Source organism: Lampris incognitus, chromosome 10, assembly GCF_029633865.1.
Source record: "Lampris incognitus isolate fLamInc1 chromosome 10, fLamInc1.hap2, whole genome shotgun sequence".
Classification (NCBI taxonomy): Eukaryota; Metazoa; Chordata; class Actinopteri; order Lampriformes; family Lampridae; genus Lampris; species Lampris incognitus.
The window spans coordinates 37,035,228-37,107,316 of record NC_079220.1 but is presented as its reverse complement, the minus strand read 5'-3'; the positions used below and the strand labels follow the sequence as shown (position 1 = coordinate 37,107,316).

General features: G+C 45.4%; 1 pseudogene; it reads right to left on the bottom strand.

Annotated features, from left to right (window-relative positions):
* Positions 1-42,274: 42,274 nt before the first annotated feature.
* Positions 42,275-58,663, bottom strand: LOC130119816 (uncharacterized; annotated as a pseudogene).
* Between the last annotated feature and the right edge of the window lie 13,426 nt (positions 58,664-72,089).

Sequence of the window (72,089 nt, the reverse complement as noted above, 5' to 3'; positions counted from 1 at the left end):
ATAAAATGATGCATCATAGCGGATTTATTGGTTAGAGACTGGGTGTTCAAAAGTACAATACGAATGGGGATTGTGGGGGCGAAGGCAGCCACACATTTTTCCAGATGTAGACTAGTCTATTGCCAGAGGCAAATGATGTGCGCGTCTGTATTATGCAGTTGAGGTTATTTTTGCAACTTGGGTTAAAGTTGTAGCCTCGGCCAGAGCCCCTGTGCATATACTTTTTTTTTGAAAGAGTTCCGATTATTGAAACATCAGTTTCCCTGTGTACGCCGGATCTACCATATGGGCAACCTGGGCATCTGCCCAGCGGCCTATAAGCGTAAAAGGGCACTCCGAGATGGGAGAAAAAAATGTAGGCTATGCGTTTGTTTGTTTTTTTATGTCGGGCTCCACAGATATAACACAAAGCTTGACCCATTCTCTTGATAATTATCCAATCAGAATGGAATAACAGTTGTTTCCAAAAAAATTAAGTCTCATGATTGATTATATGGGTGAGATGGCTGGGCAAGTGGTGACTGGTGAGCAAGCGGCAATACACTGTACCGATTGGCTAACGGTCAAGATGGGTGGGTATAGACAACCCTATCCAACGTATCCGGTTCGTGTGATATTGTACGAAAAGTTATGCACAATTTTTCGTAGGGCGACTCACTGCGCCTGCGCAATCCTCTGGGCGGCGGCGCAACAGCCCGCGCCAGGCGGGGCGGCGGCCGAGCGCCTGCGTAATCCTCTGCGGGGGGCGCCGGGGCGCGGAGTTGAAGAACGGGTTGGGGTGACCGGCGGGGGGGGTTTCTGCGCGGGGGGGGGGGTTAGGGTGAGGTGTCTGACGTGCGTCACATACGATTGTTTGTGCATTACTTTTCGTACATTTCACTACGACCAGGCCAGAACTGCCTGGCATAGAGAGCAGGTGGCTTACATTGTACAGATTCAAGATCAGTTTTTCTTAAGCCAAATCATTAAAAACTGGAATTATTTTTTACCTGACCCCCTATCAGTTAGGTTGTATCAGTGAGACGTGTGCGGGAAAAATTGCCAAGCAGCAGAAAATGGACGGCGTTGACCAAAAGCCCAGCGGGGCTGCCAAAAGAAAGAAAAGAAAGAAAAGGAAGTGAAAGAAGCGGCACAATAAAAAATGTCCCGCCCAGAGCCGGCGCAAGACATAAGCGAACTAAGCGGTCGCTTAGGGCCCCGGCGCCACCAAAAAGCACTTGAAATGTCAAACACGACAGGTTGATACGTATTGTAGCGGATTCGGGGGGCAATGGCAAGAACCGCCGCGGCGCGAACCATCGCCAACCGCCCGACCAAAGGGTCCGACCCATTAGTCTAGAGATAAGGTGTCTACTTATTCGTGTACGTTACCCTACCCCCCTCCTCTTTCGGCAAGTGCGTATCCCACTTCTGACATTAGTGTAGCGAATTCGGGGGGCAATCGCAGGAACCACCGCAGCCGGGACGCGAAACCGCATCTCCCGCACCGCGGGCGACATCGCTAACCGCTCGACTACCCTTTAGTCGACTGGTTAACGTTGTATAGTGCACGAATAAGTAGACACGTTAGCCCTTGGCAAACGGGTCAGACCCTTTAGTCGAGCGGTTAGCGATGTCACCCGCGGTGTGGGAGATATAGGTTCGCGTCACGGCTGTGGCGGTTCCCAGGCTGCCCCCCCCCCTTAATTCGCTACAGTATATATAAACTCAGCATAAAACGTAAGGAAATGTATGTTTGGTAGATGATTTCTTTGTTGTAACAATGCTTCTCGGCAATAAATCCTATATCAGGCACCTGGTTGTCAGCACCTGGGGTACCAGAAGCTCAAAACAAGAGCCAATAGCAACAGCAAAATAAGCTGTTTGGCATTGGCAGAGAAGATTTTGCAAATTTTTCATGGGCGCAACCCTCATACTCAGCTCTGCTGCTCATCCCACAAATGCATGTTCCTTACAAATGTGGCACCATCTAAAAGGAAAATAACAGGCTTTCCAACGGTCTCACATTTATTGCCAAGAAGCATTGTTACAACAAAGAAATCATCTACCAAACACAACTACTGGTTTAATCATTTCCGATGCCTATGTGAGAGCTGGGGTGGGGCCGTGCCTATAGTCCCCGGGTTCTATATTCCCCGGGTCCTATGTTCCCCGATCGGAGAACATAGGACCCTTTCGAAAAAAAAGGGTCCCATATTCCCCGTTTTCCCCTAAAAAGGTCCTATAAGCCCGGTTGCAATAGACACCGGGGAACATAGAACCCTCTTTTGGAAAAAGGGTCCTATATTCCCCGCTGTTTCCAGGGGAACATAGGACCTTTTTCCAAATAAAGGGTCCTATATTCCCCGCTATTGCCAATCGAGGAACAAACCGGGGGAATTAGAACCCTTTTTGCAAATTATTTCCTTAACGGGTCCAAAATAATAAAAACTGGGGTCATGGCTGAGTTGTAGGCTACGACAATCTATTCCTCCGCTGATTAAATTAGGCCGTATTACCATTGTTGGCTGTTGTATATCGCAGGCCACCTTGAGTGCGTATCCAAATTTGGCCTAGAGGAGGCTGTAATTTGCTTTATTGTTATTTCTTACCAATATTTACTGCATTTGCGCATTATAGATCCTTCTGATTGGGACTGTTGGCTCCCTCGCAACTTCTGCATCACCCCCTGTCGGAATTCTGCACGGTGCACCATGTCTCCGTCAGGGGGATGCACGTGTTCCCCAACATCGTGCACAATAATGTTAGTGTTGTGGTTACACCGCCCCGAGCTGCCTCCCCGGAACGTTCAAGCCACTCCCCCAGCTCGGACGTGCCGGAAACATCCGAGCGCTCGGCTCGCGCTCTGAGGAGACGAGCGCTGCACTGCACCAGGTGTCTGCCATCATCTGTCAGGCGCACCTGTGGCAATCAGGCAGCCCTCTACAAGAAGCCTCCCAGAACACCACTCCGTGCTTCGATGTACTGAACGCTGCGGTAAAGTTCTGACAAGCCCTCCAGCGTTCCTTGCATTCTGTTTATTCCCCAGTGTCTTATCTTCGTGTCTCTGTTTCCTCCCAAGACTCTCCTTCCGCGTCTCCCTTGTCCCCAGCGACCTTCACGTTTCTCCCCGGACCTCTCCTGCGATCTCCCCCCTTGTCCCTCTACCTGGACCCCTCCTTTCGGCCTCGACTTCCCGGATCTCGGATCCGGACTTTCTCGGACAACCCCTCTTGGATCACGGACTGGACTTTCTTGCCAGGTGCACGCACGTTATTTCAACACCTCCTGGTCATTTACATACCGCACCACACATAGGCTAAAAACACTCGCACATAATTGTACACGCAAACCACGGGACACCACACATAGTTTATTCACACATCCCACTAACGGAACGTTTTTTTTACCATACATTCCCCTCCCACAATAAAACCCCCCTTTGTGGATTTTGAAGTCATCCTGTGTCTCTCTGTCTTGCGTTTCGCCACACGGGTCGGGTTCTGGTGCGCGAGCTTAACAGTTAGCATCCACGTCCTCCACTTCAAATCTATTTGTGATCAGTGGCACTCTACAGTTCCACCTCCATCTAATGGTGTCTTGATTGGTGCGGTGCTTCTGATATCTGAAGTTCTCATGTACCAACACTTTGTCCCCTCGATCACCATCCATAACTATCGCCATTGTTTGTCTTGTAGGCTAGTAAGCACATGACAGTGAGTCCACGAGTTATCGCCGATAACAACCGATTGTTGCAAGTTGGCGGGCGGTTTAGACATTGGTGAATTTTGATCATGTGGTTTAGAACGCCAGGAAACTTGCGTGCAGATGACCACACATCCACAAGTTTTAAATATTTCCAAACTCGAAATCATGTGTGCATTTGACTATTTATAAATTATTTTTCGAGCAATATGTTTTGTGATTCAGCTTTAGCGTTGTTGATTAGCCTTTCATTCATATTTTGTCAAAAAGGCGTATTCATTAGCCTAGGCCTATGTCCCGTTATTTCTGCAGCATACAGCATCTTAGAATCTTAAGAGACCAGGCAGATATTATTTTATTATTACCATGCTATATTAGCCTACTTTATAATTATAAATATTTCAATTATCCAATTTTTAGCATTTCTAATAGAAGGCTATATTGTTATTATTATCATTATTATTATTAGGCTATTATTACAATTATGATGCTTAAAGGGCCTTACTGAGCAGATCGTTTCTATCTAATATCTGTCAGATGCTTTTCCCAATAAGCTGGTGTGGTTATGATGGGAACGACGGCTTTCTAGGGAACATAGAAGTGGGTCGGAATTGGCCTATTGTCTGTATCAGCCAGTTTACGCAGGAGTCTATCCCTGGTATAATGCGCTAGACCTCTGGGGGATGCACTGCTGAGGACGGAACACATCTATCTTCAGCTCCCAGCACTTCTTGCACAATGTGCTACTCATACGCTGAGTTGGCGGCACCCGGGATCGAACTCACAACCTCGCGATCCATAGGCGAAAGCTCTACCGACTGAGCTATGTCCGGGTACAGTTGTTCAAAGAACATAGGCTTACTATATTACATTCAGACACAGACGAGCCAGCTCACCTACTCGGCGAGGCGCATTTTCCTCGATAAGTGACACATTTCACGCATAAATATCAGAGAACTACCGGGGTGGGTTATGCGCCCAAATATAGGCTATAGCCTAATAAGTTGAAATTGGTTTAGTGTCGAAAGTTTCCACATACTTTAGCCAACCTGGACTTTGTGAATTCGTTTTTGTGATATAAAAATAGAAATCGTATGATTCATTGTCTTCTTAATAATCTGCCCTAAATAATGCATTATTGAAAATGCACGTTTTGCGTCAAACCTGCTGACCGGGGAACATAGGACTTTTCTTTATAAATAGGTTCCCCGGTTGCCCTAGGGGAACATAGGACCCTTTTTATAAAGAAAGGTCCCATGTTTCCCTGCACATACAAAACGGGGAACATAGGACCCTTTTGGGGGAAAAGTGGGGAATATAGGGCCCTCTGTATACAAAAAGGTCCGATATTCCCCGGTCTCATACAAAGCGGGGAACATAGGACCCGGGGACTATAGGGAGGACTTGAGCTCCTGATTTACCTTTCTGAAAACCAGATTTGTGAGTTAGATCCAAATCTCTGGGCAGCTCTAAGGATAGCCTGCACTCTCCCTGTAACTGTAGCTTCTGCAGAGCGCAGCTTTTCCGAGCTGAAATTGATAAAAACATACTGTAGCGAATTCGGGGGACAACGCAACCACAGGAACTGCCACGGCCGGGACGTGAACCCGTATCGCCCGCACCGCAGGAGACATCGCTAATCGCTCGACTAAAGGGTCAGACTCGCCAGCCAGCAGCCAACGTGTCTGCTTATCCATGCACGTTACACTACCCCCCTCCTTCGGGAAGCGCATCCCCGCGCTTAAGCATATCAGCTCCTTCAAGCCTCAGGGCGCCTACGCTTCCGATGGCCTTACGGTCGCTCCATCCCACTTCTGACACCAATGTAGCGAATTCGGGGGACAACGCAACCACAGGAACTGCCGCGGCCGGGAAGCGAACCTGTATTGCCCGCACCGCAGGTCAGACCCGGTAGCCAGCGGCCAACGTGTCTTCTTATACATGCACGTTACAATACTTAAGATCTTCCATGGCTCAAGAGAGATTGAGTGGACTAGCACTTACAAGCATTAACAATATAGTTGGCCGCAAGATTTCCTACAATGACGTCATAAATGACTTTGCCTCCAGAAAAGCCAGGAAACAAAGATTTTAAGGAACATTATAAATTAAAGCACTTTATTTTGGGATGTTTTCTGAACCATTAGCACACCTTTGAACACCATAGTTTTCCAAAATGTTTTTATTCATCTACATAGTCTTTAATCTTTATTGCTATATTGTTAGATAGAAGTTCTTCTGTTCATTGTATGTCATTATTTAAATTTCTATTTAATTTATTTAATATTGTAACCTATTTTTCTGGACTTGCCTGTTAGTGATTTTAAGTTCCTGTTATAAGCTGTTGCCACAGTATATGCCTTGAGCTCTTATTTTGAAGGCTGAAGAGAGAGCGGACGTGCTGTACGCAGTGTTGTTGCTGTGGAGTTCGGTTGGGGGAAGAATCCAAATAAAGTGGTCCTCGTGTGAAAGTGGAACCTCCGTATTTGTTATTTTATAGTTTCATACATACAGTATAGGCGACATCTACAAACCCTCGTTTACATTGGTGGCAGCGGTGGGATCCGGAAGTGTGCAGATCCTCAGAAGTCTCTTCGGAGCGCGGAATACGCCCATTTCACGCCGCGGCCATCTTGGATTTGAAAAAAAAAACAAGTGGTGGGAATTTAGCCACGCCCCCTTCTTACTCAATCGGAAATCAATGCAGCTGGGGCCAGCAGCAAACATGGTTTGGACTACCAACCTCGAGCGCCTACCGTAATTTACCACAATATGAAAACTAAGCTGGATCTTTTCTTTTTCGAGTACTTTCTGCATCTCCTGTGCCAGTGAGGAGAGAGACACACACACAGGGCTGTATTCAAAGAAGCTGTTTAATCACAATAAAATAAAAAATAAGATACATTTCATGTTTATACTGTACATTCAATATTTATACATTAGATTTTCCCATCTACAATATTTTCATTCTTTGTCCTTTAACTTTAACAAAACTGTTGGTTCATTTTAAACTAAAATATGTTCAGTCAACTGTCATTCTGTTGTAGCAATAAACTGGAACTCGCTACCAACTCAAATCATCAATTGTTTACTAAACTAAGATAGTGATTGCTCATCTCAAGGTGTGTGCTAAAAAATGGGACTGTACTGAAATGAAGTTAAATATGTTTCAATCTATCTAAGGTTTGTGTGCACTATTTTCTTGCCAGCTGAATTTAACAAAGGTTTAAAACAGTGGTCCCTGAAATTTTGTTAGGAGAGCACACACAGTCCACAGTTGGTTGACTGTTCCACTTAGTGAAAGGGGTATGACTCCATCAAAAATGTGGTACTCCTTTATGCGTCTTATTGACCGTTCGACGTGTATTCTCAAGCCAGCAATACTCTGTGTGTCTGTGAGCTCATCACAGCTAAACTGTCCACTTGGGCCTAAAAATTCAGGGATGACAAGTTTTACATCTATTTCATCGAGCAGTTCTTTGATAAGGAAGCCCTTATCGGCCATGACCTCATCACATGACTCTAAGAGGTCCAGAACACCTGACCTCTTAGTTATCTCCTTATCAGAAATACATCCTGTGTATAGATTACTTACCAGGCTAACTGACCCTGAGGGAGTGATCCCAATTAGGGATTTCAGTGTAGTGTTACTTTTATAATGGGAGTATGTCATGGTGTTCAAAACCTTCGAACTAGCTGTCTCGATGCGGATCTCTGTGCAGTCTAGTATCACTCTTGTGTTTGGGTAGAATTCCCTGAATACTGATGGGATTAGCTCGTCTACTGCTGCTCTGCTAGGCCATATTGGGAGGGTCCCTAACATAAAGAGCAAATAGTTGGCCCACGTCATACAGTTCCTGCTGACTGTGGCCAGCGACACATTGAATCGTACAGATAAATCCAGAGCAAAAAAGCCCTGCCTCACACGACACAAGAACAGGAAAAACTGATCAATCAGCGATAAATGCTCTGCATGGAAGCCAGACACAGAAATGTGTTCTAGGTTATGGCTGTTCCTTTGCATTTGAGTCCATCGCACCATGGACTCTGCAGTAGGCTGTAAAGCTAGGAAGAGTGCTTTGAGGGTGTGGTAATCCTTAAAACCAGTGTAAAACCTGATCAGATTGGGCGCACACTGGAAGCGTTCTAGACCAAAACGCTCACTTTTCAGCTTCTTATTTTCATCCTCTAGGAAAGCGATGCGTTTCTTTACTGCGTCAAGCTGGTCTTCCACAGAAAGGGGCTTCACGTCATAGTCATGATCAGGTAGAGTCGCCCAAACCTCACTGGACACATGAGGATATGTCATACATGTGGGAAGCAATATAAATCCACACATTTTACTGTTATCAAGATGATGTGTCAGAACAGAGCTATCCACTATTGAAAGATTAGTGAATATATATATATATATATATATATATATATATATATATATATATATATATATATATATACACACACACACTCACCGGCCACTTTATTAGGCACACATGTCCAACTGCTCGTTAACGCAAATTTCTAATCAGCCAATCACATGGCAGCAACTCAATGCATTTAGGCATGTAGACATGGTCAAGACAATCTGCTGCAGTTCAAACCGAGCATCAGAATGGGGAAGAAAGGTGATTTAAGTGACTTTGAACGTGGCATGGTTGTTGGTGCCAGACGGGCTGGTCTGAGTATTTCAGAAACTGCTGATCTACTGGGATTTTCACGCACAACCATCTCTAGGGTTTACAGAGAATGGTCCGAAAAATAGAAAATATCCAGTGAGCGGCAGTTCTGTCGGCGAAAATGCCTTGTTGATGCCAGAGGTCAGAGGAGAATGGCCAGACTGGTTCGAGCTGATAGAAAGGCAACAGTAACTCAAATAACCACTCATTACAACCGAGGTATGCAGAAGAGCATCTCTGAATGCACAACACGTCGAACCTTGAGGCAGATGGGCTACAGCAGCAGAAGACCACACCGGGTGCCACTCCTGTCAGCTAAGAACAGGAAACTGAGGCTACAATTCGCACAGGCTCACCAAAATTGGACAATAGAAGATTGGAAAAACGTTGCCTGGTCTGATGAGTCTCCATTTCTGCTGCAACATTCGGATGGTAGGGTCAGAATTTGGCGTCAACAACATGAAAGCATGGATCCATCCTGCCTTGTATCAACGGTTCAGGCTGGTGGTGGTGTAATGGTGTGGGGGATATTTTCTTGGCACACTTTGGGCCCTTTAGTACCAATTGAGCATCGTGTCAACGCCACAGCCTACCTGAGTATTGTTGCTGACCATGTCCACTCCTTTATGACCACAGTGTTCCCATCTTCTGATGGCTACTTCCAGCAGGATAACGCGCCATGTCATAAAGCTCGAATCATCTCAGACTGGTTTCTTGAACATGACAATGAGTTCACTGTACTCAAATGGCCTCCACAGTCACCAGATCTCAATCCAATAGAGCACCTTTGGGATGTGGTGGACCGGGAGATGTGCAGCCGACAAATCTGCAGCAACTGCGTGATGCTATCATGTCAATATGGACCAAACTCACTGAGGAATGTTTCCAGTACCTTGTTGAATCTATGCCACGAAGGATTAAGGCAGTTCTGAAGGCAAAAGGGGGTCCAACCCGGTACTAGCAAGGTGTACCTAATAAAGTGGCCAGTGAGTGTATATATACACACACATATATACAGATTTATCTCTTTCCCTTCTTTGATAGGAGTTGCAGGATTGTACACAGCAGTACGACATGTTGCTTCCAGTAGTGTTTTCAATTAAGTAAGAAGGGGGCATGGCTACGTTCCCACCGCTTGGTTTTTTTTAAATCCAATATGGCCGCAGCGTGAAATGGGCGTATGACAAAGCGCGAGGGCGCGCTTCCGGGAAGGGTGACGACTGTAAACTACTAATAAGACACATTAGTCCCTTGGTAACAGGTCTGAGCCTTTAGCCGAGCGGTTAGTGTTGTCGCCTTGTGGTGCAATACAACCCGTGTCGAATCCCGCACCGGGCAAGAAAAATAACCGGTTACAATATTGTCTGTTTTTGCATTTGCTTTTTATGTAAGAAAACAATTCATTTCTTTGTTACTGTTATGCACTTGCAATTAAAATAGTTAACTTGCACAATAAATGCATTGTCTGCTGGTTTATTTTAAGACTTTCCAGCACAGTAGTAAGTCATGACAATGGTATGGTAACGATCAAGCATGGACATCATATTGTCGGCGGGGGGGGGGGGGCAAATCAAACTCTGCTTAGGGCCTGTTGGACTTCAGCTCACTCTACCGACTCATTTTCATCTATGTGAGAGCGTAGTCCTGCGTGTTTGTTGATAAAGCAATAGGAAAAGATGTTCGGTCTCAAAACCATCCGTTTTATTTAGCAGTGAATGGATAAAGCATGCAGAGCTCTGGGTCTAGATCTTCCTATCCCTGACAAACAACAGATTGTGTCAGTTCACGAAGTCTGACTCTCTCTCTCCTTTCCCTGACCCAGTCTTTATACTAGACAAAGTGTTGACTGAATATGGATGTGTGGTCTTCTTTCTGATTAGTCCGTTCATCTGACTCCGTTTCCACCTCACTGATATCCAGACTCCAGGTAATCTTCTTCTACATCTGTTGTGACCTCCTTGTTGCAGCTGCCGTCGTAAAATCCTGTTCCTATCTCTGAAACCACAAATCACAGCACATCTTGTCTCTACTCCCCCTTGACCACAACACCCTTATTGTTCCCTTTCCTATTCAGAGTCGCTAACCTTATCTAAGGTCAGCGACCCTCACACCTTCCATGGAGATAGACATATTGTCTCCTTCTTGGGACATCTTATCCTTTTATTGCCCCCCACTTCTCTTCCTGTAATTTACTCTGCATTCCTCTGTCTGCTAACATACTCAGTACTTTTCCACTGCCACTATAGCCCCTCATGTCCTTGTAACAAGCCCTGTTCCTCATGCATATGTTTTCCCAATGATTAATCTATCCTTATATCCCTTATTCCAATTAATACGTTGTAATCATCATTATTAAACATCACACCATTACATTTATCTACAAGTCCCCCTTTTGGTCTCATATAAATGAGACCAACCAACCAATCGGATTCAAACATCGCATTCAGCCTCTGTGTCACTGCCCAGTTCTTCACACCCTCCATCCTCCATCAGAGCCACCGTCTCCGTCTCGACTTGAGCCATCTGATAGGTCGATGAGGGACTCTTCTTTTCGATGGCAGTGACGATCAACCTTCAAACAGAGATCTGATACAGGGGATACAACAGCATCCACACAACACAAGTGCAGTCATCATGCCTACCAGGGACAGAAACACAGACACCATCACACCTTTCCACCTCCCAAACCACTGTTCAAAAATTCCTCCCAGTGGGTCGTTTATACCTGAGTGGTCATGCATCTCCTCCGACAGGGTCCTAAGTCCTTTTAGGGCTCTAGTTACCGAGCCATCTGGAGCAGTGTTGTTGGGGATGGACGTGCAGCATTGATTGTCAAACATAGAGCAAACACCCCCTTTTTCAGCTAATAACATGTCGAGGGCCATTCTGTTTTGAACTGTCATCAACGAGGTGGCAGCTAATTGTTCAGATAAGCCTGCTACAGCGTCCCTGGTTTTATTGGCGAGCCTCAGGACGTTAAAATGGATATAATTAATTCTATCCACTTTCTTATTGGGAGTGACTGGAAATAGCGCACTAATGATTGGGATGTTCTCAGATCCTGCTGCCACTTGATTTACCAACTTATACTCATCTGGAACTCCCCTGGGAACGCCTATAGCATCTATGTATGTGGGAGAACCATACCCAACCTCAAATGTGTCCCTCCTGTGGCGGGTATACATGAAATTTGCCTGTTGGCATGGCCCTAGCAAAAACAGGGGTAGAACCAACCTGACCATTGCACACGTTCCAGACCAGTCTGCTGGCAGGCTGATATGTAGAGTCCTGTCCCCGTAATACCAAAACAGGTCAGCCCTTCCCCACACCATAGAGCTAGGGACCAACCAACTGTTGACATCAAGTGTGTATTTGCACCATCCGTCAGGCATGTGTCCCATCTTCATACCGGAGCTGGAGCTCCTAGAAAAACATGTATAGTTGTTAGCTCTCAGGGTGAATGCCGTCGGCACCGTGGAGTTTTTAACGGGTGGAAAAATAGAGCTGAGAGTAGTACAGTTAGGGGGGTTGGCTTGCATAGTTAGGGCCATCATGCAATGAAATCCTATAGGATCTGTATCGGGAAACAGAGGTGCTGGGGTGGTGAAAAGAGTTGGCCTGGCTGAAGAACATACAATACAATTACTCATGTTCATGGAGGCAGCAGTAGCTGCCATCCAATCTAACCACAGGTTTTTGTCCCCATATCCAGTAGCCAATTTGACAATATCGCCTCTCGTTAATGTATTGTAATCTATGGTGATTACGTCCTTGCTCTGTCTAGGTTTAGTTTCGAATGTGCTAATCGAGGCGTCTGTTTCCTTGGGGGATGGAGGTGTTAACAAATTCACCTTAATGAGACCCATGGTGTCCGTGCCTTTTTGATATGCTCCCACAACCATATAGAATGCCTTTTTCTGGCCTGTCATAAATGAATCATCCCACAGGTCATGTATTGTCAACAACAGGGGATTAACCCAACCCGACCTATGTCGTAGTTGGCCGCGTATGAAACGAATCTTATTAACTGTATCTGGATTTTTGACCGCGGTTTTGATAGGGGTCCATGGACCAGTATACTGCCAAATCAGTTCCCACCCGGCACACAAACTGCCCATGCCGGAGTTCCTTGGCGGATCCCCCTGCCTTAGACAACTGGAGTGAGGTTCTGGACTTCCGCACAGGTATAAATCATATCTTCTCCACATCTCCTGGTGTTTCCCACAATTAATAACATGGCATTAATCAAATTGAAATGTCACGTTCGTTCCCAGAGTGTAGTCTACATCTATACCTCCATATGTTTTAATGCAGTAGTCTGGTTGGCCTTGGCCTTCCCTCTTTGTTCTGTTGTGGTGTTGGTTTTGATCTGTGTGTCTGTCTCCAAAAATTCTTAGCAAGCAAAACCTTCTTGTGTTCTGGTTATCAGTTCCTTGTATCCTAGAAAAACCTTTTCTGGGAGAGCTTTTGACCTTCTATAGTAACATCAGAACATTCTTTCCGTACCTGGCAAAATTCTTCATTCCAATCTTGAGTATATTGTGGCTTGCCTGAGTATATGCAAAGCCCGTTACTATAAATCTTATCCAAAAGTGATAGCTATAATAACTGTCGCCACAGATAGTGGCTCGTGTCTTTACACTTATTCAGAGTCAACTGTGGTGTTTCTTATCTGTTCCAGTGTCCTAGCGGGTGAATCCGCTGCTGCACACTGGCTCCAGTGGTACCAGCTGTCTCCTTTGCCCTGTAGTCGGACCACGTGTGATGTCCTCTCAACCACTTTGTAGGGCCCTGTCCACCTTGGCTCCGACCACTTCTTCTTGATCACCTTCAGCAGAACCCAGTCCATAGTGGGCGGTGTCTGTCCCTCTAGGTTCCCCTCTGCTGCTGCAACCTGTTTTGAGAAAGCTGACACCAAAGCTGTTAGTTGGTCATAGTAAGGCTTGTACTTCAGCAGATCTCTTTCCTTTTCTGTGGTTGGGATTCCAGCTCCTGGTCCCGGGAACTGCTGCCCTGTTGTCAACTCATATGGAGTGAAACCTGTGATGGAGTTTACTGAGCTCCTAACTAACATTAGAGCTAGGGGTAGGGCATCCACCCAACTCATTTTTGTTTGAGCACACACTTTTCCTATTTTTCCTTTAATGGACTGATTCATTCTCTCCACCTTTCCCTGTGATTGGGGGTGATACACTGTTCCAAACGCATGTTTCAGTCCTAGGGCCGCTTCTACTGCCTGCAGGTCTTTGCTCTTAAAATGTGTGCCATTATCTGACCTGATTCTTTTTGGAAACCCATGTGTTGGTATGTATTGGTTGATTAGGAATTTGATCAACGTTTTGACATCTTCCTTTTTAGCAGCTACTGCTTCTGGCCAGCCAGTGTATGCATCCATGGCGACCAAGAGGTACCTATACCCATTTACCCTTTCCAACATGTCAGCGTAATCAATTATGATTTCTTGACCTGGCATTTTTGACAAAGGAAATGTTCCCTCGTGTGGCTTTACTGTAGCCCTGATATTGTATTCTGTACATATTTTACATTCCCTGATATGGTTCACAATCATTGCGGGCAAAAATGGATGCCACCAATGGGTCAGATGACTCTGCATCTGTGCCTTTCCACAATGTGTTAGCCCGTGTGCCTCCTGTAACACGGAAGCCGTCCACCCTGGGGTTAACACAGGTCAGCCGTCCGTCGACCTCCACACTCCTTTGGATTCCGTTGCCCCTCTCTCTTTCCAAACTGTGAACTCTTGAGGAGAGGCTTTCTGTTGTTCCTTTATTAACATATTTACATCGCAGGCAGGTAGTAAATCATACACCGTTTTTCCCACCTGCATCATCATGTATTGGGCTGTGTAACCTGCTGCCCTTTTAGCTGCAGAGTCTGCCTCCTGATTTCCTTTTGCTATCATTGTTTCAGTTTTGTCGTGACCTCTGCACTTTATTACTGCTACCTCTGTTGGTTTCATTAAGGCTTCTACCAGTCTCTTGATGTCTTTCTCATGTTTGATTGGGGTTTTGCTGCTGTCAAAAATCCTGCTCTGATCCACTGACTGAGCTCCACCTGTATTGCTCCTACCACGTATGCCGAGTATGTGTAGATGTTTACTTTTTTCCCTTCTGCCCATTCTAATGCTGCTATCATTCCCTGTAATTCAGCTAGCTGCGCTGATTCTTTTCCTATTACTCTCCCTGCCACTACCTCCTCAAACCCTTCATCTGTTTGTCTTACCACTGCATATGCTGCCTTCAGTCCCTCAGTGGTATGTCTGTAGCAACAGCCATCTGTGAACAGCACTTCCTCTGGGTCAGCTAAGGGTTTTGCCCGTAAATCTGCTCTGACCTTAACATCTTTCTGTACTCTTTCTTCACACACATGTGGATCACCTTCCCCCATGTTATCTGCCATGTTGAGTCCCTTGTGTGTGAACGTTATGTGTGGTGCATTGAGGATTTTTTCCAACCTTATCTGTCTTAATGATGTCATGGTGAATGCTGCTGAGTTCACATAGGCCACTATGCTGTGTGTTGTCAGGACTGTTAGAGCATGTCCCATGACTATGTGTGCTACTTTTTGCAGAATTTTTGCTACCCCTGCTGCATGTCTTGTGCATGGTGGGTGTCTATCTTCTGCTGGATCGAGTGTCACACTTGCATACATCATCACCTGCCTACCTCCCCCTTTTTTCTGAAAAAGAACACCATTCACTGTATGTGATTTTTCTGAAACATCCAGATAGAATGGCTCTTTGTAGTCAGGCAGTGCTAAATCAGCAGCGTTTGTGAGAGCCTGTTTGAGGGAAATGAAGTTATTCTCTGCTTCAGTGGTCCATTGTAAGCATGCTGACAAATTTCTCATCCCCTGCTCATTGACCATGGCCCTTAAGGGGTGCGTGAGTTCCCCATATGATGCTATGTACTGTCTGCTATAACCTGTCAACCCCAGGAATGAGAGCATGTCTTTCACTGTGACTGGTTTAGGATGGTGTAGAATTGAGGATCTATGGGCTGGGGACACACCTGTTCCTCTACTAGAGATAATTCTCCCCAGGAACGAGACCATCTGTCTGCAGCACTGGAGCTTGGTTTTTAAAACTTTGAACCCAATGTGGTACAGCTGAGTTAATAGGGATTTGGTGGCTGCTAGGCAGGAGACATGATCTGGAGCTGCCAGAAGGATGTCATCCACATACTGAATCAACACCACCCCCTTTGGGAGGGTGAGATCAGTGAGCTGCTGTTTCAGAACCTGATTGATCAGCCCAGGAGACAAGATGAAACCCTGGGGAACCCTCGTATACCTTAGCTGTTGGCCTTTATAGGTAAACGAGAAGATGTCTCTCACATGGTCCGCTAGTGGTAGGCAGAAAAATGCATTGGCCAGATCAATACAGGAAAACCATTTGTGTTCTGGGGACAGTGCAGACATAGCAGTATATGGATTTGGTACTGGGACTGTAGGAGTTGACACAATACTATTGACTCGTCTAAGGTCGTGAGCTATTCTATATATCCCTGTATTTTGCTTCTCTACTGGTAAAATAGGTGTGTTCCAGCCAGATGCTGAGGGCTCCAACACCCCCGCTGCCAACAGTCCCTCAATAGTATCTGTGATCCCTGCTTCTGCCTCAGGTTTGTGGGAGTACTGTTTCTGCCAGATCGGAGTGTGATCTGTCAATTCAAAAGAGATTGGATCAACATTCTTGCAGTGGCCTACATCAGTTGGGCCTGCTGACCATAACGCCTCAGGGAGTGTCTATCATACTTGCGGCGTCAGAGTGATCAGCCTTCTCTCTGCCATGAAATCTCTCTATTTGTCTATGTTCTAACAACACTTTGTCAGCCGTCTTGTGCATGATTCTGTAAGCCTTTTCGGATGGGGAGTACTGTAATTCAGGGAGCTGAGTCCAAACCCAGTCTGTCAGTGCCATCAGACGCTTGCACATCGGCCCGAGATCTCTAGCCTGGTGTTTAACATGCACTGCTAAGGTGATATGGGGCACCGCCTCTTCAGACATCTCATACCACTCAAATTGTTCTGGTGTCAATTCAACAGCAGCTGCCACACCTTCATTCCCCACTAAAATACAACTAGACAATACTTCCCACTGTGTCCCTTCAATGTCATTGTAAAAAGTTTGCTGATAAATTTCATCCCCGTCCCTATCATAGTACAGAGTAACATGGAGGGGGTCGATTGGAGGGGAGTAGGGATGTAGCATTTGGACCCACGGCCGCCACTGATAATACAGAGTCTGTACGCCGTCGCTTTGCTTGGTTCCCGGTTCTAGGAGTCCCCAGTATATATCTGCCCAGAGTCCTTCAGCTGTGGGTGAAACATCAGCTGACAACAACATTTGAGAGCTGGACTGGATCATTGACAGAGAACAGTTGACAGAATATCCATTGGGAAAAGTCACTACCAGTCCCTCTGGCCCACACATGGCTGATGCCCTGCACCTCGCCAACATATCCCGTCCCATCAAATTGACTGGGCATGCTGGTGATGAAATGTATTGATGCAAAAAAGTCTGTCCTGCCACCGTGGTAGTCAGAGGTGTTGTCAACGGCAGATTTTCTGGTTTACCCGAGAACCCTACTAGCTGGACACTGGAGGATGAAAGGTTGGACGAAGACATGGCGCACATGATAGTGGAAAACCTTGCACCTGTGTCAACTAGGAAATGCAGATCCATGTCCATTACCCTCATTTGCAGGTACGGTTCTGCCAGCCCCACCTGCCCTTGAGTTCCCGGGCCCCTTCAGTACTCATCCCCCTGACCACCCTGCATGGTCTGGGGATATTGTCCCTGCGGTGGAGCTGCTGCTGCATGAGGGTCTTGATGAAGAGGAACCATAACTGAAGGCTGTCCTTGGACCGGGGGCTGCACATAACCACCCCTGTTGCTGACTGGACCTTGACCTCCCCTGGGTCCCCACAGCATGGGACACTCCCTGATCCAGTGTCCAAGCTGGCCACATCCAAAGCATGTAAGTGGCATACATCTGTGTCCTCCGCGACCCCTCCCTCTTCCTCTCATACCTCCTGTTACTCTGACAGGCCTGCCCCGATAAGGGGAACTAGACACCCATTCAGGCACTGGGTACAAATTTGGGGTGTAGTTTTGTGGTGGCGGCTGTTGAACCATCTGATTGGCTACCCTTTGGTTTGTCTTTTTAGCATAATTTACCTTTTTCCTTGCCTCATCCAATTGGAGCTTTAGGAGCTGCACCTGGGCTGACTCTGTGCTCTGTCTATCCTCCTCCTGTATAGCCTTGTGTCTTTTCATATGATGAATCAAATGTTTTTCCCATTGCTCAGTAGAGCAGCCTGGGATGTCTGGATTGCCTTCCATGGCATCTTGTACTGTTTTGGGCATTCCAGCCATAACAGCTTTTCTAAACAGTGTGGTCTGTAACTGTCCTGAACTTGGATGGCTTCCTGCAGTGTCTGTCCATATGCCTTTGCATCTGCCTAAAAATGCTGACATGTCTTCTCCGTCTTTCATGGAAAAGGTCAGTGAATGCATTGCTCCGGGAGGAATGGGGAATTTATCCCTCATTGCCCTTCCCACAGCTGTGGCTTCACTGGTAAATGGTTCTGATCTGGTATATGACTAGTGTCTGCCGCAGCCTCAATCTGCTGTATTTCCCACATAGCTAGTTGTTTTCCCAATAATGCTCTCCAATCTCCCATAGCTAATTTATATCCCAATGTGTGTTGGCAAAATTTCTCCATCCAGGGCCCTCCTCCCTCAGTGGGAGGGGGCATTTTATCCAGGATGCAATTCATGTCTGTGAATGAGAATGGTTGATACACATCCCCCGTTTGGGGTCCTATATATATCAGTGGCAGTTGATGAGATCTAGCGGGTGGTTGTATCTGTTCTCTGTCCCTAAGCTGGTGTATATGCCTGTGGTCAGCACGGGGTGCTATATGAGTCTGGTTGTGCCTGGTTAGTGCCCCTGTAATTGTGACCCGGTATGTGTCTTCGTCTCCCTCATTACTCTTCACACCCCCTGCCACTGTACCTGCCCCCAATCTCTCCTCGAGACCTTCTGCCCTAATTACTTCCTCTCTTATCGCTCTGAGCTGTCTCTCCTGGAACCCATCCATTGTTTCAACCCCCTGACTCTGTATCCTCCCCTGTCCTGCTCCTCCCCTGTTTAGGGTGGAGGGTGTTTCTGACACTGTCGTGGCTGAGCTTCTTGCCTGATTTATCTCTTCCTGTCTGCTCATCTGCTCATGTATTTTCCTATTCACTTCTTTGGCTTCCTGCATCCTAAGATCTGCCTCCCTCACCAGGTCCTCCACCTCTGATATTCTCCTTGTTACTACTTCCTCTAACGTCTCCCTAATCTCTCTGTACTCCTCCTTTCCTATTGCTGTCATTTCATTACTCCTTCTTCCCCACGCACGAGTGGAATTTGTGGTGTGGGATAAGGAGGGGGTTGTATCCCGGGTATTTTGGGATATATTGGCGCTGATGCTTCTGTTTTTTCATTTCCTTTATATTTTTCTTTGGTTATTTCTGAGTGTTTTTGATTCATTTCTACTGCCATGCAAGCTAAGGTCATGTTGTGTAAGTGGGCTCTTCTCTGCTCATTTTCCTCTCCATCTTTCTTCCATTTTCTTTTGACTAACATGGAAACTTTTTCCGCCTTCCAGTGTTCATCTGCTTTCTTTTTAGCTTGTTTTTCTGCCTTCCCTAGGTATAATATCAATCTCTTCCTTTCCTCCTCTTTGGGGACCTTACCCTGTGTTTGTAAGTCTTTCCATATACTGTCATACACCCCAATCATGGTGTCTCGCTTGTTCCTAGGGAGCCCTGCAAAAATTTGACTCCTGGTCCTTTCCCATTGTTGCTTAACGGTCAATATAACATTGGGAGGGCAACCTCCGTATTCTTCACACTCACTGTCAGATTCCCCTTCCATTGTGTTTTATCTATCCCCACTCAGTAGCCAGCTGGTTTGTATGACACTTGGGTTCCGAGCAACCAGCCCAATCAGAGAAGAGTTCAGTAGCCAGTCAGTTTGTATGGCACATACGTCCCGAGCAACTGACCCAATCAGTGAGTGTTATCAGGCAGTTTACGTTGACACCAGTTAGGTTTCCACTGCTGATTCTTTCTCACTGAGACACTCCCTCCTTCCTCTCTGAGACACTACTGAGTTTCTACCACCCTTATACACAGTTTTATCAAACAACACACTTTTTAATCATGCAAAATATCAAACATTCACACTTGTCGTTAAAACACAGCACGTATCATAAACCAGTGAGCGCTGCTTTTATGGGAACCTCCGTTTTTTTGTTTGGTTTTTTGGGGGGTTTTTTTGTTCCCAAGGGTCTCTAAACCTACTCACTCAGGGCCTCTAACCCCTTTTACGGACATGTGCTGCTTTTATGGGACTCTAACCCATGGGTCTTTAAACCCGTCCGTATTTCCCACGTGCATGTGCTGCTTTTATGGGATTTCTTAACCCATGGGTCTTTAAACCCGCACATCTTCTTTTCAGTACTGTTGTTGCTTTCAAGGGCTTCTAATCCCTGGGACTTTAAACCCGTGCACAATTTATTTCAATGCTTTATTCATCCACTTTAACTAGGACACTTGCCGTATAATGACAACACACAATTTGGTATAGCCAGTAACAGAACTTCGATTAAACAGGTGTCTGTTTACCTTAGTTTTTTCAGTGGCCACTTGTTGTTGCCATCACACTGCAGTTATCCCTTGTCTTTTACTTCTGTGGTCAATCCGTCACTTCTCCGTCTTTATCACGTCGGGGTCACCAAATTGTTGGACTTCAGCTCACTCTACCAACTCATTTTCATCTATGTGAGAGCGTAGTCCTGCGTGTTTGTTGATAAAGCAATAGGAGAAGATGTTCGGTCTCAAAACCATCCGTTTTATTTAGCAGTAAATTGATAAAGCATACAGAGCTCTGGGTCTAGATCTTCCTATCCCTGACAAACAACAGATTGTGTCAGTTCATGAAGTCTGACTCTCTCTCCTTTCCCTGATCCAGTCTTTATACTATACAAAGTGTTGACTGAATATGGATGTGTGGTCTTCTTTCTGATTGGTCCGTTCATCTGACTCCGTTTCCACCTCACTGATATCCGGACTCCAGGTAATCTTCTTCTACATCTGTGGTGACCTCCTTGTTGCAGCTGCCGTCGTAAAATCCTGTTCCTATCTCTGAAACCACAAATCACAGCACATCTTGAATCTCCTCCCCCTTGACCACAACACCCTTATTGTTCCCTTTCCTATTCAGAGTCGCTAACCTTATCTAAGGTCAGCGACCCTCACACCTTCCATGGAGATAGACATCTTGTCTCCTTCTTGGGACATCCTATCCTTTTATTGCCCCCCACTTCTCTTCCTGTAATTTACTCTGCATTCCTCTGTCTGCTAACATACTCAATACTTTTCCACTGCCACTATAGCCCCTCATGTTCTTGTAACAAGCCCTGTTCCTCATGCATATGTTTTCCCAATGATTAATCTATCCTTATATCCCTTATTCCAATTAATACGTTGTAATCATCATTATTAAACATCACACCATTACATTTATCTACAGGCCCCATAAAGCCTTGGGCCGGCTCTGGTCCCGCTAATAAGTATTTGTTTTATTATTTTTAAAAGCTAGTAAACAATGCGAAGAAGAGGGCATTCGGATGTAGGATGTCAAGCCAGTAAGTAGGAACGATAGCCTGGAAGCGTTTACCATCGTTTGCAGCAATGCACTGCCTCAGCTAGCTAGCAACGAAAACGTTAGCCTGGAAGTCTTTAGCTCCAGCAGCGACACACTGCCTCTGCTAGGGGTACAACAAGATAGGGAAAACGACGAAAAAAACGGGAGAAGAAACGGACAAAGCCGGGGATGACCAAACAGTGGAAAGTAACATTACTTAAAGCTCATTTGCAGCGGCAGGATTTTGAGGACTTGATCACAGAGTTTGCAAAGAAAAAGTCAAGACAGAAGAACTTCCAAAGGTAAGAACCATTTGATTATGTTGTCTGTGCATTGAGCAGTATTATCTGTTGTATATGTTGTGGATGAGTTTGATATGCTGTTTGCATAACATGTGTAGTGCATCACTGTGGTGTGATGCTGCTGTATTGTTTTGCAGTCAGTTTGGTCAAGTTCAGCAGTTCTGTGTGAGGTTGCTAGCTCACTTAGTGAGCCTTATTTTGAAACCTGCATTCAGCTGTGCAGTGTGATTACTTTAGGATCGCATTGTTGTAAGCCATGGTTTACAACATGGCTTACATGTGACTGACTAGCAATCAGTCAGTCGCATAATAATGTGAGACTGGTTGCTAGTCAGTCACATTATTATGTCAGTAATAACTGGTGTGCTGTCTGCTTGGGTGGTTTTCCATGAACACAAATATTGCCATAGTCTAGAGTCCTACAATGCCTTGGGATGATTTAATCCATTGTTTCCTTGTCTTGTGATTTGTGAGTGAAATGGCAGTACTTGGTCTATTGAACTGTATAGGCATACCTGCTCAGCTGGACTGGTTATTCATCCTTTGACCAATAGGTGTGTGATTACGGTCTGGGAGATTTGACATGCCAGCTTGACCGGGAGCTCGAAACAATTATGGTGGGGTTTAATGGCTGGTGCTGGTGTGTGTGTGTGTGTGTGTGTGTGTGTGTGTGTGTCTGCGTGTGTGTGTCTGTGTGCGTGCGTGTGTGCGTGCGTGCGCACGCCAGGGACCCCTGGGGGAGGCATAAGGCTTTAAGAAGGTAACCATGATTAAAATGAGCAAACTGACCATGGTTGAAGGAGTCCTTCTGGTTCCAACACGTGTTGTGGATTTGTCAGGGCCTGCTAGGACGGTAACTGCAGGTCATGGAGAGATTGAGAATCCAGTGGCAGTAAAGTGATGAAGGGAGGGGAGCTCAATCAACTGGCCATAGGGCAGGTTATAGCATTATATACTGTGTGTCGATATACACTCACTGGCCACTTTATTAGGTACACCTTGCTAGTACCGGGTTGGACCCCCTTTTGCCTTCAGAACTGCCTTAATCCTTCGTGGCATAGATTCAACGAGGTACTGGAAACATTCCTCAGAGAGTTTGGTCCATATTGACATGATAGCATCACGCAGTTGCTGCAGATTTGTCGGCTGCACATCCATGATGCGAATCTCCCAGTCCACCACATCCCAAAGGTGCTCTATTGGATTGAGATCTGGTGACTGTGGAGGCCATTTGAGTACAGTGAACTCATTGTCATGTTCAAGAAACCAGTCTGAGATGATTCGAGCTTTATGACATGGCACGTTATCCTGCTGGAAGTAGCCATCAGAAGATGGGAACACTGTGGTCATAAAGGGATGGACATGGTCAGCAACAATACTCAGGTAGGCTGTGGCGTTGACACGATGCTCAATTGGTACTAAGGGGCCCAAAGTGTGCCAAGAAAATATCCCCCACAACATTACACCACCACCACCAGCCTGAACCGTTGATACAAGGCAGGATGGATCCATGCTTTCATGTTGTTGACGCCAAATTCTGACCCTACCATCTGAATGTCGCAGCAGAAATCGATACTCATCAGACCAAGCAATGTTTTTCCAATCTTCTATTGTCCAATTCTGGTGAGCCTGTGCGAATTGTAGCCTCAGTTTCCTGTTCTTAGCTGACAGGAGTGGCACCCGGTGTGGTCTTCTGCTGCTGTTGCCCATCTGCCTCAAGGTTCAACGTGTTGAGCGTTCAGAGATGCTCTTCTGCATACCTCGGTTGTAATGAGTGGTTATTTGAGTTACTGTTGCCTTTCTATCAGCTCGAACCAGTCTGGCCATTCTCCTCTGACCTCTGGCATCAACAAGGCATTTTCGCCCACAGAACTGCCGCTCGCTGGACCATTCTCTGTAAACTCTAGAGATGGTTGTGCGTGAAAATCCCAGTAGATCAGCAGTTTCTGAAATACTCAGACCAGCCCGTCTGGCACCAACAACCATGCCACGTTCAAAGTCACTTAAATCACCTTTCTTCCCCATTCTGATGCTCGGTTTGAACTGCAGCAGATCGTCTTGACCATGTCTACATGCCTAAATGCATTGAGTTGCTGCCATGTGATTGGCTGATTAGAAATTTGTGTTCACGAGCAGTTGGACAGGTGTGCCTAATAAAGTGGCCGGTGAGTGTATGTAATATGTCTCAACCTTCCAAGATTCAACAAAGAAGACTCACAAGTGGAATTAACAAAAGATTATTGCCGTTTTCACAAACATGCTTTCACATACATGCTTTAACATACATTTCCACCATCTTATGTCCTTAAGTATGTTACCTATTCCACCGCCGCTTCTCCTTTTCCCTCTTTTCCAGTCTCTCCAACTCTCATGGGACTCCAGGATTTGATTAACTATCATTTATATCAGGCCTGGGAGGCTGTGACATGCAGACTCCATCAGATGAGGAGATAATGGTGCTTTATGACAGATCTTGGCTAATGAAATGCCACTGACTATAATGAGATCAGTGAAAAGTGAGCTTTTGGCCCTCCAGAAAAGGAGGACGCAAATTGAGATTATCGAATAAGGATGTTTCTTACATCTAAAATGTGGCCCTCTTTATTCCTTTGTCGAGGATGTCTCCATTCAGGTGCAGCAAGAGTTTGCATGATTTAGAAATATCTCATAATCTTTCCAAGATTAAAACAACGCCTGTGCTCTCAGGATGATTCACAACATGATGCACACAAAAAGGCACCAGCAGTGGAAATGCCAAAATGCTAATGCCAACATTTACCAGAGGCTGAGGGATGGGGCTGTTCAAACAGTGTTAGTGTGTAAGGTCGAGGGAGGCATTACTCATGCTCTGTGCCTGGGAGGTCCATGCATCTGTCCCATTCAGAAAACTCACATCATATAGTTTCAGGTGATACCTTAAAACATGTCAAAAATCGACTTTGATATGCTATTCCTGTTACTATAAGTCCAAAGCTGTACTAAGATCAGAGGTGGACAAAGTACACAACTCCATTACTTGAGTCAAAGTATAGATACTCCTGGGCAAATATTACTCCAATACAAGTGAAAGTTGTTCAGTCAAATTTTTTTATTCGAGTTAAAGTACTGGAGTACTTGCTTTTAAAAATACTTAAGTATTCAAAAGTTCATTTTCTTTTTAATGTCAATGCTGGGGAACTAATGGGGGAATGTGGAACAGGTGTGGGATACACGGGGTTATCTGAGGACAAATCCAGGGGCAGGAACTGACATGACAAGACACATGAACTTCAAAATAAAACAGGAAGGACCAGAATGATAGCGGTAATAGGCTGACTGACTCAAACTATGGAAGTCAATGACTGCTGAAAATAACTGACTGAGATAAAGTGGTGAACTAAACTATAGGAGACAAATTAAAATGACCAACTGGGTGACATCATAATGTCGTCTTTTTTCTTGATCCCTGCTGCCTATCTGTGATATTCCTCCATTTCCCAATAGTTTGTCCTTCTTTTAAAATGCTCATCATCTTGCCATGTCTCTTTTCCTTCCCTCCCCTTTTTGTCTTCTCTCTAAGTCACTACTTTGTGTGATAGTGCGATAGATCCCAGAGCCAGCGCCTCCCCTCCAATCGCCCTGCAAAGCAAAGCTGCATGGATCAGCATGGTTCATTCAAACTCATCTGTCATCTGACCAAAATGTGGAGGAGTTATGGGCTACTGGTGACATTTCTTTTACACATTGTCCTCACTTGGCTCTGCTTTTTAACCCCACTTTGATCCCCTGAAGGGACCATGTGAACCTGCTTCCCCTTCAAACTGATATTCCCTTTCTACTGGAGTACAGGACTAAAATAATTAGTTGGTCTCTTTTTTCTCTTCTGTTTTGTTTATCAAACCGAGAGATGTACCAGTTGTTGCATGCATATGTTGCCACTGGCTATCTAATTATGGTGTTTACAAGGGTGACTGAAATTATAATCTTACTCTCAGATGTGTGCTTTCAGCACACATCTGAGAGTAAGATATGCCTGGTTTTAAATTGTCAGTATGCCATAATTCAATGAGATTGAGCCTGGAGTGACATGGTAATGAATAATAATAAATAAAAAAAACACCTTTTCACCCTTACTAAGATACTCACCTTTCACACAGTGCATTTATAGTTGGAAGCTTTCTGTCAGGGATGAGGGGACACTCCACTGATAGTTGCGGAAGACCCAAAATTGTCAAATTTGCCTTTGGCCTCTATTTTAATACATGTCTATTATTACTGAAAAAAGACATTTCCATGGCTAATCCTTTTGTAAATGATGAGGAGAAGTCACAGACAGTAATACACGTTTTGGCGTTTTCTTTCATTTAAGAGTCACGGCAGGAGCAGGATTAAATTTGATTTGGTTCAGTCCTAGTGAGGCGACAAAAGAAATTGATTTTGTGCCTCTGTACCTTTCCTGCTGCTCCTGGCTCTTATTTAGTAGCATGGAAAGGTGCACTATTAGGGCAGGCCAGGATATAATATATCTTCATTTTTTCTTTATCTTTTATCTCACTGTGTGTTTGATGGGTTTTCTGTCTTCAAGGAGAACCTGGAAGACAGAGAGAGAGACAGAGAGAGAGAGAGAGAGAGAGAGAGAGAGAGAGAGAGAGAGAGAGAGAGAGAGAGAGAGAGAGAGAGAGAGAGAGAGAGAGAGAGAGAGAGAGAGAATGTTGGGTAAAAATGTTTGTCTCAATTTTAATGGATTTTAGTGATCCAGTGTGTCTGCCATAGGTCAATGCAAGCCTATACCCATGATGCTCTCTGCATGTGCAGATTGGCACTAAGAGAACACTTTCACACTTGACACACTTATAATTATAGTGCCTGGACCTTATACCATCAGACCCCTGGGTGAAGTTTTCGACTGGTAATATTGCCTTGGGATAAGAAAACTTTGAATTTTAATGATGATACACAACTGAGGGTTCCTTTTAGAGCTCTGACCCTCAGAGAGGCTTGGCATGAGCTGTCACCTCTCAGCAACTTGGCGTGCTCTTAATATCATGGCCAGTGGTCTCTCTGGGCAGTGCTGACAGACTACAATGTGCTAAGTTGACCTTTTGCTTCTAATTAAGGCTAGTGTTGTGTGGCCAGATGTACCAGCCCATCTTGTGGAGAAGGGCTGATAGCCTTAAGCTATTGTTCACCCACTAGCACATAGCTAGCTCATCTGGTGCACTGTTGCCTCCTTCACTAGGCTGTTAGCTACTTCACAAACATGCCAAGCTCCTACGTCCCAAGGTGCACTGCATGGGCTAGTGCTCTGGAAGAACATTAAATACTCTTAAGGTCCCCAGTAGTAACAATAGCCTTATATGTCCTTGAACAAAGGTTTGAGTGGGCAGCTGCATATGCCCAAGCATAGTGACACATAATCCACATGTGCACTCTTGGGTGCACATGTACCTGAACACCATCAGAGACACATTCACACATGTAGAAACATACATACACATTTGTAATCTTGGGTCATGGCTGGGATGCTGGCCTTGTCATCCCATTGCCAGTTTTTCCACATCATTCTGAGCTGTGAATTAGAAAGCTGGATACCAACTCTCTTGGGGCCCTAGGCAACCTTAAATTAGGTTTCTCTGGTAAGATTCAGTGTGGTCAATGCAAGCCTATGAATACCAATGCCTGATATAGTGAAACCATCACCTTATGAATTATAGATTGCTACATTTTGATCTTTAATACAGGCAGGTGATAGACATACTTACACAGGAATGATTAGAACATAATCACTTTATTGTCTAACAGGACATACTTCATACTATATACTTCATACTACATACTACATACTTCACAGAGCACAGTCCTCTTTCCTATGTTACAACTCAAAATAGTCCCGCTGCTGACTGACCGGTCATCTTTTTGTTGTCTGAAGCTCCAGTGCATCCTAGGTTCCCCCCAACTTACTCTCCATCCCAGGAAAATATATCAGGTTAATTACTAATTCAGCTGAGACTAATCACAACCCCCTGCAGGTGTGCTTTTTATGTGACAGAGTGAACCCAGGCTCTCTATCTCCAGCAAACACAAAGACCATACCCCACTGCCACATGATCTTCAGTTAATCATTTGGAGTTTATAATAAACAGAAATTATCCGACCTTGTCACGGAGACCACAAATAAGCCTGGTACAGTTGAGTGCCTGTTCAATAGACTGATGTAGTTACATAGATCAAGAGTGAGCTGCTAACATTTCCCTCCAATATAAAAAAAAGTCATTTCATGATGTGCACTGGCTTTTTTTTTTCTTTTAAAGATAATCGAACAGGCTTTTGCTAATCAGAGAGCAGGAAGCACAAAGTACCTCATATGTTTCACTCTGAAACAAAATGAACTTCCGAGCCGTTTGTATTGCTCCCAGCATATCCATGAATTCACACCAAAAACCTCACCAAGTATGCTTGCTGTTAACAGATTTGAGTTTTATCTTCGGAGGAAGATGAGGTTTAGGAGAATTAAGTTGTTTTTTTGTTGGTAGTTATTGTTGAATTGACCAACAATGACTTAAGTTTTTAAACAGCAAATATGCTTCAACATTTGTCAGTGCAGGGAATATTACAACTTAATATATATAAATCCAGCTTCCGACTTCTGCCTTCATGAGATCGAGAATTGCTCTTTATTCTCTTACTCTCTTTTCTCAAAATTCTGCTCTAGCCTCTTCATTTATCCTACTGATGTCAGAATCAGAATCATGTTTATTGGCCATGTAGGTTTACACATATATGGGATTTGACTCCGATTGCATGGCTCTCTCAGTGTACTTAACATAGAATAGCAACACTACAACACAATAATCTTCAGATATATACACAAGGATTGATAATAATAATAATAATAATAATTAAATGAATAAATAAATAATTACATTTATATAGCGCTTTTCTAGACACCCAAAAGCACTCACATTGAAGTGGGTAACTCACTTCAACCACCACCAATGTGTAGCACCCACCTGGGTGATGCACGGCAGCCATTTTTCACCAGAACACTCACCACACATCAGCTTGAGGTGTAAGCTTGAGGTGTAAAGGGAGGAGTCATTGAGCCAATTACATGGGAAGATGATTAGGTGGTGTGAAAGCAATTCCTATCTGATGTTTGCTTACTTTTAATCTTTCACCATGTATGACCTATACCATGTTTAACTTTATTTTGCATTGCTTAGAGAGATGCTAAAAGTCCATGTGTAACAGAACAAAGGTAGTCTTATAAGGTGTATTCTCCAGGTGCACAAATAAAGGCCTATCGTTAACTGTCGGTAGATAGCAGAAGAATGTGCGGAAGACTCACTGAGTGTAGCAAATCCGTACACACTAATTGGAGAAATGGCCTTGGTGAGATGAGAGCTGAAAGACATGAGATAAGGAGGGGAAGAACAGACAACTGCCCTACAAGAGATACTGTATTGTACTGATCAGCATGCACAAGTGTCTGAGCTTGTGCGTGTGTTCATTGAATATATATATTAAAATCGTGTGACAATACTGTAAGAGATTTTTGTCTCGCTCCTCATTTAATGTCAGAGTGGAATTAAATAATTGCCACAATTTGGGGGCTCACCCAGGAAGCTTAACTCATATTCTTCTTTGAGCCACTCTGTACAGATTAAATGTGGCTGGCCAGTCTGGTGTAGGGATTGAAAAATCGCCTGAGACCCAGGAAGTCTACCTCCCCTGAGGACAGCTCGTAGCTTACTCCCTGGGTTGAGAAGAGACTGTTGTGAGATTGTGGGGAAAGGAATTGTGTGATACAGCTTTTTATTTAAATAAGGATAAAGTATTGAAGACCACATGAAGATGTCTGAAGGGAATGGCATTCACTTAGGGGTGACGACCCATTGGCAAATGAAATAATGAAAATGTCAACTGAAGGGTCATGACAGGACATTTCCGGGCAACAGTAAGTGCAGATTAAAAGAATGGGGAAGAAACAAAGCAAACTTTTAACTGACACGTCTTATCTGACAGGATGTGTAAAATGTGTAAAAGACATGGTGATGACTCCTGTAAACAGCTTTCAATGTGGAAAAAGTCATTTAGATTTCCTGAAACTGGTAGTTTTACTGTAGAACAGCTGAAAAGGGAGAATAAAAAGAAACACCTGCAAAAAATAATAAACTTCAGGATAAGATGGGAAAATATGAAAGTGGAGAGTGCTGAAGATGTGGGAAGAGTAGGCTGAGAAAAGAAATATGCAAAATAATAGTGAGAAGAGATATCAGGATGACGGGGGGGGGGGGCAATTAATCCCGGTCCTCAGCTTTCACAGAAGGACCTGGATCTCCTCCCCATCTCAGCCGCTCATCAGAGACCCATAGATCAGCAGCAACCTGCCACAGACCAGCAAAAACCAGCTGCAGACCGACGGCAGCCTGCCCGTCTATATCCAGAGGCCAGAGAACAGCTGGCTGCAGCAGCGGAGCCTGTCACGCGGAGCCCAGCGACAACCCTGCCTCCACACCAGGCGGGTACAGCCAGGATGAAACTGACTGTTAAAACTGTCAGACAATGCCACTTATCGGTGCCATGTAGAGGGACTATGTGGCAGAATGAGAGACGGTTTCCTGACCACCATGAGATGGGGGACAATAAAGGTCTGTAGACAGCAGCCTGGAGAGACTGTCTTGACTTTTTAGCCAGACTGACTAAAGTTGTTAGAGAAAACAGCGGTCTAGTACCACCAACACCGCCGAATGAATGAACTGACTCCCTGTATGAACGGCAGTTCAAGAACTTTTTCCTGGATGGCATGGAGGAAGAAATCAGCTGTCACGTGTGCTAACTCTGTGTGGGCTGGGACAGAGGATGTTTGACTGCTGTTTAAGAGCATGCTATCCATGTTGAAACAATATGAAACTCTCAGAAACAAAAGTACAATGAGCCAAAGTTCGGTTGACTGACAAGCTTCAAATGGCACAGCGGGCACAGTTCCAGACTCAGCAGAGCCCCAACAGGGGCAGAGGGAGAAGCAGAGGCAGTGGTCCCCCTCAGAGCAGAGGCTGAGTTCCGAGTAGAGGACCCTGCAATGCAGGCCCTCGAGACGAGGGGTGTTGGAACTGTGGGGCCCCTGATCATTGGGCAAAAGACTGTACTAAACCAAGAAAGAGACTGGAAACTGGAACCCACTGGACACATGTGGCATGTACACCGAAGATGAAGTGTGACTGGTGGTGGGGAGGGGGGAGATTCCAGAGTCTGGTGAATGCACCCCCGACACTACATACACACACACACACACATACATTAACAAACACATGACAGCCAAAGCGTATCCAATATGACAAAGGTGAGCAGAATTGAGAATTTACCTGAAATTATTTTAGAAATGGCAGGAAAAAACCCAACATACTATTGTTTTGGTTGACTCTGGAGCTAAGGTTTCAGTAACAAAACAAAATGAATGTCAAGTGCCCCCGAAATTGAGTGGTAGATATATTGACACTGTAGGAGCATCAGGTGTTGCAGTAAGAGAATTATATACCATGCCATTGTCGGTCATCACCGAAGACAGTGACAGAAAAAACACTTTTCTCTTTTCCAAATGTTGCCCTGTAAATCTGTTAGCCAGAGATGTGATGTGTGCATTGGACTTGGTATTACATTGTACAGAGTAAGGAATTAAGATCACTAGAGTATCAGACACCCTAGGTCAGTAAGTACAATTAGGGCGTGGCAAGCCGTTGTACATATATCAATGTGATCTGCCGCCATCGGAGCTGAGCTCAATAACCTCTGATTTGCTCAAAATAGGGCACACTCACATGTCACCACAGCACACATCCATGGAAGATTCTGATGTGCATGTTACAGCCAATGTAAGTGAATGAGTTGAGGAGGAATTTGAGAAAGTTTGGTTCAGACAAGGGAAAGAAAATGATCTTATGACAAGTAACTGGATGTATTGGGATGATATGTGCGCATTAACGGTTGTGCCGACTCCCGCCGTAACCCAGCTCCACTGATTGTGTAACTCGACACTACATGTGCCTCAAGTCAATAAAGTTGACACCCAGTGGGAGGATTTAGGGCCGTGGGTCACTCGGTGTTCACAAGACCACATGTGGGAGACAAGGGGAGAAGGAGTACAATACTCACCCCGAATGTAAGCGTATAGATGCTCATTTCAGAGCACTTTTATGGGAAAACGGACTGTGCATTTAGCACAGAGCAGTAAATTCAACTTGAGAGGGTGAAATGTCCCCCAGCTAACCATTGACTCAGTTGCAAGAAGTGCTACAAATTTATAGGCTATGGATAATTACGATGTGAGGATTAGTTAAAGGGGCTGAACCCCTCCATGTGACACCCAAGAGCACATACTGTCCATGTCAGGCACAATATCTGCTAAAAACAGAGGCAGTAATAGGTATAATACCAGTGTTTAACAGTTTGCTGGCAGCAGTAGTCGTTATCCAATGTGCTCATTCACCAGTGAGGATGCCTATCTTTCCAGTTAAAAAATATAAGGCCAGAGAATCAGCCAGCAGAGTGGCGATTCATGCAAGATTTACGATAAGTAAATGCAGCAGTCTATGTGCACCCAGACTCTCAGTATTGGTTTGCTTTCACGTTTCAGGGTAAAAACAAGTATGTGGACCAGGATGCCACAAGATTATGTACAGTCCCCAGCAGTCGACTCGCAGGTTTTGCATGCACGTCTGAAGAGTTTAGATCTTCCAGCAGGGAGCGCGCTGATACAGTATGTTGATTATTTGATGATATGTTCATCAACAAAACAAACTTTTTAGGTTGGTACCATTGCACTCCTAAAACATCTAGCAAAACAAGGCCAGTCTGATTAAATTGCAATTTGTCTAGAAAAAGTAACCTCACCAGATCTATAAAAAACAAAATAAAATGACAGTAGAAAGGGTAAAACATTGAGCTCAAAACTAGTGAAAGCCATCCTCAAAATTCGAAAACCTTACACTGAGAAACAATTGATGTCATTTTTGAGGATGACAGGCTACTGTAGACAGTGGGTCTGTAGTTACATGTGATTACATGTGGATGTGTGAATAGTGTGTGTGTGAATAGTGTGTGTGTGTGTGTGTGTGTGTGTGTGTACATACACACAGGGTGTTGTGATGCGTCTAGTGCAGCAGTGTGTAGTTGGAGGGAAGGTGCATGTGTTCTTCCAACCCGCTTGTGTCCTTCCTGCCCTTAGCTTGCTGCCGCTGGCTAGCCTTTGTGGCGAATAGGGAAGCATCCTAGCGTGTAAGCCTTCCCTTGCCAGTGCATAGCCTCTCCTTCACCAAGACTCCTGCCAGGCCTCCCCGTGGCCACACATGGTAACTGGGGTCTTGCGGCCCCAGGCTAACTTGGCAGGGGATCTCGGAGCAGCAGTGGGCCCCAGAGATATGGTGTGCAGGCCCACCCTGGTGGACACGCCCTGGCACCTATCAACCACTGCCCCGCTGCCTTGTGGGTGAATCTGGAAGACATAAGGCTAAGGGAGCTTACCCCAACAGAAAAGCAAGCTGTGGCGGCACGCTTCGAGGCGGTTTCCGAAAAACTGGATTTCTGGCAGCCCCCTGAAGTTGTGTGGAGGTGCCGGTCGTCTAGGGATCCCCCTTGCCATCGGAACCATCTCCTCTACAATCAAGTCATGTGGCGTTGGGAGAAGCGCACCCCCCATGCCACTTTAAAAACCATCTCTGCGCAGGTATCTTCTGCTATCTGAGTCCTCAAAGGACCCACAAATAGAAGAAGATGGTCATCATCGGGCACGATGGACAACCAGCAAGCAAGCAAGTGTGTGTGTTGTGTGTGTGTGTGTGTGTGTGTGTGTGTGTGTGTCTGAGGATGGACGTCCTTGCCTGCCTAAACGTTTGTTTCCTTATTATGCAAAATTGGCACATGGAAAGAACCATGTGTCAAAAGGGTTTATGGTGGACGCAGTAAACAACACTGGTTTACGAGAGGTTCCATAAATTATTCCCAACATTTTTGATCAAAATGTTTAATTTGTTTGGAATATAATGCTGCAAGAGAGTAAACCACACAAGCCTTGAGCCACCCTCCCCCTGACCGTTTGATCACCTAAAGATGTATATGTCATTGAACTAACACCATGTGAGGGAAAGAAATATTGTATATTGTAATTGTTCTGTTTTCTAAATGGGTTGAAGTTTTCCCTACAGGAAAGGCAGATGCTTCCACTGTAGCAAAAGCACTAGTAGGAGAGATTAATTCCAGATGGGGAATACCACGTAAGATCAGCAGTGACAACTGGACATATTTTGCAAATAGTGCTATTAAACAACTTTCACATTTTTGGATATTAATCTGAAGCAGCATTGTGCCCATCATCCATAGAGTGGTGGAGCAGTGGAGAGAGAAAATGGTGACAATTAAAAATAAACAGCTCAAATGTTGAGATGAGACAGGACATGGATAAAAGCACTACCGTTACTGTTGATGGCCATGAGAGCAAGAGGGAGGGCTGCAACAGGTCTATCACCTTTTGAAATCCTCACAGGCAGACCCATGAATACTGGAATATCCCTTCCCCTGCAAAGGCGGGTCCTCAGCTCAGACCTCATGGAGGATGTAATGTTTAATTATTGTGTGCAACTAAACAAAATGCTGAGTTCTAGTCACATGCAGGTGAGTGTGGCACTTCCACAGCCAACAGAGGGTCAGCTGCATGACCTGAAGCCAGGAGATTGGGTGCTGATAAAGGACCTAAAGAGAAAACATTAGAGGAAGCCCCTGGGGCGGTGCCCCACCAAGTGCTCTTGACCACACCTACAGCGGTGGAAGGGAGAGTCAGCTGGCTACACACCAGCCACTGCAAGAAGGTGCCACCACTGAAGATGGAGGTCCAGGGTAAGAGACCTGCTCCGCTCACAAACGAGGAAGATAAGTAGACGTGGCCAGCTCTCATTGAGGTTTAAAAACCTACCGAGAGCCAATGGTTGCTACGCTATAGGGAGAGGCATTCTTTATCTAATGGAGCCTGATAACAATTGGGCACCATCGAGGTACTTTGTAACGATGAGGCCAGTACCTGAAAGCAGGCCTTGGCATCCTTTTAAGAGAATTGTATTTCGTCTCCGGGGAAGGATTTGTTGTTTTGAAATAACAACTATTGTGATTGTCGATTCCATATTATGGCAAGATAACAATGTGTTAATAATGACCCCCGTTACATTCTCATTCAACACCTTTTACCCTTACTGTGGCCAAATTGCTAGGTGTACAGATGACAGGAGATCAATGCTTTTTTTGTGCAGGAGAGATACATGTGATAGAGATAGCCGTTTACTAACCATTAATCCTACAGTTTACCTTAGCTGGCTGAATAAGGTTTATTGGTCATGGATAAGCAACAATCACTACTGCATCACAACATGCAGAACAGGATACTGCGATGTGCTGGTTACAGACCAACCAACAGCTGTGGGCTTAAAACAATCTGCAGTCTGGTACCAAAAAGATGGAAAACCCACATGCCGTATAGTTGCAGATTGGTCACTGGGGCATCAATCACAGATATGTAAAGATATTGCTAATTCCACAGTAGCCACTCAGACTGTTGAAACCCCTCTAATGCATGTAAGACGCTTTGATACCTATAAGGGAATTCTGGCTATAACTATGGTGAAAGAATGGGCCACCTCTCGTAGCTTTACTAATTGTTGGATTTGCCAACAATTACCTGCATCATCTCAATCACCTATGGTAGTTCCAGTACCGTTTTCTGCAGCGGACTTTACAGTGTTTGATATTAACCTATTTCATGCTTCCTCAGTATGTTATGTCTCAGGGCTTATTCATAATGATCTACCCGATAGTGAGGTACATATAATCTCATTTGCCTTGTCTGAGTTCAATAAAGGTTACAGGCCATGTGAGTTGGACTATGCAGTATTATGGAAGGTATCCAAATTTGAAACAGCGGTAAATGCAATGCTTCAATATTGTGTGGAGTTTCTGGCCATGCCTGCTAATTGCAATAAAGATATGGAATGTAAGCCTAGGACTAAATCAGAATACACCTATCGTATTGTAGCTGGGGTGTATTCAGCTCCATGGAATTTGCAAATGCAAGTGGCATTTTTAGGTTTTACTGTGTAGAATTGCTCTAAGCGTATGTTCTCTACTAAGTCTTTAGCTCGCAACTGTTCATTTACTTGGCCTACTCTGTGCTGCATGCCCTGCCTGGTGTGTCTTTGTGTGTACAGGATCCCAGTTATGAAATTACCGCAGACACTGCTCGTTGTAATAAGATAGTAAAGATAACATTCAGTAAGCAACCTGTATTGCCTGAAAACATCTATCTAATTTGTGGTGATCAGGCTTACAGCTGTTTCCTCATATGGTATATATGCAGCTCTGGAAGAGATCAAGTATCTCTCTACTGTGTTAGAATGTCACATCAATGTCTCCACAGCTGCCATCACAGCCATGGCAAGATGCTTAGAAGATGTTGGACATGTAGCAACTGAAAATAGGATGGTGTTGGATCTTCTGTTAGCCTCACAGGGTGGTGTATGTAAGGTGATCTCAACTGAATGCTGTGCATATATTACTAGCAATAATGCTGAAATATCAGAATTTAAATATGATACTGAACAAGGGGTAAAAGATTTACAAACTGTTCATGGGTGGGATCCGTTGTCAGGAATGTTCGGTCTCTTGGTATCTGTGGGCGCGTCATTTATAGGTACTCTGCGGGTATTCTTCACTTTTTCGTCATCGTTTTCATCATTACTTGTATGATTGGTATAATCCGTAAATATTGTATTAAGACTGTTATTAATGCTGTACAAGTTCAACATTTTCCTGATCCCTGGCTTCCACCATGTGATTGTGATGATGATGAGGACTGAGGACCTTCAGCAAGTGTCTACAGTCACTTCATTTAATAGAGTAGTTCCCCAAGATCATTTCTTTTATTTAGAGTTATTGGTTTCTTTTCCCTTCCTTATGTTAATGATTGGTTAAAATTAATTTGTAACCAATCTGCATGTGTGTTATGAATACATCTCTCATTTATTGTTTTATCATTTTAATCATTGTTTAATGTTACTGGGGACTATGTTGTGTTTTTAGATGAATTTTGAGCATTCACATAATTTTTTTTCAAATGTCAACACTGGGTTTTTTTCTTGTGGTTGCTCAAATTAGTGTAGATATCTTCTCGACTCTTTCCTCATTTCTAGTCAAGAGTGAAGTGAGATGTTTGGTTCGAGAGGACATGGGATGATGGGACTTCTGTCTGGCTGCTGAGTTTATATGGAGTGTGTTGATATAAATCTAATCTATTCAGCAACATCTTTAACCTCTCCTTGTCATTATGTACTGTCCCCAAATACTTTAAGTCTGGCATTATTGTGTCTGTCCCTAAGAAAACATCTATCAGCAACCTTAATGACTACAGACCTGTGGCACTCACCTTCACTGTAATAAAGTGTTTTGAGAAGGTGGTCTGAAAACACACATTAAATCTGCACTCCCACCCACTCTGGACCAACACCAATTTGCCTACAGAGCCAACAGATAAACAGAGGACGCCATTGACACAGTTCTCCATACTGCATTGACACATCTGGAGCACCCGGGAACATATGTGAGGATGTTGTTTGTAGACTTTAGCTCTGCATTCAACACAATAATCCCCAGCAGAATGGTGATCAAGCTGCGTGAGCTGGGTGTCCACCAGTCCACATGCAGATGGATAAAATACTTTCTGACAAATTGTCTACAGACTGTGAGGCTGGGGACACACCACTCATCGACCCTGACACTCAGCACTGGAGCTCCACAGGGTTGTGTGCTGAGTCCCCTTCTCTATTCACTTTACATACACGACTGCACACCAACCCACAGTACAAATACCATAGTATAATTTGCAGATGACATTACTGTGGTGGGACATATACAGAATGACAATGAGTCTGCCGACAGGGATGAGGTCCACAAACTGTTAGTATGGTGCTCCAGTAACAACTTGGCAATCAACACCTCCAAAACAAAGGAAATCATCATCAACTTTAGGAAACAGGAAGAGGAACCTGCTCCCTTATACATCGGTGGGGACATGGTGGAGAGGGTGACCAGCTTCAAACACACATCTCCCAGGACCTCACATGGACTGTCAATACAACTTCCCGAGTAAAGAAGGCACAGCAGCAACTTTACTTTCTAAGGACAATAAGGAGAACTAATTTGTCCCAGCCACTGCTGGTGTCCTTCTATCACTGCTCCATAGAAAGCATACTCACTTATTGCATCTTAGTGTGGTATGCCAGTTGCATTGTGGCTGATAAGAAAGCTCTGCAGAGAGTGATCAGTCAGCACAGAAAACCATTGGCACACAGCTACCTTCACTTGACAACATATACAGATCCCGCTGCCTACGTCGGACCACAAACATAATCAAGGACTCATTTAACCCAGGCAACCACCTTTTCACTCTGCTGCCCTCTGGGAGGCACTATAGATCTTTCAAGACCTATACTTCCAGACTTTTGAACAGTTTCTACCCAAATGCCATTAAAGAACTGACTCTGTCAACCAGCTCAAAGGTTGCAATAATGTCCTGAAACTGTGCAATAACATCTGTACATTCGGCATGTGCAAACAAATATGTTGACTAGGGTTAGTGCAATACACAGACTATTTATCTAGTGTAATAGATATTACACTTGTTTTTACACTTACGCATACATGTTGATTGTGCTGCAAATGTGTGTATATTTGTATTTTGACTAATATATATATATTTGTACCACTGGGGAGTTGCACTTAATTTTGTTGTACAACTGTGCAATGACAAATAAAGGCATTCATTCATTCATTTCAGTTGGCTTAAAACTGGCAGACCAGGCCTCAGTCATTCTGTGTGAGGTAAGATGTTCCCCAAGATATATATCCATTGTTGTTTTCTTTGATGCTTTATCTAAGCGATTTGTTGTTGATTGAAAGTTATAAAAAAAAGGGGTGGGGGGATTGTGAGAGCAATTCATATCTGATGTTTGCTTACTTTTAAAGCAAAAGTATTCTGCTTAATATTTCACCATGTACAACCTATACCATGTTTAACTTTATTTCACATTGCTTAGATAGATGCTTAAAGTCCATGTGTAACAGAACAAATGTAGTCTTATAAGGTATATTCTCCAGGTGCACAAATAATGGCCTATTGTTAATTGTTGGTTGATAGCAGAGGAATGTATGGGCGAATCACTGAATGTAGCAAGTCTGTACACACTAATTGGAGAAATGGCCTTGGTGGGATGAGAGCTGGAAGACATGAGATAGGGAGGGGAAGAACAGACAACTTCCCTATAAGAGAGACTGTACTGTATTGATCGGCACGCTCAAGTGGCGCAGTGGTTAGTGTTGTCACCTCACAGCAAGAAGGTCCTGGATTCGAACCCCGGGGTGGTCATCCCAGGTCGTCCTTTGTGTGGAGTTTGCATGTTCTCCCCATGTCTGTGGTGAGTTCTCTCCGGGTGCTCCGGTTTTCCCCCAACATAAAAAAGACATGCATGTTAGGGTTAATACTCCTGTCTGTGCACATGACCAAGGCATGACAAGAAGAACTGGAGTTGTTCCCCGAGTGCAGCACGAAGGCGGCAGCCCACTGCTCCTAGCTACACAGCTAGGATGAGTTAAATGCAAAGAAAGAATTGCCCCCCGGGGGATTAATAAAAAAAGTAGTAGTAGCAGTAGTAGTAGTAGGAGTGTTATGCATGGCCACTGGAGAGGTCGCTGCCAGCCAGGGGAAGAGAGCTTTGAAAATCCAGATAGGAGATGTGGAGGTAGAACAGGAGGCATGGGTAGCCCCCATACAAGATGACCTGATACTGGGGCTGGACTTCCTTCGGTCCATAAAAAGTCATCAGGATCTCGAAGCTGACCTTCTCGTGTTGGGTCTGGGGGGCAGACTTTCCAAATCGCTGTGATGGTCAGGCACCTTGGATAGGAGTGCTAGATACCCCAGTGGAGGTCCCTGTAGCCCCTCTTCCAGAGGTCCTAGCAACCATGTGTAATCAGGCTGGTGAGCATCTCATGACCTCGCAATGAGAGATGGTGTGGCAGTTAGTGGTGGAGTTCATGGAGATATTCTCCAAAAGCCCCGATGACCTTGGCTGCACTTCAGTTGTCCAGCACCACATAGACACGGGCAAAGCTCACCCGTTCCACCAAGCCCCGTATCGCCTACCCATCCACAAAAAAAAAAAAAACAGGCTGAACAACAGCTGCCGAGGATGAAAGAGGCTGGCATCATCATACCATCCGCCAGCCATTCTTGTCCCAAAGAAAAATGAGTCGATGAGTCAATCCGGTTCTGCGTAGACCTTCGCAAACTCAACAAGGTTCCCATAAAGGATGCACACCCCATACCCCGTGTGGTTGATGCCCTGGAAAAACCTGGCAGGGTTGTGTTGGTTCTCTACGCTTGACCTGAGAAGTGGGTATTGGCAAGTATAGCTAGACAACGAATCGAGGGACAAAACAGCTTTTTCACTGGTACAGGGGCTCTGGGAATTTACAGTAATGTCTTTCAGCCTCTGTAATGCCCCCGCAACCTTCGAGAGGTTGATAGAAATGATACTTGTGGGTCTACCTGCATCTGCCTGCCTAGTCTATTTGGATGACTTGTTGATCCACACCCCCACCTTTGTACAGGAACTTGCAAACTTGAGAGATTTTCGAAGGAATAGAGTGGCAGGCAAACCTATTGCTCCACCCTCAGAACTGTCAGCTTTTCCAGCACCAAACACTATTCCTGGGGCACATCGTCAGTGGCACCGGAATAGCCACCAACCCAGAGAAAGTCAAGGCAGTGGCAGAGTGGCCTCAGCCAGTGACTGTCCCCCAGCTGAAGAGCTTCCTGGGTCTGGCCAACTATTACTGACGTTTTGTGAGGAGTTATGCAGACATGGCCAGCCCCTTACACAGGGCGGAAACGGTGAAGCCATTCCAGTGGATAGAAGAGTGCGATCGGGCATTCGTGGCACTGAAGGAGGCCTTGGTCACCTCCCCTGTCTTAGCCTACCCCTTACCAGACTACCCCCTCATACTGGATACAGATACCAACAACAAAGGAGTAGGGGCAGTACTATCACAGGTGACAGGGGGCGTGGAGCAGGTGGTGGCATTCTACAGCCAAGCCGTTAACCCTTCGGAGCGAAATTTCTGTGTGATGAGGCGTGAACTGTTAGCAGTGGTAAAGGCTATGGAACATTTCCACCCCTACCTGTATGGCCAGGCATTCACAGTTAGGACAGACCACAGCTCCCTGCAGTGGATGACCAACTTCAAACACATCCTGAGGGTCAGCTTGCCCGGTGGCTGGAACAGCTCAGCCAATATCAGTTCCAGATCCAGCACAGAGTTGGGAGTTTTCATGGAAACGCAGATGCCCTTTCGCGCTGCCTATGTCTCGAGACCAACTGCCGGCACTGCAAGAGCTGGGAAAAGAGACAGGAAGAGAGGCAGGGAGAGAGAAAGGAAAACAGGAGGAGATGCCAGAAAAGAGAGAGGGAAAGAGAATCACTTACTGCAGGCTGTGGAAGGCGCCCCTGTGGAGTTAGAGAGTTTAACGTCGAAAGACTTATGTCAGATGCAGGCTGACGACAGTGAAATCACACCTGTATTGGAGTGGAAGCTCAACAGAGAACGTCCACCCGGGTGAGGTGGCTGCACAGGACCAACTGGTGAAGAGTTTGTGGTCCAAGTGGGACTGCCTGGAAGTGAAAGAGGGCATACTGTACCACAAATGGGAGTCCCCCAGTGGAGGCAGGGTGGTGTGGCAGCTGACAGCATCAAAAGCCCTCAGACAGGAGATACTCAGGCTAGCTCACAACCCACCCACCACAGGGCACTTTGGAACCAACAAAACCCTGGCACGCATTAAGACAGAGGTTATTCTGGATTAGGCTGTGCAGTGATGTAGACAGCTGGTGCCAGAGATGTAAGCTTTCTAATATGGAAACTAGGCAACCACTAGGGGCGGACTACCACTAGGGCTGGGCTTATTAAGGGTTTTTTAGGCGGGTGTTTGGCGGGAGTGGGGGGGTGTCTTATTCTTATGATTGGGACTGAGCGGCAAGCAGCTAGTGCAGGTTGTGGCTGTAAACAAAAAGGGCAATAAACCTGACTCAACCAAGATTACTTGGTCCAGACCTTTCAATGGATCGAAACGCTTCAATACATTCTTTGTACTTACAAAATAATGGGTTTTGAATGAGGTCCCAAAATGAACATAAATTCAACTGAAAGACCATCAATAGCTGGCGATTTTCCCTTTCTCACTGAGAAAATATCCGTTTTAATTTCATTTTCTGTCAGATCAGAATCACCGAGTATTTTACAGTCCTAATCAATAGCACACATATGTTTTCTTATTTTACTGATAAAACTCTGTTACGGGTTGTGCAGGAGGACCCAGACGACCACATGGGAGGCGGGGGACTCTTAGTAACGTTTAATGAAAATAGCAAAGGGAAAACAATAATAGGGGAGAGAGAAATGCTGAATGTGTATGGTGCTCAGGTAGTTTTGTTTGTGGGGTGTGTGAATACGCCATGTGTAGTGACAGGCGGTAATGTGTCTAGGTACGTGTTAGTGTAAATTATCCTAAGTGTGTGTAAAATGTGAATGGGGCGTTGGGTGTTGTGTAAGTGTGCGTTTACAGCCAAAGTATCAAGTCCGAGGGCAAAGGGGAATCGAGGAGTAGTCCTGAGTTCAAAGCCAAAGTAGTAGTCCAAGTTTAAAGTCAAAGTGGTAGTCCGAGGAGGAAGGTTGGTTGGCAGGCGAGATGAGGCAGCTGAGATGACTGTAGATGGGGCACAGCTGAGGGAATGAGTGACCGGGGAAAAGCAGAGCCGTGCTGCCACTAGATGGCATCAGTGGCGCCGTAGGGTGCGCCATGCCCGTTGGGAATTGCTGGGGACCTCAGGGTCCGAGTCCGGTGATGGGGAACGTGAACGCGCCCTAGCTCTGGTGGTGAGGAGTGGGTACTCGGGTGAAGCCAAGCGCCGTGGAAGTCCAGAGGGAAACGGAAGATGTAGGTTGTGACAGTGAAACTGTAACAGGACCCCTCCCCCAACGGGAGCCCCCTGGCGACCGACCAGGTTTGTCCGGTGAGCCAGGTAGAAGTCCTGGAGAGACTGGGGTCCACGATGAGTTGGGGAGACATCCAACTGTGCTCCTCCGGACCATAGCCCTCCCAATCCATCAGATATTGGAAGCCACGGCGGCGCACGTCCAGCAGCCGCCGCACCGTCCATTGTGTGTGGCCGTCAACCAGTTCAGGAGGAGGTGGAGCAGGAACAGAGGGCATAAGAGGGCTAGAGGAGACTGACTTGACTTTGGAAACATTAAAAACCAGGTGAATCTTGAGAGAGGCAGGAAGATGAGATGAACAGCCGTGGGGTTGATGAGGCTGTCGACAAAACAGGGGCCAATGAAGCGGGGTGACAATTTCTTGGAGGTGCCCTGGAGCTGGAGAGGAAGGCCCGCTGTGGACAGCCATAGCTTCTGCACAGGTTGATAGGCAGGAGCCGCAGTGCGGCGTCGGTTTGCCCCCACAACAGGTGCGGTCGTTGGACCGGAGCAGGAGGGCCCATGTGGTACCCGAGAGAGCACGGTAGCAGTGCTGGGCATGGTATTCAGGGCATATCCAACCCAGGGCAAGTCGTCGCTCCAAGAGGAGGGGTGCTTGGTCGCAACACAGTGGAGAGCTGTCTCCATGTTCTGGTTGGCTCGCTCAGCCTGCCTGTTAGTTTGAGGGTGGTAGCTGGAGGAGAGACTGATGGTGGCATCGATCCCCCAACAGAAGGCTCGCCAGACCTGGGAGGTGAATTGGGTTCCATGGTCCGACACAATGTCACGGGGCAGGCCATAAAGCTGGTACACGTGCTCTGTAAGCAGCCTGGCAGTCTCAGCAGAAGACGGAAGCTTGGAGAGGGCCACGAGGTGCAGCCTTGGAGAAGCGATCTACCACAGTGAGGATGGTGGCATTACCCCGAGAGGGGGGCAGACCGGTCACAAAGGGCTTGGTGTGAGGCTTTACTGCGGGTGCACACCGAACAGGCCCAGTGTGCGTGTACAGCCAAAGTACCAAGTCTGAGGGCAAAGGGGAATCGAGGAGTAGTCCGAGTTCAAAGCCAAAGTAGTCGTCCGAGTTCAAAGTCTAAGTGGTAGTCTGAGGAAGGAGGGAAGGAGAAAGGTTGGTTGGCAGGCGAGCCAGCTCTGCGCAACAGGTCAGAGGTATTTTATGGGAATATCTGGCAATGAGTTTGAGAGAAGGCCGGGTTCGTGTAGGGGTAGAAGTGATTACAGATGGGGAACAGCTGAGATGATTGTAAATGGGGCACAGCTGAGGGAATGAGTGACCGGGGAAAAGCAGAGCCGTGCTGCCAGTCTACCAGCAGATGGCATCAGTGGCGGCGTAGGGTGCGCCGTGTCCGTTGGGGGCTGCTGGGGACATCAGGGTCTGAGTCCGGTGATGGGGAACGTGAACGCGCCCCAGCTCTGGTGGTGAGGAGTGGATACTCGGGTGAAGCCGAGCGCCGTGGAGGTCCAGAGGGAACGGAAGAGTTAGGTTGCGGGGTTTGTGAGGGTGAAACCGTAAAACTTTCACAGTCATTGAATTCAGACGTATACAGGTTCCCATGAAAGGAAGAGACAAAGTTGGAAATTAATTTTGGGTCTGTACAGAGTTCCAATAATATTAAGAGCAGCTAGTGACTTTCTTTTGCCATTGTTTTTTTCAAGAGCAAAAAAGTAGCTAGAGTTTGTCTCCCTGCCCTCTAGCCATTTGGCTCTGGATCTTATAAATGCACCCTTGACCAAATCCAGATAAATTTGATCTATTTTTAGTTGAATCTCCTTCAATTCCAGTTCCTCTTCAGTAGATATGCTAGTCTGAGATAAGAGGACGTTTATTCTGTTTAATAAGTTAGACTCTGCCTTACTTTTAAGCGCTTTTAACTCTACTTCTCTTTATAGCCACACCTCTAGTCATGTACTTAAAAAACTCCCATTTTTGTTTATATTCACAATTTGTGTTATCAGTAAATATTTAATTAACTAACTTTTTAACACTGTCGTTAAAGGGGTTGTCTTTAAGAAGGGTCTTGTTGAGTTTCCAATAGCCTCTTAATTTTGGAGTATCTTGTAAGCCACCAAGCTTTAGAATAATTTGTTTATGATCTGACCATGGAGCAAAAGAATGAGAAACATCTTTTACAAGATGAAGAACAAATTATGAGATTAAAAATAGGTAAATTCTGGACCGAGAGGATAAATTCTTATTAGACCAAGTAAAATCATCTGTATCAGGATTTAAAAAACACTACACGTCAGTCAGAGAGAGACCAGAACACAGTTTCAAAACAAGATTATTTCTTTGAAGACCTTGACAAATTTTTGGAGGAAATATATCCATCGCATCATCAGCACATTCATTAAAGTCCCCACATAAAATTAAACAGGAGTTTGACTATTTATATAAGAGTTCATTTAGTTTAGAAATTACCTCACAAAAAAGCACCTTGTTGTAGGAATGGGAGTTGTGACTATAAATATTACACAAAATGAAAATTGAATTATCTTGTTTAAGTGTGATTGCAATCCATCTGCCATCGTTTGAAGGAACCACCTCAAAAATATCTCCTTTAAAAGTACAACAGAAAGCATCCTCTGTCAATGTGTCACAGTGTGGTATGCCAGCTGCACAGTAGAGAATAGAAAGGACTTGGCCCGGTTGGTAAAGACAGCACAGAGGGTTGTGGGAGCTGTGCTCCCGGACCTGAATGCTGTGTATGCTGGCCGTCTACAGAGGAAAGCCAGCAACATCAGCAAAGACACAACACACCCAGATCATTGTCTGTTTGTTCCCTTGCCATCGAGGAAAAGATACCGCACCACCAAAACCCGGACTAAAAAGGCTGAGGAACAGCTTCTTCCCCGGAGCTGTGGCCTCCATCGCCCCCCCCCCCACACACACACACAAGTCAAGTCAAGTTTATTTATATAGCACATTTAAAACAACCACAGTTGAACCAAAGTGCTGCACAAGTGTAAAATACAATATAAAATAAGTGACACATATGAATCTATAAATATATGTAAAGAAGACATAATAAAATAAAGAATATAAAATGTAACAATAAAACACAAGCATAAAAGTATATTTGCACAATAAAATCATGGTATCATGCTCAACTTGAATTGAATGCCAGCAAGAAGAGGTAGGTCTTTAACAGATTTAAAAGTCTCAAGGGTCTGAGCAGATCTTATGTGTACTGGTGAGTTGTTCAAGAGATCAGGGACAGCCACTGCAAAGGCTCTGTCGCCTGGATCTGGGAACATGTAAGAGCATCTGGTTTGTTGACCTGAGTGCTCTGACTGGTGTATGATGATGTATTCGCTCAGATAAATAAGATGGTGCCAGCCCATTTAAAGACTTAAAAACAAGTAATAAAATCTTAAACTGGATCCTAAAACAGACAGGAAGCCAATGAAGGGAGGCCAGTACAGGTGTTATGTGATCACGTCATTTCTTTCCTGTCAGAAGGCGAGCAGCTACATTTTGTACAAACTGCAGGCGACGAAGCGATGACTGAGCTACACCAACATACAATGAGTTACAATAATCCAAACGAGAGGTAATAAATGCATGAATACCCTTTCAATATCATTTGGAGGGAGATAGGCCTTTACTTTTCCCAAAAATCGTAACTGAAAAAAACAACCTTGTTTTGACTACTGAGCTTATTTGTTTATCAAAGCTAAAAGAGCTGTCAAAAACCACAGCAAGAGTGTGATTTTTGTGTGAGTGACTGTAGGAAGCTAAAGAGCTGAAAGTGCTATCAAAACCATCCAGAAGATTAGGTTGTCCATATACAATCATTTCAGTCTTATTTTGATTTAGTTTCAGGAAGTTTAACTCCATCCATGTTTTGACATCCTTTAAACAACTCAGCAAAGCCTGTATATAATCTCTGCGGTTTGTCTTTATAGGCAGATATATTTTCAAATCATCCGCAAAACAATGAAAATACTTTTTTTTCTTTTTTTTTAAAATGGACCCCAAGGGCAGCATACACAATGAGAAGAGAATGGGGCCCAAAATGGAGACTTGAGGGACTCCACAGTTAAGTGGGGCTGCAGCTGAAGAGAATTGGTCTATATTGACAGAAAGGCTTCTATTTGACAGATAAGACTTGAACCATTCTAGGGCAGTACCTTTAATGCCTACACACAGCTCAATACGTGATAAAATTATAGTATGGTCAACCATGTCGAAGGCAGCAGTCAGGTCCAAAAGCACCAGAACAGCTGAGTTCCCAGAGTCCATAGTTAAAAGAAGAGCATTAAACACTCTTAAAAGGGCTGTTTCAGTGTTGTGACATGATGTGAAACTAGACTGGAACTTTTCAGAAATGCCATTAATTTCTAGGTGTGTTTGTAATTGTACATAACTGCTTTCTCTAAGACTTTTGGAAGAAAAAGGCAGCTTAGAAATTGGCCTAAAATTAGAAAGAACAGAGGGATCAAGATTGCTCTTTCTGATGAGGGGCTGTACTACAGCATGTTTGAAGGCAGCTGGAACACAGCCTGAGGGAAGAGAAGTGTTTATCAAATTTACAAGATAAGACCCAACAGTGGTAAAAACATCCTTTAACAGTATGGGTGGAATACTGTCAAGGGGGCAATGTGAAGGCCTCAAATGGTTAACTACCTCAGATATAAAGGAGAGCGACATGGGCTCAAACTGCTCTAAGACAGCTGGGCACACAGAATAAACAGCAGGATCTGAGGCTGAAGAAGATGGTGAGGCCCTAATAGCAGAGATCTTATCTGTAAAAACTTGAAGAAATTCTTCACAGAGCATGGGCGTTGGCATGATGCAAGGAGAATCACATGGATTTATAAGAGACTTAATAGTATTAAAAAGAACCTGAGGCCTATGACAATGGTTGGACACAGGGTTTGGTAGAAACTGTGTTTTTGCAGATTTACCGGCTCTCTGGTACTCTGATAAGCAGTCTCTTAGAATTCCTAAGGAGACATGAAGTTTGTCTTTCTTCCACTTCCTCTCAGCACGTCTACATGTGTGTCTAAGAGCGCGGGTGATGTCACTGAGCCATGGCTCTGTCACTGGTTTAGGGCGTCTGGTTGCAACAGGAGCAACCAAGTCCAGTACGTCAGTGCAGGTAGAGTTAAAAAGAGTGGTAAGGTCATCAGCACTGAGATTGCAAGAGTCAACCAGGGTGAGAAGCATAGAGTCTTTAAAAGCAACAGAAAACTGAGACGCCGTCAAAACGTTAATTGTGCGCAGGGAGCGTGCCGGGGCGCGCGATTTAACCTGAGAACAAGGCAACGTCACAGTAAATAACACAGGCAAATGGTCCGATATACGTGTATCACATATTTCAGAGATGCATACACTTGAACCAAAGGCCAACACAAGGTCCAGTGTGTGACCCTTCTCATGCGTCGGGCCAGTCACCACTTGAGTGAGATTAAAAGAGTCAATACGATTCAAAAAGTCTTTGACCAGAGGTCTGGGTTCACAACAGACATGGATATTAAAATCACCTACAATTAAGAAACTGTCGTAGTTCAATATAGTCCTCGCCACAAAGTCTGTGAATTCCTGAATGAAGTCCTTATTGAATTTTGGTGGATCGTAGACCACTGCGCACAGAACGGGACAATTACACTTTATTTCAAAAAGTTGTAGCTCGAAGCTGGAGAAGCTGTCAGACGGAGTCTGTCGGCAGTGGAAGCTGGATTTAAATACAGAAGCTAGACCTCCACCTTTGCCAGTGGTCCGAGGCGAGTTGATGAATAAACAGTGAGGGGGAAGAAGTTCAGAAAATTGGGTGAACTCACCAGCGTGAAGCCAGGTCTCCGTCAGAAACATAAAATCCAATTCCCGAGAGGTAAAGAAGTCATTAAGCAGGAATGTCTTATTAGCTAGCGATCTAGCATTAATGAGAGCCAGACGGACAGTAAGCTCCTCTTTGTCCGATGCTGACGCACGTTCCAGCGGGCGAAGGTTCCTGTGATCCACGCCACCTCTGCGGGCTCACGTCCGTCTGGGAAAAGGAGCCGCCACCGGCAAGTGAAGTTGGCCCACAGCAACGCCAGGAACAACATACAGGAGCCATCGAATCGGAAAAAAGTGATAGCCACTGCAAAGGAGGCGAGGATCGTTTCCTCGGGAGGACGTTAGGTAAGCCTTGATTCTCACCGGAACACCACCCTGCTTTCCCCGTCTTCTAGGGCGCTTCCTACGGGGAATGACACAAGCTGGGCGGCGCAGGTAAGCCGGTATAGCCGATAGCAATGGAGGAAGGTTTGAAAATGGATCTCCCAAATTTTGCTTTAACGGCAACTCATGGGACGCTCGGATATTGAGAAGCGCTTGGCGATCATATACGAGTAGAGCAAAGACATCATGCCAGCATATGCGGTAGAACAGAACAATAGCAAACAATACGCCAAACAGACCCGTCAGACGGCTCGCCGCACACACAGGCGCCATCTACCTATAGCTGCTGAGGACTAACTGGTATTAAAGCCGCTGCAATGTGGACAACTATGTGCAATGATTCCACCTACTATTTTGAATTTTAAAAGCCGCGGCTATCTTTTATTGTCTCGTCATCATTTTTGCTACCTCACTTATTTTTTACTACCTCACTTGTTATACTAAATGTTGTTTATCCTTGTTTTTATCTTTTTTTAAAAAACAATACCTTTTCTAGTGCTGTTGGTCTGAGAGTCACCAAATGAAATTTCGTTGTATGTATACAATGACAATAATGTTTATTATCTTAATTTATGCTGGGAGACTTAGACTCCAGCAGAGTGATTGGTACTATGACTACAGTGAATTTCATTTCCCCACTGCCACTAGAAAAAATTTACATCCGACTCACATGAACGTGTTTCCTGAAGAAATATTAAGTTGGCCTCACGTCTTTTACAAAATAAAAAGGTGGCTTTCCTCTTCATTGCATCACGTATAAGATGCAGGTCCTGGGCTGTTCTGGTGGCATCTCGACACTTTTTGGCTTCTTCCTCATCATATTCTTAATATATTTTATAATTCCATCATAATTATGTTATCCTCTTTCACTGTTGTATTCTGTAAATTGTGTAAACACAACATCCATTGCACATTGTCCGTAGTGGGAGAGAGAACCATCTTCTGTTGCTCTCCCTGAAGTTTCTTCCTATTGTTTTCTCCCTTTCATTTTTTTTTTACATTTTCTTTTTAGGGAGTTGTGCCTTATCTGATGCAAGGGTCTAAGGACAGGACATTGTGTTGCTGTAAAGCCCCCTGGCCCTGAGGCAAATTTGTAATTTGTGATATCGGGCTATACAAATAATTTTGACTTAGTTGAATACCATTTTGAACATGGGATTTCAAGCTATCTAGGGCCCATTCTTAAATAAACTAGAAGGCTCTGTTACAGTAAAGTTCAGCTTTCATAAAATGTACAGCAAATATGTCAGTAAAGAAAGAGACACAACTGGACAAAATTCTAAGAACATCATTATTTTGTTTTATAATCTGTTTTTCAGGAATAACTCAAAATGTAAACAACTATGCTATGTGTAACTTTAACTGACTTTCTGTTGGAAGGTTATGATGAAACAGTCATATGAAGGCTCTCCATATGAAACGGAGCTGGCAGCGCCGCTACAGGAAAGAGGAGCGGGTCATGGCGAGTTCCATTCCAGAGCTGTTGGTGGTGGACAAGCTATCCGTTGGCTCTCAGAAGGGCCCTCACATATATTAAGCAGCTGGCTGTGGAAGAAGCGCTGACAGTTGGTCAGGCTGTGGGGGGTTGGAGACTGGACAGAGTCTCAAGAACCCTCTTCTTCCTCTACCGCAGCTTTCCTGCTGCTATCCTGCCACATGCTTCAGTCTCAATGTGTTGAAAATACGTTGTGAGTTTCATATTAGAAATTAAAATGAGAATAGTATAGCCAACAAAATCTGGCCCAAAAATATGGGTCATCATGAGTTCTTATGACAGCATTAATGAGAGCCATCAGGGTTCTGGCAGCTCAGATAAACATACCTTATTTGTATGTTTTGTAACATTAGATTAATTTTGAATTTCAACTTCTTAAAGACGAATAATGAGTCAAACTAACATTTGGGTTGAAAAGCTTTAAAGTGGAGGGCGATAGGCAAAACACTACACACACACTTTTCTTTATGTGGTTAGATTTACTGACTGACAAAGACAGGGAGGTTCAGTCAATATAGAAATCCTTTCTGTACAATATGTTGTTGGTACATAACCCAATTAACCTGGCATTCCTTCATGCTCTCACTCCCTTTCTCTTATCAGTTAAACCTCACTACTATACAGGATCTCAAGCCCAGACCCTCACTAGAGAGTCACAGGTTAAGGGTTTTTGTTAATAGAGGTCAGGCTGGATTTTTCTGGTCCATGGCAGTGTGTCTCAGGTTCTTTGGTGGTTTGTGTCTCAGAAAGGGACGGGTGTCACAGCTTCCTATACTCACATCTTTCAATGTTCCTGCAGGTTAGCTAATATTAAAGGCATAGTTCACTTCCCTGGGTTTTTGGCTGTTATTTAGGGTTTAGGGGATGATTTATGTTGCCGCAGACCCTTTTTACATGCACTGGAGCTAACCTTTGGTGCAAACTGCAGCGTTGCACTGGCCAGTGGCAGTGGAACGTAAGATGCCAGGACATGTGTATGTTTATGTGTATGTGTATGTGCACTTCAAAAAGCAAGAAAATAAGATTCATGTAATCGCAGGTTAGATTACATAGCAAATACATGTATTTAGTTTTAGCTGAGTTTTTAGTTTATTACATTTATTTATATCAGGGACACTGTACAAAATACATTAATAGCAAACTAAGAGAAAAGCTGCTTTGTACCAGATTTATACTAGCTAATCTCCATCTGTAGTCCCTGGCAGGCATAAGAAATGATAAAACACAGAGCAAAACCTATCACAGCCACTACAAACCGACCAACAACATATTCACACACACACAGTCGTGTTTCACTATCCTTGTGCGGACCCCTCATTGACTACATTCGTTTCGTAGCCCTTAACCCTAACGTTACCCACGCAAACTACATGCCTAACCCTAACCCTTACCCTAACCTTAACCTAACCCTAATTCTAACTGTAACCCTAAAACTAACTCCTAACCCTAAAATAGACCCTTTTCCTTGTGTGGACAAGGTACGTCCTGTCAGGTTTTGCTATCCTTGTGTGGACATTTAGTCCGCACAAGGATAGCAAAACATGTACACACACACACACACACACACACACATTTCATAGAAAGAAACACGGAGCAGAATACAAATATCAAAATATGACATACATATATCCGAAGTTTTAAAAACAGTTCGTCAAAATGTGTAATTTGATGCTGGAAAGACTTGTTACTTAAAAGCCATTTTTTTACTTCCGAGGAGAAACTATGGAAGTCAGAGGTTGTACAAATCAACAGACTAACTTTTGTGTATTTATTTGCGATTATGTCTTGATGCATGCTCAATAATCCAGGTAAGGGAATCACAGAAAGTTGAATCAGTTCACCTGGATACAATGTTTACTGACTCACTCATCTATAAGTGACCTCTTCAGTCTCAACTGACTGCAGGTATCCCCAACCTTACAAACAATGCAGTGGCACAACGACCAAAACCAACAACCAGTTTCATATGCAAATATGGGTGTGTAGTGGTTATGGGGATACATAATTCCCCTTATTGAGCTAGTAGGAACGTTGGTTTACAGCTGCTGTTTTCTCGGTTCGGGTTTACAGTGGTGCACTTCCGCTGCGCGGGTTTTTGTTGTTGTTGTTGTAATGGTGAAGGAATAAATGGTGCACATTGTGTAGCCGAAAGAGAAAGTTGTCACGACTCCTGCTTGAGCTCCTCTACACTGGTGACCCCGACGTTTGTCTCTTGGTAGTTATCAGAGACAATCTTTCAAACGAACACGGTTCACGAAATCAACGCGGTTTCTCTCAAATTACCAGCGTTCTGGGAGTCATCGGCAACGACATCGTTCGCCCAGGCGGAAGCGCAGTTTGCTATCTGCAAAATAACAGATGATGCTACTAAATACTACTACGTGGTATCGGCGCTCGGGTGTTCGACTGCAACTTGAGTGGTGAGTCTCCATACAAATCCTCTGGCGGCAGACAAATACAAGGAGCTCAAAGATCACCTCTTGAAGATTTTTGAACTTTCCAACGCCGAGAGGGCCCAACGTCTGTTTTCTCTGCAAGGCTTGGGTGACAGCAGGCCATCCGAGCTCATGGACAAAATGCTGAATCTGCTGGGACAGGCGCACACACCTGATTTCCTCTTTGTCCAACTGTTTCTGTGACAACTGCCTGCACAGGTGCGGACCACTTTGGCTAACACCAGCATTACCGATTGCCGCAAGCTAGCTGAAGAAGTTGACAAGTTCTTCCTGGCCAGCCAACAGCAGCACTGCACGTCCGCGCTCACCCTGCCCACCCCCACACGCCACCACCTGGTGACTCCATGGTGGTCGCCACGGCAACCCCCAGTCGGCGACAGGAGCCCGGCCTGTGCTTTTACCATGCAAAGTTCGGGGCCAAGGCGAAAAAGTGCAACTCCCCGTGCAATTTCAGCTCGTCAGGAAACGCCAAGGCTGGCGCTCACTAGTGGCCATGGGCGTCGGCGTGGAGGACAACAGGCTACTTTTCCTGCAAGACTCCATCTCGGGGCGGCGTTTCCTATGCGACACTGGGGCGCAGAGGAGTGTCGTACCTGCATTGAGTGTGGACGCCCTGTCGGGCGCTCACGGCCCTCCCATGGAAGCTGCTAACGGCAGCTCTATCCATACGTACGGCACGAGGCACATTGACATGTGTTTTAACGGACAGCGGTTCAGCTGGGATTTTGTCACCGCCGACGTGGCATTTCCCCTCCTCGGTGCAGATTTCCTTTGTGCTCATGGGCTGCTGGTGGACATCAGGAATCGATGCCTGATTGACGCCGTCACCTTCGCTTCACACGCATGTGCACTCGGCGATACAGGCTCCGTCAGGCTGTCCAGCATGCTCTCCAACGAGGCCGTGTTTCTCCATCTTCTCTCTGAGTTCCCTGACCTCACTCAGCCCACATTCTCGTCATCTACGACCAAACATGGGGTTGAGCACCACATCGTCACCACTGGCCCGCCGGTGCATGCCCGAGCTCGGCGCCTCGACCCGACCAAGCTCTCTGTCGCCAAGGCGGAGTTTGAGAATATGGAGCGCTTCGGCATCATCCGTCGCTCCAGCAGCCCGTGGGCTTCACCCCTCCACATAGTGCCTAAGCCTGGCGGTGGGTGGCGTCCATGTGGTGACTACCGTCGGCTCAATGATGCAACAACACCGGACCGCTACCCGGTCCCTCACATCCAAGATTTCTCCGCCCACCTGGCTGGGAAAGTGATCTTTTCCAAGGTGGACCTCGTCCGTGGATATCACCAGGTGCCCGTCCATCCCGCTAATGTCCCCAAAACGGCTGTGACAACTCCGTTCGGACTATTCGAGTTCCTGCGCATGCCGTTTGGGCTCAAGAACGCCGCGCAGTCCTTCAAACGCCTCATGGACTCAGTGTTGCGGGACCTGCCTTTCCTCTTTGTGTACCTGGATGACATCCTGGTCGCTAGCGCCTCCGTGTCCGAGCACTTGTCCCACCTCAGAGCCCTTTTCGAGAGGCTCAGCCGGCACGGGTTGATAGTTAACCCAGCCAAATGCCAGTTTGGTCTGAGCACCATCGACTTCCTAGGCCACCGGGTCACGAAGGACGGGGCGGCCCCCCTTCCATCTAAGGTGGAGGCTGTCACAGACTTTCCACGCCCACACACGGCCCAGTCCCTCTGGGAGTTCATTGGCATGGTGTCCTTCTACCACCGGTTCATCCCCCGGGCTGCCGATATCCTCTGCCCCTATATGAGGCTCTGAAGGGCACAGCCCCCAAACACGCCGTGGACTGGTCTGCAGAGAGGGACAAGGCTTTTAAGGATGTGAAGGCCGCCCTGGCTGACGCGGAGATGCTGGCACACCCTGTGTCTGGAGCGCCCATCGCCATCACGACAGATGCTTCGGACTACGCTGTTGGCGCGGTTTACGAGCAGTGGGTGAGCGGTGCATGGCAGCCGCTTGCCTTCTTCAGCCGGCAGTTGAACCTGAGAGAGCGCAAATACAGCACCTTTGATCGTGAGCTGCTTGGCCTTTTCCTCGCTGTTAGGCACTTTCGTTTCCTGCTGGAGGGCCGTTAGTTCATGGCTTTCGTCGATCACAAACCACTGGTGTTCGCGATGGCCAAGGTGGCAGAGCCGTGGTCAGCCCGCCAGCAGCGACAGTTGGCCTACATCTCAGAGTTTACCACCGACGTGAGGCATGTCGCTGGGAAGTCCAACCCGGTCGCCGACTGTCTCTCCCGGGCCATCGCTGGTGCCGCCCATTTGGGACTCGACTACAGCCAGATGGCGGCTGACCAGGCTGCCGACCCAGGAGTGCAGGCATGCAGGATCGCCGTCACAGGGCTGCAGTTGGAGGATGTGGCTTTCGACGATGCCGGTGCCACGCTCCTGTGCGACGTCTCTACGGGTCAGCCCCAACCTGTCGTTCCGACTGCTTGGAGGCGCAGGGAGACACAGTCCATAGGCTGTCTCACCCTGGCAGAAAGCCTTCACAGAGTTTGGTGGCGGCAAAGTTTGTCTGGCATGGACTCAAAAAGGATGTGAGGGACTGGGCTGACACCTGTGTAGAGTGCCAACGCTCCAAAGTGCTCCGGCACGTCAAAGCGCCCCTGATACCTTTCACGGTACCTGAGAGGAGGTTCGACCACGTGAATGTGGACCTGGTAGGCCCCCCCCCTCCCGTGGTTTCACATACCAGGCTCACCATGGTCGACAGGACCACGCGATGGCCAGAGGCCGTCCTGCTTTCGTCCACGACAGTGCCTGAGGTTGCCCGAGCGTTCATCGGAACCTGGGTCGCCCGCTTTGGCACCCCACCTCTCCTCGGACAAAGGGCCGCAATTCACGTCAGCACTCTGGGAGGAGATTGCCGTGGGTGTAGGGGTGAGGCCCCATCGCACCACAGCGTATCACCCTCAAGCTAACGGATTGGTCGAGAGGTTCCATCGCTCGATGAAGGCCGCATTGCGGGCTACCCTCAAGGACGACCGCTGGGTCGACAAACTGCCTTGGGTCATGCTTGGGCTCAGCACGGCCCCCAGGGAGGACCTCCAGTCCTCATCCGCCGAACTGGTCTACGGACAGCCACTTCGGGTCCCAGGGGATTTCCTTCCCACCGCCACAGCTCCCTGGTCCGCCAGCTGCCAACGGACTGTGCTGCAGGAGGAAGCCAGGGCTTTTGCAACGGTCCCCACTTCTCAGCATGGCGGCTCTCAGTCCTATGTCCCCACGCAGCTGCGGTCGGCGGAATATGTTTTCATCCGTCACGACGCGCACCGCGGTCCCCTGCAGCCACCCTACGACGGCCCATTTCGGGTACGGGACACTGGAGATAAGCACTTTGTGGTGGAGGTTGGCAGCAGGCTGGAGCGGGTTTCTGTGGACCGCCTCAAGCCTGCTCACCTGGACTTAGACCGCCCTGTTGGTCTGGCCCTGCCCCCACAGCGGGGGCGCCCCCCGGCCCGGCCCCCCTCCCCCGGCGAGCCGCCCCCTGCTTCCCCAGCCCCTCCCTTTCCCCGGTCCAGCTGTGAGGACTCTGCTGCTTCGCCTGCGTTTAACCAGCCCCCAGCTCCTGTTCAGCGGAGCCGTTGGGGCAGAGAGATCCGCCCCCCTCGCCACACTGACTTTTCGTATTAAGGCGAATTCTGGGGGGACGTGTGTAGTGGTTATGGGGATACATAATTCCCCTTATTGAGCTAGTAGGAACGTTTGTTTACAGCTGCGGTTTTCTCGGTTCGGGTTTACAGTGATACACTTCTGCTGCGCAGGTTTTTGTTGTTGTTGTAACGGTGAAGGAATAAATGGTGCACGTTGTGTAGCTGAAAGAGAAAGTTGTCACGACTCCTGCTTGAGCTCCTCTACAGGTGTGACTTTTAAATAAAACATAATCCCCCCCACACACCCACACCCACTCACACATACATACAGATTACGTGACTATCTGATTGACCTAAATTGGAAAGAAATATATTTTTGGTGTTTTATATATTATTTCTAAGTACATATTTTTGTTATCTGTAACATTTTGGAAAGAAAAACTATTTCTGTTGTAACATGTATTATGTTCAGGGTCAATTTGACCCCAGGAAAAACAAACACAATTTCAAACATTTAGAAGGATTTTATTTGGAAAACTGAACATCATCATCATCAGAAAATCAACAAGGAATACATAACCACTCTTTATTTACAAAAAAAAACATAAAAAGTATAATTGAGCATTGTGTCAGGGATTGTTCTATGCTACTGTAAGTGTTATGTATGTGAATACGTATTTGTGAGAAAGTAAAAAACAAAGTTACGTAGTCACCAAAAGTAGTTTGACAGAATACAAACAGCATAGACAGAATATGAACAGAATATTATTTTTCCTACAGGCCACCAGAAGGTACAGTCCAGCTTTTTGTCTGCACTACTGTCTGCATGATGTGCATGGAGTGTGTGTGTGCCCCTTGCAGACACATTTCTTTTATTTCACACAGGTGTTGCTGGTCTTGGAGTCCATTTTGGTGGGACATACCTGGCACCTGCCACATCTCCTGCCTGCAGTTTGAACCACTGGTGGAGTTTTGTGTCTGTTTGGATGTCCTTCACAACAGTTGCAGCAGCTGTTCATGCTCTTGGAAGGCACCATCTTCTCTCGATATGAGGTTTCACCAGCACGTAACCCAGCTGCTCCAGGAAAATCGTCCTTCAACTCAGTTTTCCGCTATTCCAGTCCTTGTTGATTTTGCTCCATATTACAAAGGCATTGTAGGTGCTCACATTGATGACGTTGAAGAAAATGACAAGGGGCCAATGGGCAGTCATGTGTCGGCAGCTGTATGTGGCTGTGATCTTGTCCAGGTTATCAACCTCTGCCTTTGTCTCATTGTAGTCCAAGACCATTTGTGGTTTTCTGTTTTCTCTGGTGCTCAGGGCAGCATCTTTGTGCATGGTGCTCATCAGCAGGACACCTTTCCCTTTCTTGGGGCAATAGGAGACGACAATGGCTCTGTAAGTGAAGGCAAACATTGAAGATGTTACCTTCCTGTTCGTCATCATAAGAAGCTCAGAGGGAAGCTCCAGCTTGTTCTTTCTCACTGTCCCCAACATGGTAACCTTTCTTTTCAGCAGTTCCTCACCTAGGGCGTACGATGTGAAAAAAAATATCACATGTAATGTTATGACCATTCAGTCCTTCAGTCATGTCCAGTACCACCCTCATGCCCTGATTTTTTTCAGGTGCTTCCCCAAGTGATCTACCTGCAAATTCCAGGGACCCGCATATTCCAGTCATAGCGGGACTGTGCATCACATGCTGCCCATATTTGGATACTGTATTTGGCCAGTTTGCTTGGCATGTATTGCCTGAAGGGACAGCGCCCATGAAATGCAACCAGACATGTATCCACAGTCACGTGGGGGCATGGATTGTAAAGGGTAATCGCTGAACCCACTTGTCCCATACATCCCGTATTGCTGTGAGTTTGTCACACTCTCGTTGGCCCTGCCTTGTTTCTCTGTCATCAAAGCGTATGCCACGGGAGAAAACATGGAATATCTTTAGAGACATGGTGGCTGGAAATATTGTCCTTCCAGTGTCAGCATTCCAAAGGCATCCTGTTGCTTCACCTTTTGACTTGTGCACTCCTGCCAAAATGAGCAACCCAGTGTAGGTTTGGAAGTGGGTCACATCCAAGTCTTTCCAACTGTCCCCATACATGTGCCTCCCCTCTAAGTTTGTCATCCCAAGTACATCACTTTCAATTGATGGTGTTACAATGAGCTCAAATGATGAGTTTAGGTCTTCACATTGGCTGACAGCATATCTGGAGGGGCCTTGAACCATTTTGATAACATTAGCAGCACTACTAAGTCTAAGTGTCATTCAAGTAGGGAGAGGGACCATAATACCTTTCCATTTTTGGAAAGTAATGTGTCTGCTAGTGGTTGAGAGCCAACACAAGGGTCAACACTCTCATTCTCATCAGAGGAGGATACCTCATAATCAGGGTCCTCCTCAATATTATCCTGTCTCAGACACATTCTCCTCTATGTCACTTTCAGTGTCAAAGAGCTGTGTCAAAACGTCATTGGCAGTAAACCTTTGCTTCGAGGTCATTGTCAGTTGAGAGAGAGCGTACAGAGCACTCAGCACCAAGAGATATAGTTTAGAAAGTTGCTGTGCATGTGTGAACTATCAACGTCCTCGTAGGAACCACATTTCCCTGCCCCCAAAGTGTGAGAAATATCAAAGTTCTTGTAGGAATTATGTTTTCTCCTCACCCATGTCATGTGAAGTATCAGTTTTACTACGACAGGTGTGGGTATGTTAGGTCACACACACACACACACACACACACACACACACACACACACACACACACACACACACACACACGCACGCACGCACGCACGCACGCACACACACTCACGCACACACACCTATGCCCCCACGGCACGGGAAATATAAAAGTGAGAACTATGTTTTCCCTTCCCTCATGTCATATGAACTATCAGTTCTACTAATACAGTTGTGTGTATGTTAGGTCTCTCTCTCTCTCTCTCTCTCTCTCTCTCTCTCTCTCTCTCTCTCTCTCACACACACACACACACACACACACACACACATACACGTTTTATACAGCTAAAACTGACCCCAAAGAACGCCGATACATTCAAAATGTGTACAGGACATTGAAAACATATCATCATGTTAATTTTATGTTTACCCAGTTGTCCTCGTTAAATTAGGAAAAATCATTAAATATGAAGCAAAAAAACCAAAAAAAAAACTGATGTCAATCATTTATTTAGACTTAAAAACTGAATGGGGTCAAATTCACCCCAAGGATAATAGAAGGGTTAAAGAGCTATTTAGGTAGTCAACTTGTTAGTCAACTTGGGTAACAATTTTAACAATAATCATTTTCTGGAGGTTTAAACTGCTGGGGTCAAATTGACTCCAAGGATAAAAGATGTTAGTAAAATTTGAAGATAACAGGAGGGTTAATGAGAGTTTCAAAGGGGTACCAGGAGGATTGCCGTGACTTGTACACTGGGGAACTAAACAGATGCTGGCCAAAAGGATGGTACAACACAGAAGAGCAACCATGTCAAGCCAGGACTCCACAGTCTACACCATCTATAGGCCAGTGGTCACTCTTTTGGGGATGAGGATGTGCACATCCTTGATAGGGAGGAACGCTGGTTTGAATGGGGAGTCAAAGAGGCCATCTATGTTAAGAGGGAACGACCATCCCTGAACCGGGGGGAGGCCTAAGAGTACATCTGTCACCATCTTACAATGTTGTGATTACAACTATTCCCCAATCCTCTGTGAATAGTACACATAACCATTGTAACTTTAGTTAATGGTCACGTCAATTTGTATATGAAACCGATAGTTGGTACGATCGTTATGCCACTGTACTGTTTATAAGGGTGGGGATACCTGCAGTCAGTTTAAACTGAAGAGGTCACTTAGATGAGTGATGAAATGTTTCTCTCAATGAAAGTTGTATCCAGATGAACTGATTCAACCTTATTTGCGAATATATTGTTTGGCGACAGGCATGAGCACAAGTCTATGAATACTGGGACGGCATTCAACACTTTTCCTGTGACCCCATCCATAGGGTTAGTGGTTGTGTCAGGAAGGGCATCTGACATAAACATTTTGCCAAATCATTATTTGGCTTGACAAGACCATACCGGATCAGTCGAGGTTCTATATCAGATTGGTCGAGGCTCAGGTTAACAACAACTGCCACTGGTAATGTGCCCTCACAGGGTACTGATGGAAACTGTAAAATCTGCTGTGGCAACCCCTGAGAAACAGGGAACAAGCTGAAAGAAGAAAATGATTTACGATTATATTGTAGTTTTCTCTCACTATCAAACCCATATGAATGTAACCTCCTGCCAGTTCAGGGGGATATGTGGGAGTAGGAAGTAGTTCCAGCATCTTGACACAAAATAGTTCAGGTTGAAAATTCAGATTAAACATTATTAAAAGCAACAGATCAGGTCATATTTAAAAAGATGCATTCGCTTTGCAGTCTACCCTGGGATTACAAGAGACATATTTTCTTGCTTTTTGAATCACACCAACACATCCTGTGACCACATCCATTCTACAGTTGCCAGGTAGTGCCAACCTTCATTGCATGCCAAAGGTAAGCTCCTATGCATGTAAAATGGGGTCTGGGGCAAAATAAAGTATGCCCTAACCCCAAAAATAATAGCTAAAACTCCAGAAGGTGAGCTAACCCTTTAACTTTGTAAATAACTGAACATGATAAATGTGGGAGCTTTATTTTCTCCAAGCCTATTTAGTTGTTTTCATTGCCAGCTGGGCATCTTTAAAAGCTCTTCAGAGATCAGGGACAGCAGCAGACAAGGAGTTAGGCATTTACATGCAGGACTGGGTTGTTATCAAACACAACAAATTGTATTACGTATTCAGAATACAGAAATGACATATCTGTATACAGCCCATGTTACGTTTAGAAATGCCAGTATTTATTATAGTTACTGTATACATTCTGAGGAAAACTACTTTTTGATTTCCTACAACTCGTATCTAGATGGTTACCATAGATTTGCAAAACCCTTGTACACTCTAGCACATCTGGACTTGATTCAGCAAAGTAGCACTTCACAAGCATTAGGTTAAGGTTGAGGTTGTTAGGGTTAGGTAAGGGTTAGGTTGAGGGTAAGTTAAGGTTAAGTAAAAAATCCTGCGAGAGTTTCGCAAATCAAGGGTTACATCTAGACACGATCTTTCTTACCTCCTACAGTGTCCGCATTATGGATGGCACTATGTGTTCACGCTTCATTGGTGAGCTTGAGCTCGAAATCTGAAAAACACATGACAGGAAAATGTCTTTTAAAAGGTTATCTAGACTGCAGTCAATAACTCAGCATGGAAAACAGCTGATTTCCAGCAACAGATTCACTCTATGCATCGCAGTTCACGTATGGTGTTTATGTGTGTGTGTCTTGCATGTAGTTCCAGAGTGTACACTTGCATTTGTTGCCATAGCCTGTTTGTCATACATGTACACAGCAAGGTGAGGTCAATGGAAAAGCCCCCGTGGTGAAACATGTGCCCTGCTGCTAACCCTTAATTAAAAGTAATTATGCAATCTTTTAAAAACTATGAACTACTGTCATAACAGCACAAACACACTTTTCCTCCTGTATGAAGGACATGTTGGTGAAGCACAGCAGTGATTGTGAAACAGTCAACACATGGACATAATAGCATGGAGCTAGCAGGAAGAACAAAGAATAAGCAATGGACGGACACAAATAATATACATTATTCAACACAACTGTTTCTCACAAAAGTTTAATCATTTCATCTGTTCAATCTCAAATACAGTGGGGAAACGTTTCATCTCTCATCTGCAGGTGTCCCAGCCTTATGAATAGTCTTATAAACAGCCTTATAAACACATAAAAAGCCTTATAAACAGTCTTATAAACGGCCTTATGAACACTTATAAACAGTATTATAAACAGCCTTATAAACACTTATAAACAGTCTTAGAAAAAGCTGTATAAACAGTTATAAACAGTCTTATAAACAACCTTATAAACAGTCTTATAAACACTTATAAAGTCTTATAAACAGCCTTATAAACACTTATAAACAATATTATAAACATCCTTATAAACAGCCTCAAATCCACAGTGCTGTGTTTTTTGTTTTTCTTGCCCTTTTGTATGTGTTTAAGTGGGAGAGTACTGCTGGTGTCATTTGTCTCCTCTGTCCTGATACTCCTGGACCTGTCAGCTGCGGTCGACACAGTTAACCACCAGATCCTCCTCTCTACCCTCGAGGGGCTGGGTGTCACAGGCTCTGCACTCTCAATGTTTGCATCATACCTGACGGGTCACTCCTACCAGGTGACATGGAGGGGATCTGTGTCAGAACCTCGCAGACTGACTACAGGCGTTCCACAAGGTTTGCTTCTGGATCCTCTCTTTTTCTCCCTGTACACGGCATCCCTGGTTACTGTTATTCGCTCGCTTGACTTCTCTTACCATTGTTATGCCAATGACAACCAGCTGATCTTGTCCTTTCCTCCCTTTGACACACAAGTAGAGACACGCATTGCTGTGTGCTTGACGGACATCTCGGAGTGGATGGCGACACACCACCTGAAGCTCAATCTGGACAAGACAGAGCTGATGTTCTTCCCAGGGAAAGGTTGCCCACACCGAGACCTGGCCATCCCCATTGACAACACCGTGGTGACACCAGCTCGAACTGCGAGGAATCTGGGTGTGATCCTGGACGACCAACTGTTGTTTTCTGCAAACGTCACATCAGTTGCTCGCTCCTGCAGATTTCTCCTCTATAACATCAGGAGGATTCGCCCATTCCTCACCGACAAGACGGCACAGGTGCTCATCCAGGCTCTGGTCATCTCCCAGCTGGACTACAGCAACTCCCTCCTTGCTGGCGCCCCATCGTCGGCCATCAGACCTCTGGAGCATATTCAGAAAGCTGCAGCTCATCCGCCCTAAGTTCTCCCACACAACTCGCCTTCTCATATCCCTACACTGGCTCCCAGTAGCTGCTCGCATCGAGTTTAAGACTCTGGTGCTAGCCTACAGGGCAGTGAAAGGAACAGCTCATTCCTATCTCTAGGTCATGGTCAAGCCCTAGACCCCCACCTGACCGTTTCACTCTGCTGCCTCGGGACGCCTGGTTGCCCCGTCGCTCAGAGGTCCCTGCTGCCGATCGACCCGGTCACGGCTCTTTTCTGTCTTGGCCCCACAGTGGTGAAATGAACTCCCCACAGATGTCACTCACTGCCCATCTTTCAGCGTAGGCTGAAAACTCACCTCTTCAAAAACTACTACCTTGTTACTTGCTCTTAGCACTTATTGTTTTCACTCATTTAAAAAAAAAATCTCTTTGTTGCACTTTTACTTTAGCACTGGTTTTGCTCTTAGATGCTTGTTTAGAGAGAAGATGTACTTGTGACCTCTGATGACTAGTAGTTCTCCTGATTTCCTACGTTCACTGCACTTATTGTAAGTCACTTTGGATAAAAGCGTCGGTTAAATAACAGTAATGTAATGTAATGTGTGGCTGCCGCTTCTCCCTCTCGTAGCACCCCCCTTGCCACCCACCCCTGTATGTTTGTGTTATGTTTATCTGTTGTCTTGTGTCACCGGTGTTCATTTCAAAGCGATTTTGAGTGTTAGAAAAGCGCTATATAAGATTGATTTTTTATTATTCTTATTATTATTAATTATTATTATAAACAGTCTTATAAAGTCTTATAAACAACCCTATCAACAGTCTTACAAATAGCCTTATAAACATCCTTATACACAGTCTTATAAACAGTGTTATAAACAGCCCTATAAAAGTCTTATAAACAGCCTTATAAACAGTCCTATAAACAGCGTCATAAACAGCCATATAAACACTCATAAACAGCCATATAAACAGCCTTGTAAAGAGTTTTATAAGGTCTTATAAGCAGCCTCATAAACAGCCTTATAAACACTCTTATATACAGCCTTATAAACAGTCTTCTAAACAACCTTTATAAACAGCCCTATAAACAGTCTTCTAAACATACTTATGAACAACCTTATAAACAGTCTTCTAAACAGTCTTCTAAACAGCCTTTATAAACAGCCTTTTAAACTTCCTTATAAACAGTCTTATAAGCTTTCTTTTAAACAGAGTTGTAAAAACCAGGTCCAGAAAGTAAAAGCCCAAACCATGTATTTGCTCCACTCATGCATTACACCAGCATATTCTAGTCAACACCACTCCTCAACTAGGTAGGGAAAACTAGCTAATGAAATCAGCTGGTTTAGTAACATGGTTGGAGCAAATACACCGTTTGGACATTTACTTTCTGGACCTGGTTTTTACAACTCTGCTTCTAAATAGCCTTATAAACAGTCTTATAAACAGCCCTATAAACGGTCTTATAAACAGCCTCATAAAATGCCTTATAAACACTCTTATAAACAGCCTCATAAGCAGCCTTATAAACACTCATAAACAGCCTTATAAAGAGTATTATAAAGTCTCATAAACAGCTTCATGAACAGCCTTATAAACACCCTTATAAACAGTCTTATAAACAGCCTTGTAAACAGTCTTATATACAGCCTTATAAAAAGCCCAATAATAGTCTCATAAACAGTCTTATAAACAGTCTTATAAACAGCCTCATAAAAAACCTCATTAACAGCCTCATAAACAGTCTTATAAACAGCCTTATAAACAGTCTTATAAGCCGTCTTATAAACAGCCTTATAAATACTCAAAGTATTATAAACAGTCTTATAAACACTCTTATAAATAGCCCCATAAAGTCTTATAAACAGTCTTACAAACAGCCTTATAAACAGTGCAGCTGCATAACAACCAAAACTGGTGATGTAACACTGGTTAAACATGTTACTGATTACATGTAGGACAATGTATTTACTATTCAGCCATTAAATAACTTTTCTAAGTGTTCTTCCCAACCCACGCAAAACGTGTGTGCGTGTGTTTGTGTGTGTGTGTGGGGGGGCATGCATGCATTTGTGTGTGTGCATGTGTGTGCATGTGTGTGCATGGTATGTGTGCGTGTGTGTGTGTGTGTGTGTGTGTGTGTGTGTGTGTGTGTGTGTGTGTGTGTGTGTGTGTCTGTATGTGCATATGCATGTGCAGGATTTTAGGGTAAAGTGTCTTTCCAAGACTAAGGACAGAGCCCTAGGGAGTCTCAGTGATCAGCATGCCAAGAGACTCTGGCTGACTGTGTGTGACTATGTGACTGTGTGTGACTATGTGTGTGATGTTTCTCAGCTGCTCTTAACGTTGGAATGTGACAGGTTTACCACTCCAGGGATATGACTAAACCATAGAGCTGATACACACATCTAGAATGGGCCTGAACTGGAACTGCTTCCTAATGACCCAAATATAGACTCACGTCAATTTGTTCTTTCCATCCCTTCTTCTCCTTCCTCCTCAGTCTCTCTTTTTATGGTCATAAATTATGAGTGGCGGTACACTACATGGCCAAAAGTAAACAGACACTCGAACATCACACTCATATGTGCTTGTTGAACATTCATTCATTCATTCATCTTCAGCAGCAAGCTACACTCGAGACGTCCCTTTCTCCAGCAACACCCTCCAGCTCCCCCTGGGGAATCCCAATGCGTTCCCAGGCAAGACTGGACATGTAGTCCCTCCAACGACTTCTGGATCTACCCCGGGGTCTCCTCCTAGTTGGCCATGCTCGGTAAACCTCCAAAGGAAGACGCGCAGGAGGCATCCTAATCAGATGCCCGAACCACTCCACCTCAACTGGCTCCTTTCGATACAAAGGAACAGCGGCTCTAAACCGAGCTCCCTCCGGATGTCCGAGCTCCTCACCCTATTTCTAAGGCTGAGCCCAGACACCCTACACGGAGGAAACTCATTTCTGCCGCTTGTATCCGCGATCTTACCCTTTCGGTCACTACCCAAAGCTCATGACCACAGCTGAGGGTTGGAACGAAGAGTGACTGGTAAATTGAGAGCTTTGCCTTCCGGCTCAGCTCTCTGTTCAACAGAACGGTCCGGTACAACGTCCTCATTACTGCTGATGCTGCACCAATCCGCCTGTCAATCTCCCGCTCCATCCTACCCTCACTCGTGAACAAGACCCCGTGATACTTGAACTCCTTCACATGAGGCAACAACACATCCCCAAACCAGAGGGAGCAATCCACCATTTTCTGGTAGAGAACCATGGTCTTACACTTGGAGAAGCTGACACTCATCCCGGCCATTTCACATTCAGCTGCAAACTGCCCCAGTGCGCGCTGAAGGTCGCGTTCTGATGAAGCCAACAAAACCACATCATCTGCAAAGAGCAGAGATGCAATTCTGAGCTTCCCAAAACGGACATACTCCTCACCTTGGCTGCGCCTTGAGATCCTGTCCATGAATATCACAAACAGAATTGGAGACAAGGGACAACCTTGGCGGAGACCGACACCCACCGAAAACATGTTTGACTTTGTGCTAAGAACAGGGGTGTAGCACAAAATTCTTGGCCCCATACATAAGCAGTCCCTGTGGGCCCCATTCCTCTTTTACCTCTCACGCATCACTTTTTTGAGTTCTATCATACTGTAGGTTATTTACAATCACAGTGTATTAATCTATTTTAACCTAACTTAACCTAACTATCTTGCAGTGATTGAAAAATGTATAGTATCACTTCAAACTTTAATGCATCTTACATACTGATGCTGACTGTTGTGATTCAGCCCTCTGGCTCCACCGTGAGGTCACGAAGCACACTTCCATCATCTGTCTCTGAAACAGCAGGCACGTCTGCGCGCGCTCATAGAGCGTCGTGTAGACACCATCAACAACGCACCTGTCTACAATCTACAACCACCACACCTGCAAATGATCAGGTTCATCACCAATCTACAAGACCCAACCCATTGTGTTGTCGCCAGAACGTGCGTGACAGTCGGTAACATTGTCTAGCCTCTCTAGTTTACTCGTGCCATCTAGTCAAATTGTCAACCCAAGGTTTCCTTCGTGTCTTCAGATGCCCTGTTTAATTCTGTTTTCCCTGTCTCCCCAAGAACCCCTCGATCTTTGTCCTCTCCTACAGACCCTAACCTCTCACTTAAAACTCCCGGCTTTTGGATTTTAACCTCTAAAGGACTCACTCTCTCTCACGGATTACGGAACCTGGAAAACCACGCACGGACTTCTCTTGGATCACGGACCACGGACACATTTGCCTGCACGCACATTTCATACATTGGACACGCCATTTACAGCCTATACACACAACCCGCTGGTCAACACAGAGTTTAGACACACACCCCACAAACAAACCGAACAACGCACCATACACTTACACTTTATTCTTGTTTTTCCTTGCTTAATTTTGTTAATAAATCCGCCCTCCCGGCAGCTAAAGATTCCGCTACCTCTGAACTGCCTCTTTTGGTTCCGCTCCGGCCATTGCCATAACAGTACGTTCTGGTGAAGATGGAACCTGGAAGTTCAGCTGGTTCAACGAGACCCAAGGTCCTCACTATCATCACGACGGTCCAGCAACATGAAACCATTAGTCCATGGGCCAGACGATATTTCGGTACACTCAAGGTGGCAAAACTTACTTATAATTTTTGAAAGGATCCATGTCTGTAGATGATATTTTGGTATGATAACCATCCCTGAGTGGCAGCTGTATCACAGTTATCAGCTCATGAAGTTAACCACCCGCTAAACTAAATTGCATTTTAGACGCTGGTGCATATCCTGGTTTAGCCTCATGGTCAGGACATTTTTCAATGTTCTATAATATTGTCTTTGGTATCATTTTAAAGGGGACCTTCTTAGCTTTCATTCAAGCCCTGTTGTGGATATTTCTCACAAATATAGAGGTCACTTGAGCTCTTCAACCCGTCAATAACACACATCTTTCTGCAATTTTCCCCTAAACTATATACTTTCTTTTAGCCCTGTGGCATCTAGGAATATCAGGGACACAAAACACAAAAACTGGAATACTCACAGGACTGTAAAGATTCAGAAAATGTATAATATACCCATACTATTTCATTGTGTGAGGTGATTGTGAGCCTTAAATGAGAACTAGACCAAAGCCAGTTAGGTCACAAACTGGTCTCTATACATTTGTTTAAATACACAATCAAAATACATGATAAAAAGGAATACCATAGTGAGGTAATGAACTATTTTAATATTTTAAACAACATTGACATTTACATATACTTAGTCAATGATACATGTAATCCCATATCATTAGTGGGTATATGTAATGGTAATGGGTAGGGTAATGGGTATATGTGAATATGGTTACATTATTGTTATCAAGCTCTGGGTAACCAAGTCCAGAATCAACATCCTGTGCATCAATAGACTACTACCACAGTAATACCATCAGAATCATCACACTGTCATTCATCAAACTGCTCGTTTCTCTCATCATCTGACTCCCCAAGTTCAAAGTCCAGTTCTGGACCATCCTGCTGTTTTTGGTTACTGCAGGTCTGTAACCTGCACATGTCTGTGCATGGAAGTCCATTTGACAGGCACATGCAGCTTGGCATTTTGCATGAATGCACACACTTGCATGTTAGCATTTCCAAGACCACATCTGGTGCAGGTGGGGAGCGCATCCAGTAAATGGCCAGCTTGCCTTCATCGTCTGTCCATCCATACTCAGTAGGGCTTGGCACCACAGGGTTAGCCTGCAGACAGCACTTCCATATTGCTGCCTGATAGTTGGCTCGTTGAACATGCATAAAGAGACAGTCTCTACATGGTGGCAGCTGGCTGGACTCAACCTCTCCCCTTTTGGTGCAGAAGAGCTGGTAACGCAGTTTGTTCACCTCAGCAGTGCTGCTATTAGCAACATACATCCGACAGGTGAACTGCTCAATTTTCTGGAACAGCTCATCACTCACATTCCATGTCCGTCCCAGTTGACTAAAAGTCTCTTGGCAGGAAGTGTGCTTTCTCACTATCTTCAGGGCATTCAGCTTCCCTCGACCAGCGAATGCACTGACAGTGTCGCAGCCTGTGAAGGCATGTAAGCCAATTAGGCTGTCACAGATGCTGTCTCCAAGTGAACTTGCCAGTTTGGTGATGTCGACAAACCGTGTGCGGTTCTGAGTCCCACACTTCTGGTAGATGGGACAGGTGATGTCCTTCTGGAAGCCAAGACAAAGCACCATGACATCAGTGTCCTCAGCTGTGATGATAACTGACTTTGAGCCCACATTTGCTGCATGCAATGCATGCAGGAGCAGACGGGTGTCAGCTTCTTCATGTGTGGAGTGCAGTTCTGCTGCTTCCTCACACCCATCTTCTGTCAACTTGTAGCAGGTTTCCTCACAGGTCATGTACAACACCTTGCCATGCAGAATAGCTCTGTATCGTGGGAGTTTCCACTCTTCCACCAGAAACTTGATGAGACTGGTCTTGTTGGAGGAACTGCACAGAAATTTTCTCCACTGCTGGACGTGGTGTCCCCCTGCAAGATTCTTGTACTGGAGAGTGATGTCTCCACCCCGGTTCAGTCGTTCAGCATCTTTGATCGAAGTCTGGTGATAGACATCAAAAACAACATCAATCCTCCCACTCTGTGCTCCCTCATGGAGGACCTGGGTCAAGGCTGACTCTGCCACCTGTGCAAAGGTTTTGTTGTTGCCATTCATTTTTTGGACCAGGCTCATCCCATCAATGATGGAAGTAGATGGGATTGGGATGTCTTCTGCAGGAGATACATTCTTTTCAAGCTCTCTGGCAAGTGCAGCCTTGTTTGTTTTCGTAAGGACCCATCAGCATTTGCCAGTGCCCATGGTAGTGGGCCCAATGGGTAGGCAAGGACATCCTTCAGATTCACCTTCCTGCTTTCAGCCACCAGGATCATGTGACTGAAAAGGTTTCTATCTGCCTTCAGAACCACATCCTGTGCTTTCTTTCCATGAACTTGTTTTGTGCTGACATTGGAGAATGTTTTCAGACTTTGCTTGGTCATCTTGTCGTGGAATTTCACAGGTGGTGGGTCTGCATCTAACCTTGTTTGCTGGCATGCTTGGTAGGCCTCTTCTCCTTTCTCAAGAGTTCTCAAGAGATCTATGGTCACATCAGGTGGAGCCATGTTGCCAGTGGAGAGGCTAACCAAATCAATCTCATCAGGGGACATAGGATTGAGCCAGTTATTCTCCATAAGGTCCATGAGAGACTGGACATCTGCTTCATCTCTCTTGATCCTTGGACTCTGTAGATCTGGATGAGACCATTTGCACCTGCCTTGACCTGTCAGGTCTCTCAGCTGTCTGAGGTACATGCTTCTATACTCAGCTGTGAGATAATATTTGGTCACAGCTCCTGGCTTCAAGCTGAATCCCTTTGTCCCTCCAGCTGTTTCGGTGTCTTTGTTCACCGTTTCTTCTATAGCTTGGTTAACAGGGATTCGGCCAAAGGGATTGGTGGAGCCCAGTTGGACTGAGAAGCCTCCTTCCATGAATTCTGTGTACACATCTGGGTGTGTGATGGGCAGCTCAGACATCTGGGCGTAGTAGTAGGGGAGGTAGCGTGCATAATTCATCCTGTCATAAGCAAAGCACCATGGGATCATTGCTCGAATGCTAGCCAAGTGTAGCATCCAGTCTCCCTCTCTTGATGCTCGGATGAGCCCCAACAAGATTTCAACCATGTCCAAATAGGACATCCAGAAGTTCGAGAGGCTGCCGTTTCCACCTCTAAGGAACTCACGGTAGACTTCAAATAGATCCATGATGCGTGTACAAGAGCTGTTCTTGAGGACCTCCTTCAAAGCATGTTGTGAGACTTCTTTCCCAAGGCTGTCAATGGTCTTCAGTGTCTCATTCAGGTGAACCATGTCATTCCTGTGAGTTTCTTCCAACCAGGACAGGAAACCATTCAAGGTCAGTCGCATGAGAGCCTCATACAGGAGCTTGTGTAGTCGCACTGCCCTGTTGTACTTGCGGCCATCCATAACACCAGCAATTGAGCCTTCTGCAATCATGCCAGACTCAATGCAGAGGTCTTTGAGTCCAGCATCTTGGAAACGCTTTCCTATTATTGCCAGCAGTGTGCAGATGGTGTGGAATACCCCAAGCCTAACGATGATATCATGGAACTTGTCATGGTGTTTCCATGTGATCTCGACAGCCTTCGCATACAGGGCTTGGTCAAAGACACAGACAATCTTCCTCAGGCCTAAGCACTGCATGATGCTCAGTGACTGGTTAAGCACCTCGTTGACAGTAGACATTTGTGTCGCTGGAGCATTGATGGTAGGCAGATAGCCTATATTGTCGGGGATGACCGTCATCTCTCCCCGAGTCAGGATGTTGAAGCCTGTCCAGCTGCTGACTGACTGTTCTTCTTGTTGTGACATGCGTGCTAGGACCCAAAGAAGGTTTTTCTCTCTGGCAAGCTTAGTATTGGCTGCAGTATCGGCATCTGACTTTTTGCTTTGTGGTGGCCCTACCCGTTGTCCAGCATTGTAAGTTGGTAACATTGGTGGGGGTCCATCAATGCTTCTCTTCTTTGTTTTGGGAACAGTGGGCATGGGTTGGACAGGAAGTGGGTTGACTGGCTTTGCTTGCACAGCAATCCCATTGACTCTGTGAGATGTTCCCTCACCACTGACAGTTTCTTCAAGACGGTCGATATTGCCCCAGGCTAAAGTTGTGAATATGCCAGGATGGATGTTAGCTGGAAGGGCAATGCCACTCCCTGATGATGAGAGTTTCTGGAGACACAGGGCAGTGTTGATCTCTTCCATATGTGAATAGGACACACTGTGACCAAGTCGGTTGAGGATGTTTATCAACTCTACATTTCCTGTCAACGATTTGACACTGGATGGCAGAACAATGTGCTTGGAAGGCTTGGTATTTCCACATGTCACTGCAT